The following is a 70,325-nucleotide window of genomic DNA, read 5'->3' as shown; positions in this document are numbered from 1 at the left end:
AGACGATATTTGTTGCATAACCTTTCCAAGAATAATAGTTATTTTCTCTCTAAACATGCTAATTATTAAATCTTTTTTAGTTTACATTTAATTAAAAAATGACATAAACGATCATTATAAATATTATAATTAGTGTTGTAGACAGATAATTTATAATTTAAAAATTACAGTATGTACATCCTATTTTGAAGCAAAATATATATATATATATATATATATATATATATATAAAACGGTGAATATATACTAGCATTCTCGTCGCTCCTTCGTTCACGAAATACATAATCCGAATTACAAATATAAATTACCATCATAGTGTAAACAAATCTCATAAAGATTGATTAAGTAGCCGGTCGCATAAAAGGGCAAAAATATAAAAAAAATTTACGTTTTTTTATCCCTTAAAATATTAAAATCACTAACGGAAACAGTTTTTAGATATTTATCTCAAGAGTATTTTTAAGCCCAAATCGAATGAATATCTCGTTTACTATAGTCCGAAATGGGGAAAATTTGTTATCGAGATTAAAAAAAAATAGCCCGGGTTTCAAAAAGTATTCAAAAATCCATTTTAATCCTTTAAACTCGGAATTCAAAATAAATTACAACTGATTTTTAGATATTCTCATGATGATTAGATTACACACATCAAAAATGAAGTCGATATGTTCGTTTGTTACCGAGAAATTAGAAAAACAGGCGGGTTTCAAACAAAAAGTTATTTTAACCCTTAAACTTGAAATTTCAAAATATCTAAAAATCGGTTTTTAAATATTCACATCGAAAATCAAGTTGATATCTTTATTTGTTACTGATAAATTAAAAGAAACAAAAAAAAAGGTAAATTCATTGTTATTTCATTTTAACCCTTTAAACTAGGAATTTCAGAAAAATCCTTTCGTAGTGTACACTTACATCGTAAAAAGAACGTGTAAACGAATTTTGATCGATTTATCTTACGCAGTTTTTGTTGGGCGTTCACTATGAATCGCTCACGCCTTTTTTTATAAGGGTGTTTCTAAAATGATGGGCTGGCTATACTTTTTCGGGTTCTACTTGTAAAACTAAAAAAAAATATCCGTAGGAAAAATGGTAATTTTTCCTTCGTTCTCCCTATGTCCGCCATTTTATTATTTTTAAACAAAAATTTATATCTCAAATTCGGATAAACGAATCACATCAATATTTGGTGACAGCGTCTTGGTAATAAAGTTTTAAAATTAGCAAAACATCAGGACTTAAATACCTTCGAAAATTACAAAATGGCGGCCATGTTTATTTTTTAATCCGTTGTCTCCATAATTATTAGGTTTATTAAAATTTAGGTTATTTTTTTAAATATTAAGCCTTTTATTTTGAACAAAATTACATTTTATTTTTTTAAATCTGTCAAAGTCGAGTTATGAGAGAAAACCGATGTAATTTTGTTTCATAATTATTAGTTCTATCATTGTGAGAAAATTATTACTTAATCTGATACTAATTTACAAAACTAGAATAAAAAATAAATAAAAACAATTAATATTTGATCTTATTGAACGTAAAGTGGAGGAAATGAAAACAAAGACCATTTTAGAAACATTCTGTTATATATGGTTACTTGCGTTTCCCGTCGCGGTCAGGGGATGTTTACCCAGCCAGGGCTACCATCAACCCACCGGGTTGGTCTAGTGGTGAACGCGTCTTCCCAAATCAGCTGTGATTTGGAAGTCGAGAGTTCCAGCGTTCAAGTCCTAGTAAAGCCAGTTATTTTTACACGGATTTGAATACTAGATCGTGGATACCGGTGTTCTTTAGTGGTTGGGTTTCAATTAACCACACTTCTCAGGAATGGTCAAACTGAGACTGTACAAGACTACACTTCATTTACACTCATACATATCATCCTCTGAAGTATTATCTAAACGGTAGTTACCGGATGTTAAACAGGAAAAAGAAAAAAAAGAAAGGGCTACCTTCACTCGCCCATCCCATCTCTGTGTTCATTAAACTCATGCTTGTGAGAATAATAATAAATAAAAATTTGAAGTTTGTTCAATTTATAAAAAACTATCAGTGTATTGTAATTTCGTAAGAGCAACAGTTTGGTCGGTACAGGACTCGAAACTTTGAGCGATCAAAGAATGTTTGTTTCAGAACAATCAGCCTACATCTTAAAAATATTAGTTATAACTGGTTATCCGTTTTTACAGGTAAAAATAATGTATTTTTCCCGATTCATATCGTTACCCGACAAAACCGCTAGTAAATGACTGTACTTCGTTTCTAATTATTTTTGAATTACTTTCATTTTATGTTTTTGAGTCAAATAACAGGAGGTAGGTGCAGCCAGTCGCGTCGCGCATACAGTAACAGTGGCAGTGGCTGTATCGGTTGAGCAGCCGCGCCGAACACCGTCGCACTCCCTTATAAAATCGGAATTCAAAAAACTCGAAAACACTTATTAGATATTTATCTAAAGAGTGTTTGCAAGCCCCGGTCTAGTGAATATCTAGTTTAGTATAGCGGAAAATCGGGAAAATCTGCAAGCATTGTTCAGATATTTTTACCTTTCTTCCCTCCTTTCAAGGTTGAATTTCGAAAAAATCTAGAAACTGGTTTTTAGGTATTTACATGAAAATTACACACACCAAAGATCAACTTGTTATGTTCATTTCTAACCGATAATTTGGGATGCGGTTTCGAGCCGGACCAGACCAAAGCGGAACGATGATCGCAACGCACCGGATCAAAATTTCGTTCAGTTGCCCACCATCTCCCGCCTACGGAAGAGCCTCGCAATGGAATCATGGCAGCTGGAATGCGACACTACCTCTAAGGGAAAATCCTTGTACAAGGTATAAGTTTATACAGGATTTGGGGGGATCGTATGCCTCGAGCTCGTTTTTAAGGGCAACGGTTGCCCGGGTGCTCGCCAACCACGCTAACTTGAACCAATACTGTTTCGTATCCGCTTGGCAGCTGATGAGCTGCGTGTCTGTGGGGAGGTCGTCAAATGAACATCTGATGTTTGACTGCCCTGCTCCTGGGGGGGGGGGGGAGACCGGGCCATCCTGGAACTTAGAGGTCAAGGGGAAAACTGGCCACTCACTAGCGGCGAGTCGATGTGACGAAAGCCGCACTGTCGGACCGTGGGCGAGTCCTGGCTGCGGTTGATTTATTCAACAGGCATCCGTAGTTTACGTAAGGGAAAGCCTCTTACCGCATTGCCGTGGGAAGCTAACCCTGAGTATGGCTGACCACCAGCCAATTATGATGGCTCCAAGCGCTATAAAATGGTGGACAGGTACTTGCTGCCATTCAGCGACCTAAACGTCGCAAGAGTAAAAGTCCCTTTTTTACTCGTATTACTAGATCAGTATTATTCGTATATTTGTGAGTTGCTGATTAACAAAAGTTTTAGATTTCTGGTGTGTCGTATAAACAAAAGTTAATAATAATTAACTATTCCTTTTAGTGAACTCCTGTATATTGGTTACAAATTTGGTTTCCTTGGCATTTCTCCCGCCACCACCCCACTCGGTCGCCCTAAAGCATAATACCGAATGTCTGTGCCACAAACGGCTACTGAGCCTCGAAAGTAGCTTCTACAGCTTACCTAACACCGTGAGAGGACTAAGCGCGGTTCCACGCACCACCGGCGCTCAAATATCGGAAACCGATTTAAGACGAGAAAGCAAACCAAAATATTCTATCTTCCTTCGCCAACCGTCTGGCTGTTTTTGTTAAAATTTTCCGCTTTTCTTACAGAAATTTATATTTCAAGCGTATACTGAAGTATATGGTGTACGTATTGGCAGCAAAATCTGACAAATAAAAATACGTGATGTTACAATTTCAAAATCGCAACGGTTTTAATATTTAAATCGTTACTTATCTTGTTTCTATAAAATTACAGCTTATCAGATAAAATTTTAATCATTTTATTTTAAACGGATCGATATATTATTTATGTGTTCGAATACGAGTTGAAATAATCGAGTTAAGGAGGGAAACAACTTACTTATATATACCGAAAAAAATTTTGTTTTAGTTCGTTTCCGATTTGTCCGATAATGAAAATTACATCTTTAATTGTAGGTGTTAAACGGATAGGGTATTTTTTTTAATTTCGTCTGTTTTATACGTATAGAATATTTAGACTTGATTTTGTTCGCTTTCATATTTTGAATTCTCTTCTGAAATTTTAAGTACACGTAATAACATTGCGAATACAAGATATTAAAATTAACGAAGAAATAAAATAAAAAAATTAATTTTCCTTGTAACATAAAAAACCGGGTTGTTTTCTAACCGATGTTAATTCGTAGATAATTTTTCTCGGAAAAAGCTACGCGTTTTGCGGAACATCGTGGTACCAGCGGGAATAAGGAAAACGTATATATCGGTCGAAGTCATTTTCCTTTCGATAAAAAAAAATCTGATGTGAACATCCCATGACTTCCTTGAACGCCTCTTAAATTACATATCCAGATTTTTTGCTGTAATTCATTTAAACTTATTTCATTTGAAAGCGAGATACGATCTTCCAATTCTTTAATGAAGCGGACGGTTACACGATTGCTGAAATTCGGGTATTTGATGTTAATAAAAACTATTATTTTTAAGTAATGTTGAATATACAGAATCCTAGTTTTATCCGGTAAATTCTGCCTGTCGTTATACAATTTACGAGAACTAATATCATATCGTTGTATTGCTGTTCATATCCTAAATTACAACCTAAATTGATACGACCTAAAAGAGCTTTAATTTGTTTAACAGAGTCGCTCGTTTGAATTTTTTCAGAAAATTAACATTCGAACCCTTGTAAAACGCTATTTTTGAAATAAATATGTTTGTTATTTTTACAAGTTTTTTGCGTGTGTAAAATCGAAAAGTTTGCTTTGAATTGTAATTTGGACTTTGATTAAGATTTTTTCAGATTAAGCGGCCGCAGTCTCCGGGCAGGTAACAATCTTTTCTAAAATCTATCTTACGATTCCTGACAGGAAGACTCTTTGTTTCGATTAAAATTTGCAGTACTAAGAGAAACGTGAAACGGGTACGAACGATTCCAAACATTAGAAAATAATAAATTTAAAAACCCCCAACGTAGCTAAGATTCTTCGGATCCTTAAGTAAAATTAACACCCTTAATTATTCACTATTTTCCAGTTTTCTAACGTCTTATAAATTATTCTAAAATACTATACAAATTATTTAGTTCTTTGCGTAGATTTTCGAATTTATCCTATTAAATTATCAGCCGTTACCATTTTGTTTAAAAATAATGACTTATTTGAAAAACGTATTATTTGTTTTCGTAAGGAATCTTGTACACATGAAAAACAATGACCGAAGTTTTAAGAAAGTTGTTAAAAATATTTTCTAGGAAGTTTACGCAGTAAAAAAAATTACAGAAAAAAATGCTAAAGCTGTAGTTGAATCGTCGAGAAATTTAACTGTCTTATCGGTAAAGCTGTTCGACCGATACGATAAATGTAACTCCTCAGATGATATATTTTTCTTATTAAAAAGAATTTTCGTAAAGAATCAATATATTTTACAAAACTATTTCCGGTACGATTTTGTGAAGGAGGATAAGAAAAAAAACAAGTATATTTAATTATGAACATTTAAATGTATTTACTTATAATTTTTTTTTTTATATAATGATTATATATAACAAACCTTAGATACAATTTTATGTTTTATATTTAAATAACAAAATATAGCTAATATTTATATCATGCTTAATAATTTCTGTACAATAACCTTATAAAATACATTTTTTAAAGAATAGTTCTCTGTATACTAAATGAAAAAAGTTTTGAAAAGAAATAATATTTTTTTTTGGAAAAGAACGTTTTTTGATTATACTAAATTAATTTTTAAGTTTTTAACTTGAATTGTTTAATACATTATGAGTATCTACAGAATATATATTAAATAATCTTATTACAAAAATCGATTTCTCTACATTTTTAGACGAGAATATTTCTTTTAAAATACACTTTTTTCAAAGAATGACAGTTACAGTAAGAGATTATATTTTTTTGAGATCAGAACACTAGAGACTAGAAAACTAAACTAAAATTAACAAAAGACTTTTTTCAAAACTAAAAATATGTATACACAAGTAATGCTATATCTAAACTATACCGAAGAGAAAATTATAATTTTTTTTTTTTTAAATCAGACGTACTTACGTTTTAATAATGATATTAACTGAAACGTTAATATAAATTAAAAATTATATAAATATTCTTTATATAATGAATTCTTAGCAAAAAATAAAATGAACTACTTCACTGGATTAACTGCAAGCATTTTATACGAAAGAAAAGGAAATGTATAAGTAAATAATTATCACGTATATTTCTGATGAAACTGATGTCTTGTAGGGAAATTTTGAAAGTATAATACTGAAAATAAAAAAAGATTCGACAGGGATCAGAGAAAAGAGATCTTTTCTTAAAATAAAATCCTTTTTAAGAAGAATTCATCTTAAAACGAATATTACGTTGATTTTTTTTATAGTAATTTTTATTTTGAATCATAATTATAACTATTAATCGATTAAATGATATTATATTTCTTTATCACGATAAAAATACATCTCATTTACACGCATCATAAAATTATAAAAACAATAGAATTATCTTCTTTTTTTCAAAAGTAATTAAAAATTAAATCATCAAACTCTCACAATTTTAATTACTATTATAATAAACAAAATTGGTTAACGGGGCGCTGATAAAAATTACGCTTTACATAAGAGAAATATTTTTAAACCGTAATATTTATAGAAAAAAGTATTACATTATCCCGCATCAATGATCGATTATTTATCGAATGAATTAACAGTATAAAAGAAGAATTTGTGTAAAATGATGCTCTTTAAATACAGAAACAATAAAATAAATGAAATTAAAAGAAAAAAAATACAATGTAATTGTAAACCGTACGGTAAGCGTCTGGCAGATATTTCTTCCGCTCAAAAATTTCTGTAATATAAATAAAACAATACAAATACAATATTTGAATGTTCCATATAATAGGCAAAAAATAAAAAAATTGCTACAAAACTGTTACCGGCCCGATTTCATTTATTAAACAACGAATTGAGAATTGTATTATTCTGTAAATGTGATATGTATTACATATAAATGAAATCGGGCCAGTAAGAGTCTTTAACAAATTTTTTGGTTATTGCATGGAACGCTTAAACATTGTTTATTATCTATTATTGTCAATTACATATATTTAACATGTATTTTTTTTTAAAGAAAATTCTAAATTAATAACAGATTTTGATAATAGAAATGTAGTTTCTATCAGTACCTTTTGATATCAGTATCGTTTTGTTAAGAACAGTTTTATTTACATTACAGAAACTGTTGTTTTTTGAGCGGAAGAAATGGTTTTTTTTTTAACCTCCGGTTTTACCGTTTGGTATTGCTTCAGAGGATGAGATGAATGATTTGTAGCGTGTGTGAAAATGCCATGCCTGACCGGAATTCGAACCCGGGACCTCCGGATGAAAGGCCGAGACGCTACCACTCGCGCCACGAAAGGCCGGCCGAAGAAATGATATCTTTACTTTCTTTTTCCTGTTTAGCCTCCGGTAATTACCTTTCAGATAATATTTCAGAGGACGATATGTGCGAGTTTAAATTAAGTGTAGTCTTGTAAAGTCTCAGTTCTACCGTTCCTGAGATGTGCGGTTCATTTAATCTCAATCGCCAAAAAACACCGTTACCGATGATGTAGTATTCAAATCCGTGTAAAAATAACTGCCTTTACTAAGACTTGAACGCTGGAAGTCTCGACTTCCAAATCAGCTGATTTGGGAAGACGCGTCCACCGCTAGACCGACCCGGTGGATTAAAGAAAAGAAATGATATATGCCAGACTCTTGCCGTACGGTTTACAATTCCATTGTAATTTCTTTTGGATATCAATGCGTTTTGTTAATTATTCTTTTTTTTTATGAATTATTGATTGTTATCTTATGGATTTATTAAAATTTATTGCCTAAGAGCAAAAAAATGGAATCTCATGGTCAGTTTTTTTTTTGTTAATAGTCATATCATTCAACTCATACCGTATTTTTTTCTTTTTTAATAAAACTAGTACAATGACCTTTACAAATCGAAAATCCGGGATGTAATATTGCATTTATTACTTTGTAAGTGTAACCCTCGATTCTTACTGTTAAATTCGATTTTATTTTTTATTTCTTTATTAATTTTTTAATAAAACTAGTATAATCTCTTGTAAATTAATACTTTTATTTTTTTTTAAAGAAGTGATGGAAATTAAAAAATTGTTTCATCTTCAGTACTTGCATTTACATAACAGTACTTATTAAAACAAGCTGCAGTATATTTTCTTTTAAATTTTATTATTTCAAGTATTTTGAAAATTATCAAGTTTTTGTACGCTACCTAGTACTAACAAGTACTGCGCGTGATTCGAGCGGTACATTAAACAAACGAATAAAATGACACATTCGAGTCCTGCAGTTCATCAAACGGGGAGAAAAAACATCGTCTAACACAATTCGAGGTATTTTTTGAAAGTATTCTTTATTACTAATCTAATCGAACTGAAATTTAATGTTTTCACGTTTTTTTATTTTTATTTTTCATTTTCGTTTCACTGTTAGGTTAGGTCACGTTTAGAACTGTAAACGTAGTTCGTTGAATTCGTCGCCTTTTACCGACGAAGTTCTACCGAACTTCGTGATTAATCGACCGCCTAATATTTAAACGAAGATTTTAAATAGTAATTCAGGCTTCTTACTGACGAATTTAGATTCAATTTTTGTTAAAATTTAAAAGGATATAACTAAGACAAAAATACAGGTTTGGCGCCACGAACCGATAGGACTGCAGTATTTTTATCGCGTAACGTCGGACATCTTAGATTAAAGCCACACGGTTTTTATTGTTAACGATTACAAGGTTTAACGAGTGTATAAAGTCATTAATTTAATTTTTTCAAATAAACAAAATTTTAATTTTTTGCGCGAGGCTTTTGAAACTAGATAAGACACTAACGTACGAGTGAAAAAAAAAATTCCTGTCGGTGGGGTGAGGAAAATCCAAGACGACCGTTGTCACGAGACCAAAAAATATGACGGTTGTAAATCGATCGATCTTTCCATTATATCAGCATCTGATAAATTGAATCTTCCAAACAATATTTAAAAATTAAAGCGACTACGGTAAAGAGTACTGTAATAATATTACAATTTTTTTTTTCAAAACTTGCTATATACTTTTTAGTCGTACTTTAATTAAATTATCGTACATCGCACGAGTTTAATTAGTCATAATTTTATGTCAAACGGATTTTTCATCTGCGACCCCAAAAATCCCGCATAGCCATTTTACAATTTTTTTCACCCGCACCCTTAATTCACCTCCGTACGGGGAGACGTTTGAAAAAATAACGGTGGAATATTGTATTGTCACCCGATCTTAGTACAAAATATCATATCTTAGTGCAAAATTTCATCGATCGGCAATTCAGAAAGTACGTTAAGTTAAGGATGCAAGATTTAAGGACAAACATGAAAAAATAAAACATTGTAAGTTAAGGAAAATTGCAAATTAATTACGTTCCGACAAAATAATCGAAATAAAATTCAAATAGTTTATAGAGAATATGCTAGAATAATAGATTCGCTGGAAGAAAATTAATCGGATCTCTTTTAACGCTATTTATAAAGTTATAATATCGACCGAAATATAATAGTTGAAAGGAAATATTTATCTTTAAAAAATGTATTTATATTTTTTATTAAAGTGTTAAGTTACGTAAAATTATATTTTATTTCCGTAAAATTTTTCTGTTTTCTACAGTTAAACGTTTCACAGCATTCGCTTTTTTAAAAGATACGTGTAAAACATATCCGTGAAAAATGTACTGTTCTTAAAATACGGACCCTAAAAACCAAAAATTTCTGTCCGTATTAAAATAACTAAATTTAAACCGTAACTAAAATATAACACTAAGACAATGTTTACTTTGGTGTATTAATTTTTATCCACGGTTAAACACGGCTTTTTTAAATCCCTTTCAGAAAGAACTCTGTTCGGTCCAAAGAATTCTGTTCGATCTTTTACAAATGTAAATATATGTATGTATGTATGTATGTATGTATGTGTGAGTGTGTGTGTATGTACCTTCGTACGGTAGTACCAGATGGCAAAACCAACAAGTAAACAGGCTATTTAGCGAACTAAACTTCATAATAATCTGCCGATACTAGTATATTTTTACGGTAAATAGATTACGATATTTTATAAGCGGTGTCTATTTTATAATTAATAATGAAATATTCAACAAGCAATATTTATTAGAAGTTTAAGAAAAACTAAATATTGTGCGACATTAATTTGTTATTATCGGGTTGTAGTTACATCGTTCTATTCTGTATAACATGCGCTAAACAATTTTACAAAATTTTAGTATAACACGACGAAAAAGGGCAAAATGTAGTAACCGAAGTAGAGTAAAATCGAACGTATCACTCATTATTGACCGCTGTGCTAAAAATTACTAAATAAATGGCTTACAACATTAAAAACAAATTTAATAACAATACCTGTCGTCTAAGATGCGACAAAAATTCTTTTTTCACAAAAATTTAAAGTATTTGTACTGTTAAAAAACATTTTGATAGAAACTTAATAGAAATAGTAAAAAAACACGGATGCGAAATAATGATTTTTTGCACGATTTCGATTTTACTCGATCGTTTTCTTGCGTGGAATCAAACTAGCTAACTTTTTAAATTACCGTGAGAACATTTTCACATTTTAAAACGTAAAACGAGAAGAGGAAAGTTAAAACGTAAATAAAATATAAGATTTTTATACCGTATTTAAAAATGAGGGTTTTAAGTATATAATTACTCGAAAAAATATTTAATCCGTAAAAAAACACGGAATGATTAAATCTATTTGTAGGAATTTTATTTATTACTAACACGGAAAAAATTTGGTCTAATAAAGAACGGCATAGATTGTTCTTTGGACAAACAGTAACAAAAAATCGCTTACCTGTTGCATCCATGAGTCATCTGAATACACACGAGATAGTTAGGTACGGGGAAAAAAGGTGGGAATCATATACTGCGAAGAGAAGTCGGGTGATGCGGTCAGTGTTACCAATTATACTAACGATGTAAAATTTCCCTATTAATTTATACTTTTTACAATTTTTAATCTACAAAAACAAAATTTATTTACGTAAATATTAATATAATTTGTATGTAAAAATATACCGTTATTTTATATCGATAACTTTGCAAAGAAAAATTTTTTCAGATGTGCCGTAACTAGTGAAAAAAATATAGTACGTAATGGAACGTTTTTCAATAACGCATTATCAATGATGTATAGAAGACATAAACGTTATATCTAAACGTAAAAGAAAAAACTAATAATTAAAACTTACACCGCTTGGCTTTTCTTTCACGAAAAAGTTTTATTTTTTATAAAATACATATATTAACGTGAATTAAAATATTCCATGTATAATAAAACCTTAATTAAAAAAGAAAAACAAAATATTATTCCGATCGACGATTAAAAGAAATATTTAAATACATCGTATGCGATTTAATAATAATGAAAGGGAATAAAGAAGTATATTATTACTATTAAGAAAAGAAATTTAATGCAGTCGATAACTAAAAGCGATAAAAAGGAAAAAACAAAGACTGTACAAAAAACTTTGGTGATTAAGCCGACAAAATATTTTATAACTAAAATGTACTGTACACATAAACAAAATCATAATAATAATAATAATAATGTAACAAAACACTAAATATTTTAGTAACAACAAATAGAAATATTTTTAAAGTATTTACAAACACACATACACGATATCAAGTAGAATGGAGATATCAAAAAGTTAATTATTTTAAGAAAATTTACTATTTGCTTCATATTATACTAATCTGAAATTAACCTAGTATATATATATATATATATATATATATATTTTAATATGCGTAATAAAAACCATGAGATATTAAAGTTAACATAATTTTATTAGCATATTATGAAAAAAAAAAAAAATAATAATTTCAATATTATATATTATTTAAGCCTTTTAGATTAGTATAGTTTTATTTTTTAAATGTCATACAATAAAGGTGCACAATAACCGGTAAGACTTGTCGACAGTGATTTAATTTCACAATCGATCCAGGTTTAAGACAAACGCGACTTCTACATAACTTTAAGAATAAGGCACCAAAAGTTAACAAAATAATTCCCTTATTATTGAAATTTAATTATCTTTAACCGGTCTATGTCTAACAGGTATTTATTTAAGCGACAAAATTTTATTACGGTTCAGCGTGTTAATGTCCTCGACCGCCTAAAAAATCAAATTCGATCGGGAACATAGGTAAAATTGTATATTTGTTTAATCTACTTAGTGTAATGATTTTTTTTTTAAGAATACAAGTATAATTAATTTATTTAATGCCAAGAAGTATTTCTAATATCCATTAAAGTTGCAAACGAAGAACCGTAGAGATTAATCTGCATAATTATTATGTAAATTGTTAAGAAATCGATTGAAATATATAACGAGAATGCTAAAAGACAAATTAAGTTTACCGAAGTACATTTTTTGTTCGTCAATTGTTATCGATTTAATCAAAATGTATTTGAAGACGACAGAATATATTTTTTTCTGGTGAAGCACAAAACGTCATGTAAATCTGTTTTTTTAATAGGTACATATGTTTGTGCTATTATTATCGATACGGGTGAACCGAATTTCATAAAACAACGAAACCTGATACGGCAAATTTAAAAAAATCCTGTCGAATAAAAAAAATTATATTATCTACATAGACACACGCATAAAATATCTTTTATAATAAAACTATGATAATTTATAATTTAACTTACGTATTAATATTTATTTAAAACTTGTTTAGCAAATTTCTATTTTTAATACGATGAGAAGAACTATTAAACTATTGCGATTAAAAACTTCTTTTCTTAATTTTACCGTAATTTTTAATTACGAAAAAAATAAAAATATTATGAGATGTAAACGTTATCGCGTTCACATAACATTTTAAATACGATTGTAAGAAAAAAAATATGATTTCGAATACGTACAAACGTGTATGTGTGTGAACAGAGAGAAAAAACGAGTCGTTTATTAATTAAAATATAAATAAAAAAGCGAAAGGCTTAAGGGAAGAAAGAAAAATAAAAACCTTACGTCATTATTATTTACATTGACGTCACACGATGACGTTATTAAAAACATGTAGACACCCGCATAGAAAAGGATTCGTCTAGACTTATCACGATTTGGTTTTTTCCTCCCGAGGCAAGAACGTATCGAAATAAATCTATTTTAAAATAATAATCTTACACCGGCAGAATACACACTACGACCGTACGAGATACGGAAGTTTTCACGTACATCGTAAAACCGTAAAAGATTGAATTTCATTTTTAAAGGTGTAGACGGTCAAAAATTACATAATACAAAAAAAGAAAAGATTTTTAAACATTCGTATACGATTAGTATCGTATTTTAAAATTACAAAACGACTAAGTTTTGAAATATTATACGAATTTTTTAACACTTATGAAATTATACGGTAGATAATTTACGCTTAATACCCAAACGCGTTATATATATTCGGTGGTGTTGTTAAAAGCTTAAAAATTCCGTTCAAAAAATATCTCACCCTATATGCCCTAGTAGCAAAGCAAGTATAAAGATGAACTTTTTTTTATTAAATTATCCTTTTCTGGTTAAAATATATATAAAAATATTACTTTGAAAAAGTCGATAATCGGAAAATTGAGATTTTTACAACGGTTTATTATATTTGATATATATATAGTTAGTTTTCTTCAGTTTTTTATTTTATTATTTTTTATTTCAATTAGCTTCAAACTCAATGAAAATGATACAAGGCATTCGGAAAAACAGTAAAGCAGTTTTTAAAAAATTATTATTAAAATATTAAAAAAAAAATTACACCTCATGTTACTCGATAAAATTATGCAGGATTCCCCCAGAATTTTGAAATTGATTTTCCCTGACTTTTTTAGAATTTTCCCCTACTCTAAAATAACACCGACATATAAATGACGTCTAACGATATTAATTCGAACAACGTTCGGTATAGCTCATAACTGAATCGTTAATTTCATAAACCATACGGATATTCATGCGGAAGCGGGGTTCTTAAGTAAACGATTCGATTATGATTTTTCACTTGGAAATCTAAAATCCAGTGATGTTTTCCGATATCATCGATACCATTTAAAATTAATTTAAATATTAGAAAAAAATTTTAGAAAGTGTATGTTTGGAGTGTCGCTTTATATGGAAGTGAAACTTGGACGATCGGAGTATCTGAGAAGAAAAGATTAGAAGCTTTTAAAATGCGGTGCTATAGGAGAATGTTAAAAATCAGACGGGTGGATAAAGTGACAAATGAAGAGGTATTGCGGCAAATAGATGAAGAAAGAAGCGTTTGGAAAAATATAGTTAAAAGAAGAGACAGACTTATAGGCCACATACTAAGGCATCCTGGAATAGTCGCTTTAATATTGGAAGGACAGGTAGAAGGGAAAAATTGTGTAGGCAGGCCACGTTTGGAATATGTAAACCAAATTGTTACGGATGTAGGATGTAAAGGGTATACTGAAATGAAACGACTAGCACTAGATAGGGAATCTTGGAGAGCTGCATCAAACCAGTGACATGACTGAAGACAAAAAAAAAATCATCGATACAAAATTAATCTCTACGTAATACGGAAAAATTATTTTAATTTTATTCAAAAATGTAATCGAGATGGAGAATACAGGAGTCTTAAAAGATTTATCGGTAAAAATGTTTTTAAATACTCAACTCGACAATTACTAGAAAACTTCGAGTAAATTATTAGCATTCGTCTTGCAGATTTTTAGATACGTATTTTAAATTTGCAGCCGCGCTTAAAAACCATGAATCCGATCGATTTTATTTAAATGGGATCTGTACATTTCAAACTAGAATCGGATGTATAATATACAAATAGAGTTTCTACGAAATTTTCTTAGTTTTTTCTGACGACTTAAGCCTCTTCAGCGAAGAAAAAGCATAAGTAGCCGTTATCTTTTAGCGATTTTTTTGTTCGCACAAAGTTTTCAAGGTTTCCCTGACGTTTTACAAATTTCAATAATTTTCCTGACTTACGGTGATTTTTCAAAACCTTCCTTCCTGAAAAGGCCCAGTGGATGCCTGTTAGTTTAACGGTTTAGGTTATCGTAATAGAAATCGTATTTAATAATAAAAAGTTTGACGTACATATTATAGCATTCGATATCCGACAATCGGTAATATAAAATAAAATTTAGCATAGGCATTGTAAGTAGAGAAAGTAACAACGGGAAGAATTAGCGATGAAACAAAAAAATCTTTACTTACGAGTTACGGCTGTAAAAGATTTAGCCCGAACGTTAGCATCAAACCGCCTTAAATATGGGTAGAACACATTTTTAAAGACTTTTTGTGTGTAATATACGGCTGTTATTTTTACAGCGAATGACAAATAATAAATGGCTAAACATTTTGAAATACATAAATAACATCGATACAGCAGAAAAATAAAAGATTAAAAAAGTGTTAATAGAAAAAATAGTTTAAAAAAAAGATTCTGTTAAGAAAAAATTATATAATTAATCATATTATTACATTTTTAATTAAAAAAAATACATCATATAAACAATACGTGATAAATAAATTCAATTAATAAGTCTTATGTGAGATCCAAAGTTACAAATACTAAAGTTTATTTGAAGTCCGTAACTAATATTATTTTAATATCTGAAACAGCGTCTTGAATAAAGATCGGTGGAATCGAGAGGAAAATACTCCTACGGACCACTTCATCGGCTAACGGTGCGGGCAACGATAAGATGTCCACAGATTCAAATAATTAAGACGCTATTGTTATCAGGCTGCATACGATTAACTTCAATTAATATACACATGTACTCGTATATATTCTTTTTACATTGTTTGTTGAAAATAATCACAAAAAACATATAAAATTATTATTATTCAAAAACAGCTTATTGATTTTCATACAGACTAGATCTTAAAAATATTGCAAGTAGCACTATCATCGTGCGACCGGCAATCTAACCGATCGATAATACTCGAGTATAACAATTATCTTGATTTATTTTCTTGATTTTCTTCTGTTTTAGCTTCGATGATTTTTCAAAATTATACAGGACGACGTATCTAGATGTAAAGAGGTTTTCTTTCTGGACCAAGTTTCCGTTGACGACGAACGCCGATTAATTTTCCAAAAATCTACAAAAAAAGAAGAAAAAACATAATTAATTTATTATTTTTATTTTGTGGAAGACATAAGCACATTTTAATATATCTATTCAAATTGCGATTCCAACAGATTTCATTATCTATTCTATTTTTATTCTGGTATATCTTGTAAATTCCTTCTAACATTATCAACCGCGAATAAAGACCAAAAGAACACTCGGGAGTCTTTTCGTAACAATAAATTCGGATAGACTTTATCATAGTCTTCCCAAATCGACTGATTTTGGAAGTCGAGAGTTCCAGCGTTTACGTCCTAGTCAAGGCAGTTACTTTTATACGGATTTGAATTTACTTTTACTTTTATACACCGGTATCCGCGATCTAGTGATCGCGGATACCGGTTTTCTTTGGCGGTCGGGTTTCAATTAACCGCACATCTCTGGAACGGTCGAACAGAGACCGTACAAGACTACACTTCATTTACACTCGTACATATCATCCTATGAAATGAAAATACGAGGGATATCTCTAAAGTAAAGACAGCTGGAAAATTTGTCTCCTTAGGGTCAGTAAACCTGTGTCGTTCACGACCGCGCTACTAATGTACACACTGCATTGTTGTCTGTAACACGTTGCGTTGTCGTATCTGTAATTACGTTTTAGTTATTACGTTATAAAATGAATCGGGAAATCGATGTTTCCACCGACTGTGAAATACGTTGTCGTTCGTTTTTTTAAATCGCTACTATATTAAGTCGGCTGAAATTCACAAAATCTTACGGCTAACGGTTTTTGAGTTATGCGAGATACACACGTAAGTACGTACAGACGTCATACCGAAACTACTCAAAATGGATTCAGGGATGGTCAAAACGGATATTTCCGTTGAAATCTGAAAACCGAAATTTTTTACCATCGCAATACTTCCTTTACTTCGTACAAGGAAGTAAAAAGAAAGAAAAAATAATACTTTCTATTAACGCCTTCTGCATTAATTTTTTCGTACAAATTTTACTCGAAACTGATGTTTTCTCTCGATTACAAGTCCACGCTAAGGTTTTTTCATTCGTAAATCGGGTACACCGATCTATTCCTATATTAACGGTAAAATATACGTAACGATTTGAAGGAATAAAAAATATTTAATTTAAAAATAATCGATCGAACGACCGGTGATTTCGGCTACTCACCCGGAAAGTTCTAAGTTTGAATTTCGATCGGGTTTGGAATTTTTTGTACGCTAAAAATATTTTATATCTTGTTTGTCGAACATTATTTTCGCTTCTAATTTAAATCACCGATAACGAATTAAATATTTCATAATTTTTTAACAGGATATCATTTAAATTTACGAAAGTTACGTATTAGGTCTATCTTACATTTTTAAATTTAAACTAACGGCGTAAATATTTATCTATATATATTTTTTTTATTGAAATTTACATGCTAGTACATCTGGCGCCTTTCGAAGACACGATTAATTTACAAGACCTGATTATTATTAACTGTGTTTGAAGGTGACGGATGTTATAACTCCCTACTGTACCTATCACCCCTCTTTAATGTAATACCCAACACGTTCAATGAAAATTAAATGTCTAACCGTTTGTTATATAATATATATATATATATATATATATATATGTGTGTACATAAAAAACTATCCTTAGTCTAGTTCGACCGTTAAACGTCAGTCAAAATTACAACGGTGACGTCATAACTGATAATATATATGTAATTATATAAAGAACACCATTCGATATAACACATGCGGGTACATTTAAATCACTATCGAATGACGTAAACCTTATATTAATAATAATATTGTTTTCCGTTAAACGTGCTAATGTAGATAAATGAATCGATAGAGAACGTCAATTAAAACTAAATACGAGATTAAATTAAGTTTACGTAATGAATATTTTTTAAGGTTGAAAAACAGCCAAAATATCCATAAAATAACTTCTTAAAAAAACCTCGTCCTTCATGGCGGAGCGTTTGGATCTAGTCTTTCATCCGTGAAAGTCGCGATCGAATCCCGGTCAGGCCGAAAGAAAAATGTTGAGGACCGATCCCGCGATCGAACGACCAGGAAAAATTAGAATTTATTATATTAACGAAGGAAAGACGGCAAAAATAAAATTTTGCGGTGTTATAAGTTATTAACTGTTATATCGAAACGAAACGCAGTGAAATAGCCGTGCACAACCGTCGATATGCGACGGAAGGTAATTGAAATACTGACAAGCACCCTAAATTGTTAATTATTTTATTTAAAATCATTTTCCATGCGGGTTTTAACGATAGAAGACCTTAATTATATTACAGTTGTTCTCGTTAAAATAAATTAAAAACGGTCATGAATCCGCTTTTAATCTGAGGTTTTTTGCTAGTACGCGTAGCGCCGACCGATTGTTCTCGATAGAAATCAGTACATATAAAACCGATCCCGTAACGAATTACGATCCATTTTACATAACCTTTATTAAACGAATTTAATTTTCTTTCGTTTTTAATTAAATTTATGAAACTGACCGCGTAAAAAATTTATAACCCATTGAAAATTATCATTCTGTTACCAGGTTAAACCGTAAATAAATCTTATTCCGATTTAATTTAAAACGTTAGGTAATGTCTGTACTGTAGATTACGTAATAGTTTAGTTATTATGACGATATGTATTTATACAAATACAAGTAAAAAAACAAAACAGTTTAGGGGGGCATAAAGAACAGTGTGTAGTTAGATATAAACAGATAGAAAACGTTGACAAACGACAACTAATGAGGGCAAATAGCATGTAAATGACGCGAACAAAATGACCTTGTCGTTGTGAATAAATGTCCTTCGATGACGCGGAGAGAACCGAGTTAAAAATGTAGAGGGGGAAAATCTCTCTAGCTGTGACCTCGAAACGAACGCTTTGCTTCGTCTGCACAGCTATAATAGTATAGATAGATAGACGGATTGCGGGTAACAGGGAGAGAGGGGAGCGCGCTTAGCGACAGATAAAAAAGCGGGAAAAATACTTAGAACGAATTAATATGAATATAGAACTACGAAAAATAAAAGAAAAAAAATGTTTTTATATAAAACGAAAAATAAAGAAAACGACCCCAACGATAAAAACAATTCTGGGAAATTCCGAAAAAGGATGTTGCGTCGATATATTAATATTCATTTATATTCGCTTCTCGCGAATTATCGGTTACATTATAGGTGATATTTCCAGAATAGTTTTACGACGGACAGATACTCATCGAACAGGGATTTTACAATAAAACAATTTATAATTCAATTGTAGTGCCGCACGCCGTATAAAATTAGTAATCGACGAAGAAAAATTTAACTCTCTTTTACGGCGAATCTTTAGTTTCGGCAGCAAATTCAATTTTACTTAGTATAAGCTGAAAAAAAGGAAACTCTCTGATAAGTAATACGATTCACCGATTCCGGGTAAAAATATCTCCGGGGATAGCGGTCGCAATATACGCTCGACGTGGAAGAGAACCTAGAGAGAGCCTATCCTTTTATACATTTTTCCCTTTTTCGATTTTACTGGTCCAAATAAGACCTCACGAGGGTTTCTGGAAACAGGTTGGTACATAGAACAAGCGCGTATTCGATTCGATTCGTCACGGTGAAAAGATGAATTCTCCAGTCGTTAAAGCGATATTATATACAACGCATCGTTTTTTATTGCAGAAAGGAGTACATTAATATATCGTCTTATACCGTCTATTCCAGATTTGTTTTCTTTGAGAGTAATTAGGTCAAGCTACATAAATACATTCCTTGCAGAAATCTATAATGAATATATCGTTTCTAGGGCTGCATATCGCGGGTGACATGCAACGGGAAATCGCTACCTGTAATTTTTTCGAGTTAATAATACAGTGAACCGACTGAAGGATTCTTGTTTCTGACGCATAGAGTCACAATAAATGAAACAGAAAGCCCTCATCCAGGTTAAGCGGCCTAAAATAGAATACTGAACTTTTAAATACGACATTTTCAAATAGAAACGTAAAAATAAAACGTTATCCTATTACAAATAAGACCAAAATAAAGGACAAAAGGAAAGAGAAGCGATGAGATCGAGAAAAGGATGAATTTTAATTAAAATATTATTTATATTTATCGGCTCTAAATTCTAGAAAATATGTTTCCTTTAAAAATTGAATTCGGTAGACTTCGAAACTTCCAAACTAATCTAAACAAGCGGTCGCTCTTTACAACCTCTTGAATTAGATTGTATGTTTAATATTAATACTTGATAGTCGAGTGAGGTTGACTTAACGCTTACGTATCTCGAAGTCGGTTCAATAATTAAAAAAATAAATTATGGAGTGTCGAAAAGCTTGCTGTTATTTGCGAGGGATCGATCGTTTCGCTTCGTATTATTTTTTTCAAAATCAGAAATTTAAATTACAAATTGTACGTTACATCTTACATTCAACATGTTCATACTTCTTTGTATATAGAAATTATTCCATCCACCGATCGAACAAAGAATATTTTAAATCTATGTTTTAAAACAGGTGCAGTTTATAAAAAAAGTACATATTTCGGAATCTGTATTTTACGATAATTCTTGTTATGAAAACGACAAGTACAACCGTAAGTGAAATCTCAATAATAAAAATTCAGCGGCAATACACCCACCGTTCAAATAAATACACTAATAACTAATTTTAAGAGAAAAATTTCAAACTAGCTTCTGATATATGTTGTAGTAAAATTACACTCGTTATAACTGCCAATTTCATCGTTATAAGAATAAAATCTTGTTTGTTACAAATAACTTATTAATTTATATGTAATACCGATAAATAAAATTCCTGGTATAAATAAATTTTCAAAGAGCGTATACTGCACGCTAATTATTATTTTTTTTAAAACCGATAAAAATAAAACAAAACACAACGAATGTAACTTATCAAATAAAATAAAAGTAGAATTACAAGGAAAATTAGGAACGCATCGTAATAAATAATTATAATAGGGTACTAAGAACTTCTAAATGAACAAAACAAAGGATGCGATCGAATTCAAAATAATTGAAAAAAAAAATACCGATAAAAAATATGTTTGTAGGACTATTATTTATTTTATAAAGTAGGAAAAAAACAAAAGCTACTTCATAGAAAAAGAACAAAAGCATTTACGCCGCCTTATCGCTTAGATACAGTTAATTAAATTTACACAATAAAACTGGATTTAAAAAAAGTATTATTATTTTGTAGAATATAAAGACAGAAACATCAGAATTATATCTAAGTATTATGTTGCATATCATAAGTAAAAATAAAAAAAGTTTTTTAATTATTTTAACGTATTTATTTTTTTACCGAAATTAATTTCGCGATAAACGGTAGAACTTAATATCATCTGGATACAGACCCATCTATATAATGATCGCAATAAATAAATAAAAATGTAGTTCGGAAGAACGAGACGTAATACGACCATCTGTTTTTTTTTTTCTATGTTGTCGATATCGAAGACAAACAGGATAAAGATACTAGGACATAATTATAAAAACTACTGTTTCTATACTTAAGACGTCCGATTCATAGGATATGTCCGCTAAGATCTAAATACGATAGATAGTATGAATGCAATGTTAAGCAGTGTAATAAAAAATGTTGCAAGCGATTTGTCGTGAAATAAAAAAGTCTCTCCCGAAAATATCATAGCGATCCTGAAGGCAACAGAATTCCGGGCCGAGTTTATCAAAAATAAAAACGATATGATTTCCTCTTTCTTCATCGAACGAAATACACTATCGCCAGACATCGAAATTCAATAGGTGGTAATCAGGTCTTCACCGCTTGAAGCGGCTGATGTATAAATCAACTATACTCTGACCGGTACCTTCTGTATCTTATTCGGTTTACATGCGGCACAGCCGCACGAAACGGTAGAACAAATCGTGTGAATGTTACAAGGGATTGGCAAATATAAAGGTCGGAAAGACAGATAAGTGAAAAAAAAGACCGCGAAGGAATCAAACGTTTTTCAAACTCAACAGCCATCGGAATAAGTTAGTATAACGGTTTTTTTAAAATATTTTTTTATATTACGTTCAAAACGTAATTTGAACAAATTAAAATCAAGAATAAATATCGCAAAATTAATCTTCATTTCTTTCCCTTCCCATCGGCTATTTTAATGTTACTCCACGGCGGACCTTAAATCTATCAAATGTCTAGTTTAAAATAACGAGCGTAGTTTTGTAAGGTCTTGGATTGTTGAAGATCTCAAAATGAATACCAAATGAAAAAACAAACAAAAAATTAATTTGGAGCGATCGAAACCTATGCAAAACAAACCGTCTGTACGTTATTCTACTTAGATAATTAAACGAAAAAAAAAATTAAAATTTGAAGGACTGTAATTTATTTTGATAATTTTTAGACTTAAATTAACTAGGCCATGTTTTTATAATTTACCGGTGATTAATGGCCTAGTATTTTCTAGTTGTTACTTCTATTTGTTTTAACAGCTTATCGTATAAAAAAGTAAAAAAAAATTCTTGGAAAGTACTAGTTAGTTTTGGCACGAAGAATGTAACAGACGCTGATTTTTATAGGTATGAATACAAATCACACGAAATAATTTTTAAATACGTAAATATATCTTCAAAGGATAAAAAAAGAAAGGCGCGAAAAAACCGTATAAATATTACATCGTAGTAATATTTATTTTTTCAGACGGTATATTTATGAAGAGAGAAAAAATTTACAACTATAAAAGAATTTGTTACTATTTTGTTAAGTACCTTGGAATGATGAGAGGGGAAGCGAGGGGAATGAGAAAGAATGAGTGAGAAGGGGGGGGGGAACTAGACCGCGTTAGTCAGCAGGTACGCGGGAGCGTATTCGTTATTACGTCCAGTCGAATTATACACGATAAGAAATAAGCTTACTAATGACAATATTAGGAAACTATGTACTGTTGCGTAATGCGGCTAGTATCTCTTTTTATCATATAGAAGACCGTATTTCCCCTCTCTACGACTAGATGGCCCAGTTAAGCTTCCTTATCATTAAGACAAACGTCCATATGTACGGGTGTAAAGGACGCGGTCACAGTTTATAGTACGAAGAGTGGTAGAGTGGGATGACAACTTTATGGTAGTAAAGCGTGCGAGCGCAATAGTAGGTAATTCCCGCCAAAAATCAAGAAGACAACACTTTTACTACGCAGACGCAAACAACGATTCTATCGTCCGTCTTTTTCTTATACGTTATCTTCGTCTCTTTCTATTACTATTTCTGTCTGTCCCAGTCCTCTCTCTTTTATATGTTGTGTATATACACGGTCGAGTATATCGTGCTATATACAGTTATTCCGCGACGTTGCATCGCCTACTCCGCACCGTACCGCTCCGTCCGTCCTTTCCATCGCCGACCTTCAGCATGTTTATTCCTGCCGTTGCCATAAAAATTTTACCGCCAATATTTTAAGTGCACTTCTATTGGTCAACTCAAATACCGAATGGTTTATAAGAATAAGTGGGGATAAGACTGAACGCGCCAAACTAGATAAGACCTCGTTAAAACAAAAATCAAACTAAAAACAAACTTAAAAGTCACATCGGTTTCTTTATAACTATTAATGTCTTTAAAAAAAACTTATTTAAAATCGTTTTACAAATTCGAGCGAATTAAAAAATAATTGAGATACTTCAGATAAATTTTTCGGAATTTAAAATTATACGAAATTCATAATTTTCCATAACGGAATTCAACGGGTCGTGTCGGTTTTTATTTGGTATTACGCGTTTTAGCAAAAATTATCCGTTTATTTCAATTTTACCTTTTTACTTTACGCGTTGAAAAAAGCTTGATGTTTGTTAAGTGCCAAAATCAAAAGACCGAGGAGATAAATCGATCGCTGTAAAAATCTTTCAGTATTTTCGCAAAAATAAAAAGTATACTATACCGAGTTTACGAAAAATGAAAATTAATAAAGTAGTTTATCTTCATCTTCCGCTTCAACGAATGAAATATACTTTACCCCATCACGCTGAACATCATTATTTTCAGAAAAAACAATTTTGATTTACGGCCTCCAGTACTTCGTATGATTTAAAAAGTACACAATCGTAAGAAAAGATTCAGATAAATAATGTAAACCCACCGGGTTGGTCTAGTGGTTAACGCGTCTTCCGAAATCAGCTGATTTGGAAGTCGAGAGTTACAGCGTTCAAGTCCTAGTAAAGCCGGTTATTTTTACACGGATTTGAATACTAGATCGTGGATACCGGTGTTCTTTGGTGGTTGGGTTTCAATTAACCACACATCTCAGAAATGGTCGAGCTGAGACTGTACAAGACTACACTTCATTTACACTCATACATATATCATCCTCATTCATCCTCTGAAGAATTATCTAAACGGTAGTTACCGGAGGCTAAACAGGAAAAAGAAAGAAGATAAATAATATAAATATTTCTCAGAAATAAACGTTAACACAGTTCATAACACTTTTATTAATCTAAAACTTCTACGCGATCTACAGAACATAAAATAATCAAGTACGAGATGACAGGATGTCGAAAATCTTAATAATTTAGAATAGACTACATAATACAACATATCATGGCGACATGTACTGACATAAACGAAGGTTAAACTAATATTTAATATTGCCAATATACGAGTGACTAAAAGGTTAAACGAAGCCGTGCTGTGAGGTCACCTTATTACAAGACTCATCATCAACTCTTTCAATGTTCACTACTTGTAGATAGACCTAAATAAAAATGTCTTATATAAAAGACCTACTTAATGAATCATTCTAATAGAACAAATCTTTTTGCTGAACTACACACACACACACACACACACACACACACACACACACACACACGAGTGTAGGTTTAAATTACGTTTTTTTATTTAATCTAATAAATTAATCGAAAATTAAAATTCCTTTCCGGCGTTAATTTTTATGTGAAAAACTTGGGATATGAAAACCATTCGGCCTAAAAACTCTTTAAAATTACATTACATTACGTAATAATATGAAGAAAAATCAAGGAAGATAACCGATTTACAGTGAAGAGAGGAAATTTCTCAAATACCAATGAGGAAATATTTTGTTGAAATTACTTTTGTTAAATTGAAGTTCATCGTTAGCTCGGTCTGAGCCGGTTCTTTGTAATTTTGTTAGAAATGGATATAGATAAATTTTCATTATTTATAATGAGAAAGTAAAAAATGTAATACGAAACGACTTTCTGGAACAGTTTAATCTCGATAAACTTTGTGAAAGCAGAATTAAAGAACGATTTAGTAAAATACAAAAGCGTTCGCAAATCGATGAGGGAATGTTCATAAAATATTTTAACCGGTTAATCACGTAAAAATAGTTTAGTTTTGAAGAAAATAATTTAAAAACTGTAAAATAAAATTAAGTAAACGGATATTTAGGCACAAGAAAACCGTGACGGATGTGGACTTGCGAGTGGTTTTATTTAATTACGCGTTTTAATAAAAATTATCCGAGTTTATTTAAATTCTACCTTTTTACTTTACGCGTTGAAAAACACTAGATGTTTGTTAAGTGCCGTAACCAAAATAGCGCGATACACATCGCTCTAAAAAATGACGAAGCAATTTCATAAGAATAACAAGCGATCCAAAGAGTTCACCGATTACATTTAACAGGTGCAACACGTGTGCATCTACTTATGTGTGTATGTGTGCACACACCAATACCAATAAGTATAAAATTCCCACGTTATCTGTAGGGGGTTACTTCCCCTGTAAAACCAACGCAATTAACAAACTGCGACAGCAGAAAGCAGTAAATATTTAAAAATCCTATTCACCGTTAGAAAATTTCACACTAACTTTATGAAGGTTTATATAACAGAATAAAATAAATAAAAATGCCTTTAGGCGCTATCAATGCAATTAAAAAAAAAAAAACTGTAATGCTTCTCTATTCGCGGTTCCAAGAATTCCAAATAAATTTCTTGAAAAAATTACTAAGTTATGAACTGCACATACTGTACAGTACTTGCATTTTATGATACAGCATAACGAACGAAAACTAATCAAAATACTAATCTCAGTCTTACGCCATCAGTCTAGAAGATAAGCCCCCTCAACTACGGAGAAAAAAATCCATAACGAAGAAAAACATAAACAAGCCTTCGTCTGCACGATTAGGCAGGCGCCATTCGCAGCCTTCGATGTGTGGTTTTACGATAAGGAAAGATGAACGACCGAAGAGTTAAGATTTCAAAGAAATCGAAACGTCAGGCGTTCAAGAATTTCTGCAAACAAAAAAGGAAGACGTCACAGAAAAAGAATTTAGAAGAGCCGATAACGAAGCCATCAACTATCCGCGCGAAAGATGATTACGACGAAGTTTCAGTAACACCCGTAAACCTCAAATTTCCGATTGAAATTTTTAATTTAGGTAGACGTTTAAAGTTTCTGAAATCGGTCCTTTTCTAGACAGTTCCATAAATTTTAGACGTCAACTTGACAAGGCGTCGATAGCGTACCGTGCGGTTAAAAAAAAATATAAAAAACATACAAAAACACCGAATATTTTTAGAAGAAAAAAATGGAACATTTCGGTTCTAGATTTTTCTGCGTTTAAAAACAACGTTTTGTTAAAGTTACTTCGGCTAAACGCAATTTCAATACCGCACAATAAAGTCGGATACAAAATTACAATAAGTAAAATATTTATTTAATTTGCATGTATTTCAAGTAAGCGTTTATCACATGTTACAGTTTTTTTTCCTATATGTAACGATCCATTTGTATAAACTATAATTAAACGATATATTAAATTTAGTTTAAAAAAATAAAAACTGTAATTTGAAGTTCTTAAGACGGACCAACGCTTGGATTTTGACAAATTAACATGACAAAATCTTTGACGCGGTATCCGATAATTAATCAAAAGTATCAAGTATCCGAACGAGCATAATGAAACCGGCGCGGAAGAATATTTAACTGAAATTTTATACCGCGATCAAAATTTGAACTTTGTACCTTCTAACGTAAACACCACGGATGTACGGGAAATTTTATTAATAATACTTTACGTTGAATAACCGTAACGGTAATGCGACCGGTCATTAACAGCAAAATAGCAAAAGTCAATTCTCAGGAATAACAAGAATCCGATTTCAAATATACGTAAAGTTTTTTTAAGCGAGGTATATAAATCTTAAATAAAACCCGGTACAGAACCGCTATCGACCTGTCTATATCCATATATCAGAAATTATGCGACCTATTCCGATAAAACAAAACTAAAAATATTAACTACTAATGCCGAAATCACTCGACGATCGGTAAATCTTTTTAAAATTTATGTTTCTCGCTTTTCGTCGTAATTAAAGGAAACCGTTTTCAATTGTTACTGTTTCTCTAATCATCGTTGTAGAATTTTATTTGCTTCCTTTCCTACATGCTTGGCGAGATTCGATGTCTCTCGACGCTTGTTCTTTTAAAATAATTTCTGAGGAATTATATAGTCCGGTTTTTATTTCCTCCGTAGAACCGAGTTGTTTGAAATCTTATTTGAACAAATTAAATTTTCTTAAGTTATAACGTTTCTTCTATTATCCAAACTTCATCGGAAAATACCGTCGCTGTAAAATAAAATTCTTTAATCGTATTTAAACGGTACGGTAACTTTTTCGAAAGTAATGCGTCGAGTTACGCGAGTATAGTTTCTGTTGTCCTGTTTAAGGAAGCGGATATTATCTTTTAAGAATAAGCGACCGTTTTTTACATCAAAGATTGCACATTTATAAACCGTAAACGCACGGATAACTTAACATTCATAATTTTCTAAATAACGATTTCGGACTCTACGGGCGCAAACTATGGTCTAACACTAATATTACAACCGAGCGTAGCTCACTGATAACAAGATTTTTTTTTTTTTGTCAAATATATTCTAATAATCCTTTTTTTAATGTAAATTTCGCGCGAAAATATTTTGAATATTAGAACGATATGAGGATATAATTGTTTAATAAAAAATGTAGGTGTAAGTACGCTTAATTCCTCAACGGCGTCGCACAATTCCACTCTTCATTACTTTACTATAACCGTTTCATGTCGCTGTATCGCTTTAGCATAATAGTATTTACAATCCGTCGAAGTGGAGAGTCAGGGCGATTTTTGTAAAACGGTATGTATTTTTTTCTGAAAGGTTTAGCGCAAAGGAAATTGAATAAGAACTCGATACGACATCGGGAGAGTCTTCTCCATCAAATACGACAGTTAAACGCCGGGTCGCAGAGTTTAAAATGAATCGAATGCGCACAAACAACGTTCAAAAGCGATGAACCGCGCGGTGGACGGCCCTCTGAATTACCCCAGAATCGATAGAAAAAGCGCATAACATCAGTTTGGCAGATCGACGAGTAACGGTGAACGAATTAGCGGAGTCTGTAGGCGTGTCAAAAGAACGCGAGCGCAATATTTTACACGAACATTTGAGCGCGAACAGACTGTGCTCTACACGAATGCCGCGTTTGCTCTCGCCCGACCAAAAACAGTACCGAAAAACATTTCAAGCGATCGTCTACAGCTCTTTCGGCGCGATCCAGAGGATGTTTTACGTCGGTTTGTGACGGTTGATAACGATTCCGCTCCTAGTGACTATCGCTTGTTTCCTAACCTAAAAAATCTGACAACAGAGGTGTAGGACTTTCCTGTCACGCGGCTTACACACACACTTAATTAAAAATATTTAACATTTTATTTAAATATAATATCTTTTGTTTATTTAATTCAATCGTTCGAACTAAAGCGTGCGCGCATACCGTATTTCATTAGTGCGGGTGTGACGGTACTAGCGGAAAGTTTAAATAAATTTTTACACTTTAAATATTCATTTATTTAATTCTATCGCTCACTTAAGACGTCACAACAAAGCAGACGACTGCAGCAGTAGTCTGACAAGTGGGTTGTGAAGTATGTAACGGGGGGTGACTGGGTTAAGACCCCGCTTTGATAGGAAACAAATTTGTGGATCCAACGAATGCTAATATAAAAAAAAAATAACGAAAAAGACCCGCTCTACTAATGCCTTTTTTCCCCGTTAAAGTCCATCAGATCTAGGAACGAAGGGGATGCTGTGGCGACCGGAAGAGTCACAAAGCGGGTGTCTTCCCCTACGGGGTTGGGATGTACTACTGCGTTTGTCGGCGGAACGGCGACTGCACTGCCGAGGGCATGGATCACATGCAGCCGTGAGGTGTAGCGGCATCTTGGGGATGGTAGAAGCAAGTAAATATCACAGGGGACTCTGCGATGGAGCTGAGTAGGAGTAGGAGGTCTGTCCGCCTGTTCCTTGTAGACCAGACCGGAGTCCGTAAATTAACCTACGTCTGGGATACAAACTGAAAGTTTGAGTTCGCTAAGGGAACTAGGCCTAAATTTCGTGGTCGCGAACAAAATTTTTGACGGTATGTCGTTATTTAATTTAATTTGCCTCGAATTTACGAGACGTTTACTAGGAACCGGCTCAGTAAAAGTAAAACTAGGCGCGGGTTCGTGCTTCCGCGAACTCGGTTAGCCGGTTCAGAGGGAAACGATGTAGGACATTCAATATGTCGCCTACGGCGAAGGCAAAAATCGAGTTTAAAAAATCACCGATGTAAATGTCTACCGACGCATTTACATCGGTGGCATCCCGACAAGGGCTGGCTTATTACTATGAGATGTAAAAAGTTAGAGGGCGAAAGACGACTCTCGTTAAAGCCCATCAGGGCTAGGAACGAGACGGTGGTGTGGCGACTGGAAGTGTCACAAGGCGGGTGTCTTCCCCTACGGAGTTGGGATCTACTACTGCCTTCTACAACATTTCAAAATTACTATTTTCTGGAGTGGAAATGCAATTTAGCAAAAAAAAAACTTTTACGCAAAAGATTTTTTTTTAATAATTATTCACAAAAATATTTTTAAAAAATGCAACGAAAATCATCCCTTGTACCGCCTTCTATAACTCTTCAAAATAAAAACCATTTTTAGGGTCGGGGATGAAATTTAGCAAAAACGTTTTTTACAAAAGTTGTTTATAAAAAAATCTTAATCGTGCAAAATCTGGAGACGATTTTGTTTCCACCACCCTCCGATCTTTTGAATTGAAAATTTAATAGAATCGATGCCGCTACTACTAGAGATATAATCAAGTTTGGTGAAAATCGGTCAAGTACTTCTGGAGATAAAATGCGATTTACATGCTATCATACACACATACGTACGCACATTTTGTCGCGGATATTTCGATGATATTTTTCGGTCGTTTGGGGAACTTAGGGATCAAGTCGTCAAGATTCGGTGAAAACCGGATACGCCCAATTTTGATCACCATATTTTCCCTTTATATAGCTATAGCTGCGGGAAAGTAAAAATGGCTTTTAGGGAAGAGATTTAACGCAAAAAATGTAAGTATGTATCAAAAAATGTACAAAGAAATCTTCAAAATGTTTGTAAGAATATAGCACTTACGGCAGAATTACTGGCAAAATCTTATAAAGAGAGCATCTATGTCGGTAGGCCGTTTTATTAATCTGAAAGTAGGTATAAAAACTAAACGTAAAGGAAAATAAAATTCGTAATACGTAAAACAGATATTTCAATATCAAGATTAAAATGTAAGCGTTAAACCGAATTAAAAGGAAAATATATATAAGAAATAACAACAAACGATCGACTATACCTCTTCCGTTACAAAATGTTAAGTCGACATTCTACAGTTCAGGTTCGTAAACGTAAATTAAATAAAAATACGGGGAAGGGAATGGAACTATTTAAATTTATTCGGAATCAAACCTACATTAAAATTTATGCGTTATTATTAAACAAAAATCGAAACGAATCCACTTGTTTTAAAACACATCTTTTCGAAGATGCCGTAAAATACGGTTAATTAACTATTCACGTTATTAAAAGACCAGCGTTCCAATCCAGTTAAAGGATGTTAGTGTTTTTAATACGTACTTAATCGAAAGTACGGTATAACGTGATGTACAGATAACTTAAGATACCTAGGCGACAAATAAATATTTATAATTTCCCGCCCTATAAAATGATTCCTAATAAAATATTTATAATAAATTAAATCTCGATAAAAACTATGAAAATTAATTTTAAAAAAATCATATTTAAATACGCGTAATGATTTACGAGGTCATTAACAACAGAACTATATAATTTAACCTTGTATAAAGATATACATTTTTAATTTTTCACTTTTATTACAGAGAAATGTAATAAAAATATCATTTTACTACAACGTCATAACGATTACAATAAAGCTCAAATATATTACGGTTTAAGAGATAACAAAAAACATATTTTACGACAATATAGTACCATTAATTTCATTATTTTATCAAAAAGTAAATAACCAAAAATAAAAAAATAAAAACCTATAATTTAGTCAAATATAACAACCGATCTTAAACGTTTAAAGTTATTTTAAAAAAACTATCTTATGCGGCATTTAAAAATCTATATAAATCGACAAAAATTAAATCGATAAATTGAAATTAAATATTATTACCCGATTTAATCGGTTACTCTAATGTAACAGATAATATGCGGTACAGTACAACTAAAAAGTTTCAGAACGATTAAATTACGCTACAAAGATCCGATACACAGTGTTTTACAAAATTACTGAAATAAATTCAAAACAAGAAAACGTTAGGAATAGTTTACATTAAAAAAATAATAATTTCATTTTGATTCTTAAACGATCATCAGTAGAGAAACAAGGGGTGTTGGTGTGCATTATTGTTTGTGTGTCTATATATACCGATTAAACTTTCCATTGGTCCGGTCCGAATGGAGGGCCTGTTCTGCTTTCGGCTTCAACTCTCTTTTTCCTGTTTAGCCTCCGGTAACTACCGTTTAGATAATACTTCAGAGGATGATATGTACGAGTGTAAATGAATTGTAGTCTTGTACATTCTCAGTTCGGCTATTCCTGAGATGTGTGGTTAATTGAAACCCAATCACCAAAGAACACCGGTATCTATGATCTAGTATTCAAATCCGTGTAAAAATAACTGGCTTTACTAGGACTTGAACGCTGGAACTCTCGGCTTCCAAATCAGCTGATTAGGGAAGACGCGTTCACCAATACACCAACTGAAAAACTAAAAAAGACAACGCCTTTTTTTTGTAACCATTATAATAGTTTCTTTAAATGTCATCACACATATACACGCTCATGTGTATATTTTGGGTAAAAATCAATATTAAAAATATAAAAACTAAACGCGTATTTAGTAAGTTAAAAGTCACCATCAGTAAATAAAGAAACTAGATATGTAAAAATAAAAAGAGTGAGAGAGAGAATCTCAAGCGGGTTTCAGAAACGGTAGATGATCTTATCCAGAACAACTTTATTTTACATTTAAAACTGATATTTAAAAGCAGCTACTAAAAAAGTAAACTTGATTGTTGTAGATTTTTTTAAAAAAAAAAAGGTTACGATTCTATCATTTAGATGCTTATGAGATTTTTAACCGCTGTTTACTGTACACATTTTTATCTTCCAGAAAGAATACTCTTGGGCGCTCCATTGCCGCAGAAAATCCGGCAGGAGAAAAGCAGTATACTTGTTTTATTCCCGTAGTTAATACCACTTATCAAAATTTTAAAAGAATTTGGGTCGGATAATAGAAAACTGGAAATAACTAAATAAACGCTAACAAGTAGGACCCCTAAAGTTAAAATTACGGAAACGCTTTCAAAACTGAAACGAAATCGACAAGGAAACGGGTTACCTCTACTATTTTTCGCCTCCGCTTATAAAATTGGGAAGAACTAAACGATTTTGAGACCGTCTGGCTTTTACAGATGATTTTTTTATAATAAAACTAGGCTAAAAAAAAAGCATTAATGAAGTTAGTACTTCCCAAGGAAAGAGTAGAAAAATTAGGTCTACAGAAATCACGTGAAAAACACGGAATATAAGTCCGACGATAAAAATACAACCAAATATTATGAAAACTGATACCTTCAAATACATTGAAGGAAACAACAATATGAAATGAAAATTAAGCGGTTAAGAGCTGAAAAATTGATAAAAACGTCTATCAAAGTCGAGAGTTTATATAACGAAAAATGTTTATCTACAAAGGTAAAATTAGGACATTATAACCGGTAGTAAAATCAGAAGCTCTTTTTGACAGGCTCAAAAACCATTTTTAATAGGGTATAAAGGTACAATAGAACGTTTAGAAAAAAGAAAAATTCTAAGGAAAATATCGGGTCCGATCAATAGAGGGGGAAATTTAGGGATAAGATTAAACTGTGGACTGTACAATTTTCGTCCAAAAATAACAGACGAAGAGAAATGGCTTCTTATGACCGCCTTCAAAAACGGAAGAAGACAGATTAACGAATAAATACATATTTTTTTTGAAAATAGGAATACCGCCCGAGTTTAAAACTTGGGAAGGTCAAACGAGAAAAAATCTAGAAGAAATACGAAGTAAGACTTAATACTGCCAGAAATAATTTCCAAAAAAAAAATTAAAAAATTGTAAAGCTTCCCGAGAAGAAAAACCTCCAAAGAACATCAAAAGGAAATAAATAATCAGAAGAAAAGAAAAGGCCTTCTCTCGAATGAGAGACGCTGGAAAAAATAAAGAGAACAAAGAATACGAAATAATTATCTTTAAATGCGGACGAAAAGCTACAAAACGAGCACACCCGCGTCTAAAAATTATACCGACATTTTAGAATGAAGATTTTCTTCGGTAAGGTTATCCTCTAAGGCAGTCCGAGTCGAAAGCGGACGGGTGTAAAGCCTATAAAGTTCACATCGCTACTTGGACTTTAATCACCGTCGTCAGAGTAGATCTCTTGTTTATTAAATAATAACTGTTCAACCCACCGGGTTGGTCTAGTGGTGAACGCGTCTTCCCAAATCAGCTGATTTGGAAGTCGAGAGTACCAGCGTTCGATTCTTAGTAAAGGCAGTTACTTTTATACGGATTTGAATATTAGATCGTGGATACATGTATTCTTTGGCGGTTGGGTTTTAATTAACCACACATCTCAGGAACGGTCGAACTGAGACCGTACAAGACTACACTTCATTTACACTCGTACATATCATCCTCTGAAGTAATACCTGAACGGATATTCCCGGAGGCTAAACAGTAAAAAGAAAAGACAATTGTTCGACACATGAAATACGCATTTATCTCATTCTATTATTTATTTAATATTTGTTTATAATATAGACCATTCGTTATCAAAGTGGGCGGTAGAAGGCCCACAAAAAATTGGGGGCGTTCAGGCGATCTAGAAAGGCGTTGGCCGAATAAAATAAAGGCAAAAAGTATGTTTTCCTGATATTTCAAACTAAAATTAAATACCTACTACACTAGTAAAAAAAAAAATAATAATAATTATAATTAAAGGGCCACCTTTACGATAAAAATTTTTTGTATTGAGACTACTTTAACTTTGCAACCAAAAGGTAAGAGAGACGAACAGAAAACAATTAAAGCTTCAATACTCTACTTTTTGACAGTATACTTCAGATTTCAAAAATCATCAAATTAAAAAAAATCAGTGAGAAATTCCTCTCATTTAAAATGTAAATTTCACCTCAGAAATAGGATATGCCACGTTAAAAACAATAAATGCCGTTGCTGTTTTTAGTAAAGGTTACTTTTATATGGATTTGAATACTAGATCGTGGATACCGGTGTTCTTTGGTGACTGGGTTTCAATTAAACACACATCTCAGGAACGGTCGGCCTGAAACCGTGCAAGATTACTCTTACATTCATACATATCATATTCGTTCATTCTCTGAAGTAATACCTGACGATGGTTCCGGAGGCTAACAGAAATAGAAAAACAATTGTTTTTAAGAGCGCGGTTCTTATAACAGCAGCCGGGTGAAAGCGATAATCTATGATATAGACCGTCGCTACTCTCTCGTGTGTACTAAGATGACCGTTTAATAAATAATCGTAATGCGCAGGGAGTTTAAAATTTCTGAATTATAATTTATCATTTTTTGTAAACTTTCTTTAATATTTTCCGTTTAGAGAACTTTCTGAGGGAAAATTCACCGTTAAAAGTTATCGGGAATAATTTTAAAAATTTAAATTTGCATCTTCAAATAAAATATCGTTTTTGAAGCCCAAATTTAAAGAAAGTTAGACATTACTCTCTTGAACGACTGTAAAGCAAGAATAACGTAGTCCATTTGAACGTTTCCAGTTAAGGTTTCGTTTTATCCGTCACGGCATTCAATACTGTATATCGATATACTTATTACCGCGTATCGATATATCGTGTCATAATATCGGCGATAATTATCGAGAAAGGTTTTATAATAATTTTCAGTTTTACTCGGTGATTTATCGGGTTTTCGACGGGCTATTAATTCAGCAACTACTTGATTAAAATCGTTTAACGTTTACCAAATCTTTCAAAAAATAAAATAATTTTAAAAATACTAAATAATTAAAATATATTAGATCGAAAAAATTATTTCGGTAATCTTTTTTACGATAATATAAGCGAACTATTTATTAGAAAACTATATTATCGTTCGAAAAAGTAAACTAACGAAAACGTACTAAAGTAGGATAAAAAAATTGTGAAATCGGAAATGTAAAATTCCGTGAAGTACTTTGAAAAAATAAAACAAACACGGACCGAAGGCAATTCATACGAATAAACCGTCAAACCAAGATCGGTTTAAAAAAAGCACTAATATGAGAAATAAAATTTAAACAAAAAGCTGCAATAACATGTACAGTATATATAGATGACTTCCGACCGAAATGAAAGTAAAAACAAAGACCGAAAGGGTAAATACATCTCTGTATTTTAATTATTCAAATTACGTCTTTAATCTAATACATTCTGATGACGTATAGATCACGCAAATTCGCTTAACGTACAAAACATGAGAAAAGAAAAGAATACGCAATAAGTACATAAAAATTAGTTTTTAAAAAATACTTTAAATGCATAATGAAACCGGATTACCCAACTTTAAAAAAAAAAAAAAAACACTGGTAATTATTATTTATTATTTTATTATAGAGGGAAGTAAAATGTAACGAAGGAAGATACAAATAATATAATTATTAATACTTAGTTTATCTTTGCCGATTTTTTAGATGAAGGATTCGATAGGGTTTGCCGCTTTCTTTAAACAGACACCGATCGCTAAAAAAATAAAAATATAACAGAAAAAGTACATCGTCTTAAAAATGCCTTGCTTTACAGGACCGGAATTCGAACTCAAAATTTCTGAATTAAAAAACCAATGTATCACCTCGTTAGAGAGATATATGTAAGATTAAAACAAAATTCATATTTATTTAAATAAAAATTTATTTTAGTATTACTATTATTTTTTCTCTCGATATCATGGAAAAGCTTGTACGCGGGATATAAAAATAGAATTTTTGTAGCGTAAGAAAAACGCCACGCTTGGCCGAGATTCGAACCCGGGGGACTACCGAATGAAAGGCAGAGACGCTAACACACCGCCACGGGATATCGGCTTGAATTAGTTTTATGGACGTTACATAACATCAATTGGAAATTCTAAAAAGAAAAAGCATAAAAAATAGACTTGGTTTAATAGACGATTTTAAAAAAGATCACGCTTCAATAAAGTATGACTTTCTTGGTTTTACTAAAATAAGCATAGCGTTATAAAATAGGTTCTTTCGTTATTAAAATTTACGATAAATATCTATTACTCGATATATTATATAGCCTACAAAAAAATAAAAATAAAGCGTATATTTTTTTCCACGTTATATCATACAAAAAATGAATCGGACATGGCTTTTTACAACCGATAAGATATCGCTTGTCTTGTATACTACGTTCTGCGCATATTATGTGTGTGGGTGCGTGTATACGTAATACAACTTGCACAGCGTACTATTTTGATAAGCGTGCGTTGTTTACGAGTATATATACGTATATACATACATATGCGGGTCCTGGAAGCCTTCTAGACGCTAAAAACAAAAAAGGAAATAAAGTATGTATGTGCGAGTAAGCGTGCACTATTATAACATATACATTATTTTATTTTATTATATTAAAAGACCCTCTTTATTAAAATAGGTCCCCGCTTCATTTAAAGCGTGTTTTTAATAAACGCATATATCGTATTTACGAAGCTCGCATTACATAATAAATCTATAAATTAAATGCACGACGATAAAACAATTTTTTTTTTCTTCATACGTAACAAATTAGAAAGTAACAGCGTACATTCGTGAAGTTTAACGTATAAAAATACGGTCGGCAAATACTGTAAATTCTTAATTTTTTAACAGATAGCGAGCGGATAAGGTGAAAATACTTCGAGGCGTATAATTATTTGCGCTCCTCTAACTTTTCATCGGCCCCACCGATTTCCATTAAGACATCAAACGATTCGTTTAATAACGCAAATAAAAACGGCGGTAAAGTAATTCGTACAAATATTTTCACTTTAACAGCTTTTCAACGCGTGTAATCTAAGAAAACATTATCTTTTTTGTAATGATTTTCCTAGAAACACGGGTTTTAAATTATTTTTAGAAATATTCTGTTGAAAATTACTAGTTTTTGACGCTAGCCGCCGTAAGTTTAAAAAATTTGTGTATTTTTAATATTTTTATAATACTTTTAACGTATTTTAAAAGTCGATGATGGACCTAGCTTCAAATTTTTTTACCTTTAAAATACGGGTGTATGCTGTATAATGCGTCGCAAAAAATAAATTTTTGTAAAGATTAATCAAAATAACTTATTTAAAAGGATCGTGAAAATAACGAACAACGATAATTTAAGGAATTAATATACCGAAATTAACAGATATTCGAAATCGTACTGAAAAAGACCGATAAAAAATAATATAAATTTAAAATATATTATCTAATAATGTCGGAATACTATTTCGCCGCTAAATTTTATACGCCCTTCTTTGAATTAAAGATAGTTGATTAACGCTTTTAATATACGCGAACGCGATAAAGTAATTTAATTAACTTAAAAAAATAACTTATTGAATACTTTAAATTTCAACTTAAAAAAAAAGTTATTTTTTTATTATTTTAATATTTAGATAGGCCGAAAAACAGCGACTGTATTTAAAGAAACAACAACGAAATACAACTCTTAACAAAAAAAATTAGGTAGAGTGCTCCGAAATGACTAAACTGCAGATGCAAAAAAATGAGTAATCTTTTTTACAATAAAATTTGTCAAATTTTTGCAAGAAATTAATTACAAGCTTGACAGCAGAATACATGCGATTACTCTTTAATGTTTGTAATTGTAATCGATAATATTATAAAAAGTGTACGGATAAATTGTCTATTTAAGCGGTGAAATTTTTCGATTAAAAAGTCTTCCGTTTAAATTATGCGGTAAAAACCGATATCGAAACTTCCTACACAAAATTAAAAAAGAACTTTATACCTTACAAACAAAAATCCGAATCTACCGATAACTTCCGCTTTTTTTTTAAGCCGGTTAAAGACCTCAGAAAATTTATTTAATTTATTTTTTTTTTTTATTCGACCGCCATATTATAATTATATACATAAACCGACCTTAATTATAACGATCGGTTGTAATATTTTAAAACGGAATAAGATATTATAATTTTCAAAATTACCTTACTTTTTTTTCGAGCGGTTGGAATTTATTTTACAAAATGTTAATCGAAAATATAAAGCTATTCGTATTATTAATAATAAAATTCTACCCGATAAAAATAAATTTATTGCGATGACAAAATTTCAATATTTAAAACATTTTTGTAACGCTTTATACAGATAAACACGCACGCTGTTCTATTATGTAAACCGAAAAAAAACACAAATCGCACGGGTTTAAAAAGAAATAATTCGTTAAATTAACAAGACTAAAAACTATATAATTCATAGGTATCCGGGACGGAAAGCGTAGCGAATTAGACAGAACGATAATATTTTATAATGTAAACCGAACCGAATTTTAACTTATCGGATGTTTTTTTTTCTGCCTGCGATACTTTAATATTTATTCGCTTTTATCGTATTTAGTAACTGAGAAATTTTACGGCGTAAAATTTCACGATTTTTGTTAAAAGAAATTATTAGATTCGAATGTGAACATTCATTTAGCGTTTTACACGTAATAAAGCGATACTTTTTGAAAGTGTACGTACAATGTATATCGGTTTAGTACGTAAAACGAACACTACTAAAACCGGATAAAACATTTAGACAGACGCGCATAAAAAAACTAAAAACAATTTATTTTAAACTTATTAAATACGTGTTTTTGTGACAAACTAGACCTTAATAACTTCAGCCGGATGAACGACGCTTAGTAGAGACGACGGTAACGATTGAAAAAAGGTAGTTAACGACTGAATCGCATTAAACTTACCGTCAACCGCAACGTAAATCTTAACGTAGTATTTAAATTGTCCGAATTAAAAACAATAATCAAATGGTACGATAAGGTAAAAGCTATTGATTTTTACCTAAATAGTTCTTCATTTATCTAAATATAAATAAATTATTACCTTAATACCGATCGCTAATAAGAATTTTTTTTCTTCAATTTTTTTCTAACCGAAACCAAGAGGAATTTTCTTTAAAACATTAAATTAATTTATTGTTTACTAAATCAAATCGTTATAATAAATCGCGTATTTAAATGCATTTTTACCCGAAGTGTATATACAATTGTTTAATTTCACATACGCGCTCGCTCTTCTTTATAAGTAACATCGGAAATCATATTACTTTAATAAAAAAGAAATAAAACAAAATAATAAGACAAAAATAAAAGAGAGGTATTAAAATGCATATTTGTCCATATGAGCGGATGGAGGGGGTTGGAGCGACAAAAGACAAAGATTTTTACTTAGAAAATTTAGCAGAACATGACAGTAGTATTTCAGATCAACATTAAAGAGAAATTTTTTTTTTAAATTACAAAAACTGGGTGCTGTTAAGACAAAAAAAGTGTAAAAATAAAATACTTCAAAAATAATACTTTAGACTTCAAATATGTCCAGAATACGAGATATTACTAGAATCAGTAAAAGCCAGAAAGCGGCTTAAGAGGAAAAAATCAAATACTGGAATATTCTTTTTATAACCGACGTATACAAATCTATAACCGTATATCATCGACTAAGAATTTAATACCTTACACGTAACTGAATTTTTAATTAAAATATTTAAAATAATTTTTATATTTAACATTTTTTATACTATTCGGAATTTTTAATTAAATAACTTCTACGTTTATTTATTTTTAAATCGGTAAAAAATGGGCATATAAACACCGCCATTTTGTTTTCTTTAAATCTTCATATATCCCAAAGTCGCACAATAGATACGAAATATACTTCATAAAAATTTCATAAAAATCGGCGAAACTTCTTGAGTTATTTATCAAAAACAAAGGAAATGAAAATGTTACACATAACCTACTCGTAGTCCGGATAAAAATCAATCTAATTTTAATAATAAAACATTTCTATTCCCTATTAAAATTTTACGTTATCAATGTGTATCGGTGAATTTCTAAGGTACAACAAAATTTGTTAACGCCTTCACTTCTTCTTTTTTTTAAATTTATAGTAGATATCTACAGCTTGATTCTTCTGTTACTCTTTTCACGCATTAAAACAAAAGGTAAAGGTAAACGTTAAAATGCAAATTACGATGAGAAATATACATTTTTACTGTATAATTTGGATCGTTAAGCAAAAACCGATTTAAAGTTTTGTAATTAAATATAATAACGAAGAACCTTTAAAGAGTCATAAATTAAGTAAAACGAAATGAGAAATTACAAAAAAGATAAGTATAAATTATCATTCCATTTCATATATAGATATATATATATATATACGCGATTTAAATGTAATACGTAAAAAAAGATATTAATTTTTTTATAGAAAGCTTACGTTATGCCTAATAGTACAAAGCTTACAGAACGACACCGTACTGTATAATACTGATCTAAAACAATAATTTTTAACCTTGAAAAACTGACAGAACTCAGAAGTGTTTTTTCAATTTAATTTTAAAATAGGCCTACATTTTTATTTATGCATCCATTTATGTCATCAAGACGTACACTAGTAAAAGCAAAGCAGCCTCGATTTATAGCGCACCACCAAACTACGAAATACACTTTATATGAAGTTGAAATTTCACCGCTGAAAAAAATCTACTTACTTATATATAAAACTCAAAATCATTTCTTTTTAAATACACTTTTACGAAACAAATAATCAAATCAAACCACAAATTTGTAAATTAAGAAAATTACACCGTAATAAAATATGAGATGCACATTATTAATATATTCGGTAAAATTATTTTATTTAAATATAGTAAACAGAATGGTTTTGTTTTTAATTACTATACCAAAAAAATATAATACATTTTTATTTAAGAATAGTTTTCAAATTTTAAAAAAACAATCTAACCAATCAAAATAAAACGTTTAAAATTGTATAGTTAAAATAGATTGCAAATTATACAGATGATAAAATTAATTAATTTCCAAACAAATCGTACAAAAAACCTTCAAAAGTAATGTTTTATTTTTTTAATTATTTAATTTTTTTCTACGATAAACACGAGACTAAAATTATTTTATAAAACTTTTAAAAAAATTGTTTAAAGCAAATACGAATAAGTACTCGTAACGTAGAGTATGAACTTATTAACAGATTAAAAATATATTTAAATTATTACATCCAAGTAAATGCATTAAACGAATCATCTAATCACAGACACAAACACGATTTAATTGTTAAAAAGCAGATAATGAAGATATATTTATAATTTGGCGGTCTCACAAATTTACTTTATTAATACACTAACTTATAATTTTATTTCACGGTTAAAAGTTATTAAAAAAAAAAAAAACACAATCAATATATAATTTATTAAATCATTTTTTTATTCGTGTTAAGATAAAGTTTATACAAGTTATATGAAGAAATTAGCTAAATAAAACAAATAAGCAAGCGAAATCTATTACAATTAACAACAGAATTGTAAATCTGAAAATATTTTTTTAGTGAATTCAGTTAATATAAAAGAGTAACTAAAACTAAACGCGTTATACGTTAATTATCTTTCTTAAAAAAAAAAAAAAAAACAAATTGGTATAATTTAATAATGAATTAATTAACATAAATTAGTACATACCTGTTAAATGAGTTTGTTTCTTGTGCTGAACATATGATCTTCTTTTGAATTCTGTAGCATTTGATGTAGACGTTTTAGTTTTAATCGGTGATGACGATTTCTTACAATTTGTAATACTATTCACAGTTTTACTTTCATTTGTCGTGTTCGTTTGTTTATTATTAGCGGAATTATTGTAAGACTTTTCACGATTTAAGAATTCGATATTAACATTATCATCTAATCGAATTTTTTCCGAATCATCAGATATTAAATTACCGTTACCTTTAATAACATCAATTGAAGATTCTACATTTGTTTTATTCGACGATAAATTTATCGATTTATTACTTTCCGATAATATATCAAAATTAAAACGAATTAAGAAACGTTCACGATCGATTTTGAGTTGTTCATCTAATAATTTTTCGGCACTCTTTTTATTGTAATCGTTATCGTTATTGTTTGTATCGGAATTACCAAAAAGACATCTCGGTATTATAGATGACGCCATAGCGGTTTTCTTTTTAAAATTACTTCGTAAATAATTCAAACGGTTTAACGATGAAGAACAATTTGATCTAATATTAGGTAATATTAAACACATTTCACCGACGGTTAGCATAGTTCGTTTATATATTTTTTAGAATATTTAAAATAAAATAACATACGGTTTTTTTTAATTAGTTAAAATAAACTAAGACTTCTTGGAAAAAAAACTGAAACGTAAATCAATATTCGGAAAATACCACTATAAAAATATGTTATAAGACAAGCTGCACGTTCGTCGAAATTCTCAACCGGCCGTTATGAACACTCGTGGCGTAATGTTTCCCCTCCTGCACAAGGCTAGTTCATATAATTTAAAATCTAACCGTTTTCCCTCACTCCTAAGCGACCCGCCAACGTATTAACCAATAAGAAACCGGCTTTTATATACGTTATTTTTAAGACAATTAATTTTATTGGTTTATCTCCCACTCTTTCTTTTTTTAAACTTCAAACCGTCTTCTTATTTTGAATTTTATTACGAAACTTGTTTCGCTTGCTTTATTTTGTCATCTTTTATTTTTTATTTTGTTTTTACTCTTGTATTTATTATATTATATAGTCTCCTATAGCTAAATAATAGTCTCCTGTAATGTATTTTATTTTTTATACTATTTTGTTTTTAATTTTATTACTTTATCTTACGAAATACGAAAATTATTATTATTATTTAATTTTTTATAAAATCGATTTATTTATTTCCTATAATATACAAAATTCAAATAAGAACAACAAAATGTTTAAATTTTATCGAATGTACGCGAAAAAAAAAATAAATTGAGAAATCCGTATATACATGTTCGTATTATATTTTTAGTAAAATAATATTATTCAGATTACGTCGGTATTGCCTATATTTTTTCATCGATGAAAGATTGAAAACGTAATAGTTTTATTACATTAAAAAAAATCGTGCGACTTTTAATAAAATTAATAGTTTATGACTTTAAATCGATTAAATTAAAATTTAGTAAAATGCGATCTAAAAGGCAATTTACGTCGATTTAACGACAAGGTTCAGCGCGAGTCAGTTCGTATTAATTTTACGTTTCTCAATATTTTAAATAAAGTTAACAAAGCGTTTTTTCTAGTTTTCAAAGATTTTGATAGGTACATAAGAGAGGGATAAGTTGCTCTACGACGGGTAACATTTTGTCTATCAAAACGTCCCTTGCATTGTAATAATTAAATTACACCGTCTGTGTACTATTATCCACCGTAATAGAAAGCCAAGTCAGCGCAACACGAGTATCCTAAATCAAAAGGAACGTAGTAATTACCGATTCCATTCTTCCTTAAACAGATACATTAAATTATTGGTGCGTTAACTTCGATCGCGTTCTGGTCGTCGTATCTTACAGATTCCTCAGCGACCTACCGAATACTCTCTTAACGATCATCATGCTAAACCCGCAAAAACGCAGTGGCATTCGGTCTTAACAAATAATTTCCTCCTTACACCGATAAAAGTACGATATTGTTTCACGACTACCAAAACTGAAACGATGTAAGAGGCTGAAGTGACGTACAAGGATAATTTTTTGAAAACGGTTCGATTAAGCTCAAGAGTAACAAGCGTACAATACCAAGTATACTGAAGAAAACGGTGAAATTAGTTTTACGTTTTCTTCTTTATTCGATTAATTGAACCGTACGATATCGTGCAGGTTTTCGGATATCTAATGGAGTTTAAATTTACTCGAGGCTCGTACGCAGATGCATCCTTCGGTCGTGTAACACGTAAACCTGAAGCTTCTTACGCGCACGGATCGCCAGGCCGAGCGATCCATACGCGAACCCGTTTATTAAAAATAACCCGTCCACAAAACGGTGGCTGTAGACTATATACAGGGGTCGCTAACGTTAAAATATAATCGATTCCGCCGACGCTCGAACCGTCAATGTATTTTATAGCGAGGCTAGCGCTAACTATACGCTCCACTCGAACGCATTCCTTCTTTATACCGAACCGGTGTACATTGTTATTCATCAAAACGCCTAGTCGTAGGCGATATTCAGACAGACAAAAGACGCTTCAATTCGGCTCCCTAAGGATAAATTTAAAATTTATCCTTAGGGATTAATTTTAAATTTATCGTTACTTTCAGAGAAAGGGTTTTGCTTGTTTAAAAACCGTTTTGTCACTTCAGATGCTTTATATGCACCGTAGTTATAAAAAAACTGAAACGGCCGGTGTAAAGATTTGTGAACAAGTTAACATAGGCTACCGTTTTTATCACGAAACAACTTAATACACTGGACATACGTACACCGACATTTTTTGTAATATAATAAATAAAATACGTCTAAAATCGATAACGGTACGTGTTATCGACTTACGTTTACTTATCGATATCGATACGTTATCGATAAGTAAACATATCAATAACGGATACATTAACTTATTTGTGTACGTAATTAACAAAATGATGTGCGTGACCTGGGTTTACCCTGCAAGTACTTCAGTTCGAGTCTTGATTATTTTTACGATCGCCTAATTAAATACAAGAATCCTCATAAGAATACGGCTTCAAAAAGATTAAGAATTTAGAAAACCGAAAAGGAACCCGAATTTTTGGCGCGTATCCAACGGTCGTTTAATGAAAATCTACGACAGATTACGGTAAAAAAAGGATCAAGAACGAAGGAGAAGAATGAACAGTAGGAAGCCACGAACTATCCACCGATACAAATAAAACAAACACAAACTTCACCAAAGAAGCCCCTCTAGGTAACGTATATGTGACGACTGCATAGAACAAGGTTCTTTTCCTGGAACGGTAACAACACATTACCGATCAACGATTTTGGATCGATAGGGTTAAAGATGCGGTATAAGAAAATATATTTTCTGAGTACAAGCTCAGGACTTTACTACAGAAACTTTTTCTAAACGACTTCCGGATCGGTTAGGCTTAGATAACATTTCAGTTTTAAATCCGTACGTCAAGATTCTAATTAGGATCGTGCTTACGTAATCGGAACGGAAAATAATCATTTTTATTCCTGATAGAGTAGGATCATTCTCGGTTTGTAACGTAGCAATAAATGAATCGCCTGAAAATTTAGACACCGACTCTCTTTAACCGGGATAAATAAATAACCAAATCTCTTTATCGCGAAGTAACCGTATTATTCGTACTAGCCGTGTTACATTAGCGGATAATCAGGACCGTTCAGCATTTTAAAAAAATTAGGGTTCAAATACAGATAGAAGAACAATTGCTAACATGTACAGGAACCAAACAGCAACAATAACAATTGAAGAACATAAGAAAGAAGCCCTAATAAGAAAGGGAGTCCGACAAGGATGTTCCCTATCTCCGTTACTTTTTAATCTTTACATGGAACTAGCAGTTAATGATATTAAAGAACAATTTAGATTCGGAGTAACAGTACAAGGTGAAAAGATAAAGATGCTACGATTTGCTGATGATATAGTAATTCTAGCCGAGAGTAAAAAGGATTTAGAAGAAACAATGAACGGCATAGATGAAGTCCTACGCAAGAACTATCGCGTGAAAATAAACAAGAACAAAACAAAAGTAATGAAATGTAGTAGAAATAACAAAGATGGACCGCTGAATGTGAAAATAGGAGGAGAAAAGATTATGGAGGTAGAAGAATTTTGTTATTTGGGAAGTAAAATTACTAAAGATGGACGAAGCAGGAGCGATATAAAATGCCGAATAGCACAAGCTAAACGAGCCTTCAGTAAGAAATATAATTTGTTTACATCAAAAATTAATTTAAATCTCAGGAAAAGATTTTTGAAAGTATATGTTTGGAGTGTCGCTTTATATGGAAGTGAAACTTGGACGATCGGAGTATCTGAGAAGAAAAGATTAGAAGCTTTTGAAATGTGGTGCTATAGGAGAATGTTAAAAATCAGACGGGTGGATAAAGTGACAAATGAAGAGGTATTGCGGCAAATAAATGAAGAAAGAAGCGTTTGGAAAAATATAGTTAAAAGAAGAGACAGACTTATAGGCCACATACTAAGGCATCCTGGAATAGTCGCTTTAATATTGGAAGGACAGGTAGAAGGGAAAAATTGTGTAGGCAGGCCACGTTTGGAGTATGTAAAACAAATTGTTGGGGATGTAGGATGTAGAGGGTATACTGAAATGAAACGACTAGCACTAGATAGGGAATCTTGGACAGCTGCATCAAACCAGTCAAATGACTGAAGACAAAAAAAAAAAAAAAAAACAGGACCGTATACCGTATTATGTTGATAACAGACAAAAAAAAACAAAATAATATCCAGCCTCTGAGTAGAAACGAACTGATAACGTAAAAATTGCGCTGTCGTGACAAAGCTTCATTCGATGTTATTCTTCTATGATGCAAACACAGTAAAATAATTTCGAAATATTTCAATAAACCCTACAAGTAATATAACTGATATGCGAGATAAGGACAAGTTTTATAACTAACACACCCGCGCACGGAATGACGGTTCCAAAAATAGCCTGCGATTTGTACGCGGATTTTAAGATTTTATACTGAAATGGTGAAATCATTAATATATATTAATCGATCCGTACAGAATTGTAATACAGATTGATTTGTTTTGACTAACCGATCTGCACCCGGTGAAATGTTATGATTTAGGTAAAATAAAAAACTTAGTTGCTATTAATTATCGGTATTAGAAAATTGAACTCTTATCTGTTAAACGTGGCGCCAGACTTATCGGAAGCTGTCCTGCGTATTTCTCGCTATTCTAATTTCGTACAAAAATATTTTTCTGAATCGTTTTGTAGATTATTTTACGATCGGCTTTCATCGTGATATCGACCGTTTGGTGCGTATAAGTTTCACCTACTGGAGAACTACAGAACGAGTGACGAACGAGTCACTAGCTGCTTTTAAGATGACCGTTTTAAAGCAGACATCACGGGTCAGCCTTACTAAATACAATAAGAACTTAAACGGATTCCCGTCGCCTTATTCGCTTAGCCGAAGTTGACATCGAGATCTACGAGCGACAAATTCATTCTTTTCGTTACGGGTATAAAGTTAAAATCGTTACGCTCGACTTTGTTTTTACCGCTTGTAATTTAATGTTTTTCTTGCGCCGGATAGCTGTAAGAAAGTCTACGAAAGAAAGTGCAAAGCGCAGATCGATGTATCTCTTTTGTTATGAAATGATACACTGTACGTTCAATCCCTTTTCAACAGAGTAATACGCGAGCTGATAATCTTTAGCCTAAATGCCTTTTTTTATTTTATACAAATATGTAAGTAAAGAAAGAACTGTGAACTCTTTACAAAAAAAAAGACCTAAAATCTAAAACTGGTAGTTCATTTCGACGTTTAACATTCATTGTCGGTAAAAAATACATAACAATTTTCATAATTAACATTAAAAACTGTATTGCAAAAATTAAGTTATTGTAGAATAAGTTTTAATTAACTCTATAAATATTAACGTATTTGGCGTTGTTAATAAAAAGATCTTTTTTTAAAATCCTATGGAACGCATAACGTTAGCTTAAAAATATTTAAACTTTCAACTTAAGTTACCCGATTTATGAAATAGATCAGCATCTATTTTTTATAATTACAAATTTATCTAATGTAACAACTATACAATATATACGTAAAAATTAATCTACAGTACTTACCTTTATATTCTTTTAATTTGAAAGAAGGAGCTCGACTAAGGAAGCAGAATTACGAATATTAAATTTTAATGATTACTTCGTTACAAAAATCTCTTTAAATATTTTAATATCTTAAAATATTATTTTTATATATTTCTCCGTTGCAGTTAATACGATTTTGGTTAGCGTTATCGTAGTCCGAAGATTTTTACGTCAAAATGTTTATTTTTCAATGTACTTTAGAATAAATTTCACAATTCTAACGTTTAATTTAAAATTTATGGTTTGCTTCCCCACGACGGTCCCTTGCAGTTTTGGAATATGGTTCGCAAACTGAAAAAATAGATTACGAGTATTTCTTAAATTAATGTTTACTTTATATATATATATATATATATATATATATATATATGTGTGTGTGTGTGTGTGTGTATTTTATAAAATTATTAAAAAACAGAAAAACGGCAAATTGTCAGTGAACAAACTTTTTGAGTACAATAAAAAAAAATTAATTTTTAAGTAGTTAGTAGGACATAATTTTAGACTTTTTTTGCGTGCCTCATTTGACTGGCGAGTGGGGGTAAAAAAGTGAAAAACGATGGCTTTTTTCAGAATAAAAAATTGTAATTAGTAATGAACTTAAACTCGGTAAGTTAACAGAAAATTATTTAAGAAATATAATAACATCACCCTGGAATTTTAGTCCGTTAGTTTTTGCTAGTCGTTCAACACAACTAATACGTATTAGTCGACCGATAACATTGTAAGTCTCAAGACGATTAGACGTTTAATAGCGTGAATCTTTTATGAAAAGTTTTATCTAGATCGACGCCCGATAACGATTACAGATGGAAAAACCGAATTTCGTAGCGAGTTAAAACAAGGCATTCCTGACCGGGAATCAAACCCGAAACCTCCAGATGAAACAGATGAGATGCTACACCCGTCGTGGAAAAAGGAAAATATAAAATATGTCGAACAAATTTACTAATTTTCGAAAGTGTAAATCCGTGGAAATGCAAAATTTAAAAAAAATATTTTTTTAAATTTAAGAACCTCATATAAAGAGAGTTTCGAATGAATCTCTTTTTTTACTTTTTTTTTTAGTTAAGTATATTGATTTATTAGCAATTATTGATTTCTGATTGTAAAAAAAACTTTTACGATAGTTAATAATTCAATAATAACAGACAGAAAAAAATATGAAAAAATATCGGAAGTTATTACTGAAATAAAATTTTATGTACATTCCATTTCAAAATATGTGTATATGTAATTTAATAGACGTACAAGGAAGTGATATGGGTCCAAATCAGATTTTAATTATAAGTGTCCATTACTTCCATAGATCCGGGTACAAAAAGGGCACCTGACTCGGAAGGAAGCAGGGCTCCGATAGAACGTATGTTTTAAAAAATTGTATCGTATTTTTAAAATAATTAGATTATATATATATTTTTTTTTTTTTTTTTTTTTTTTTTTTTAATAAAACATATTCAAAAAAATAAAAAATAAATAGAAATTGTTTTAACAAATCGCAATGTAATTTACTAATAAAAACAGTACATTCAAGTTAAAAATAAATTAAAAAAATTGTAGAAACGTATATTTAATTTTAACCATATTAAGAGGAACACCGTACTTTATCGCTTCGTAATAATAATGCATCTACTCGAGTATAAATAAATAAAATATGCACAGAATAAAATAATAATTTAGAAGGCGTATTTGATACATATTTAAATTCATCATAAAACTAGAGTACAGAAAATTCAGATTTATCTCTTAATCGTTTTGTAAAAAAAATTATCAAAGTACTAAAATTGTTCCTATAAAAAGAAATCTTTTAATTCACTTTTAAATAAATCGATGATAATATCTTTTACACCCTTGTGTAATGTATAAAAAATTAACTATAAACTAAAGCTTAATAGGACCGTTCACAAAGGACGTCAAAATATTAAGCTGAGCAATACGAAAATGGTCGTATTATTTTGTATGATGTAAGCGAATATATATATTAATTACCTGCTGTACATTCGTCATATATTTTTCCCTCGTGTTTCGCCTCATCGATGTATCAGCATCATCAGGGAATGAAAATATCCGTAATTACGTGTCGTAGTCTTACAAACAAAAAAACACATACCATAACACCGCAATATTATATATTAATGCGTGCATTTACAAGAAGCACGCAAGCAAATCGCCGTGTTATCCGGTCTAAGTTTAGGCCTGAATCGATTAAAAATCTATTAATTTTCATCTTTTATTGCCGATGCAGAAAACATGTAGCGAATTCAGTTTGTTGTTTAATGGGTTTTGAACCGAGAGATTTTTATTTTTATATATTTGTAAACTTTTCCACGCGTTCATATATAACCTCTATTATCTTCACAGCTTTATCGATAACATCATATTCATATCCCGCATAAAAAATACGACGTGGGTAATGTGATTTTTCTGGCCGATTCAATTTTACAGCAACTATGCGTTGTTTGTACCTATTTTTAAAATTTGTTGTTCGGTCGATATATATAATACGACAGGATTCGCAAGTCATTTTGTACACACCAGAACCATTGCGTTTATCTATTTGATCGATATTTGTGTTTATGCATTTCTAAAATAAAAATCGAAAAAGTGCCGGGTTAGAAATTAAATAAAATCGTCGCATATAAAAAACGATAAGTTAAATTTCAAAGTACATAATTTACATCTAAATATATTAAAAATGGAGGCCGATGTTGAATACGAGCTAATACGCCACACAGTAATATCGGGTGCAGAAAACAAGCTAAATATAATATGAAATAAAATATATTAAAAAAACCTAATATGAATCCAAAATAAAAAATATCTCGATACGATAAAAAATGTTGAAGATCAAGATTAATTTTAAAAAATGCATTAATAAATCTTAACATTTAATAAACGAGAAACCGAGATCTTAGAAATGGGATTTAAGCGGAATTTTTAAATAAATAATAGTAACTATAATATAGAATCGTTGATAACAGACACGACGATTCAATTGTTCCAAAAGTGCATAACAGTAAGGCTGAATGCATTATGAAAAAACGATTACATAAGCAAAACGGAACGATACGTTACATCAGAGACTGTTCGAATTACTAGTTAAAGATCCTACACGGAGTCTTCAAAACAACATTAAAAATTGTATAAACCGTTCCGATTATGTAAATAAAACAGGTTAAGATTGTTTACACAAAAACTACACGTGCCCCGATAATATAATGGATACCGAAAATACACGAAGAAATTCCCAGTAGGACCTTTAGGGAATTTTATTGGAATCCAAACTATAAGTTATCTAAACCGATAACACGTGTTTTGCAAACGAATGTGGAATTGTGATGCAGATTCTATAATCGACTCGGCCGATAAAATTAACTAAATAACACTATCTTATAAATAGCGTACGATTTAATTTGATTATAATAATATTTTAACAAACATTCCTACAAATGAAGTCATTAGTATTATAACTGAAAAATCGTAACAAAAATTATCAAAATTTTGCATATATTAAACAGATTAAAAATTAGTTAAGAATTAGATTTAATAATATCCACCGATAAAAAATTGGACTCGTGACGGGGGACCCGAACGCTAGTATATTATCCGAAATACTTTTGTAAGATTTACAGGTAAATAATGCCCTGAGATAAAATAACGATATTGTCGTATATTTTCGAAATGTTGATGATATTTTTGTTATGTACGAGTATAATGAAAATATACGTAATGAACCTAATAGTAGAGTACAGTCTAATTAATAGTTTGCGCGATAATATAGAGTTTACTTTTGAAGAAGAGAGCGACAGAAAACTTAATTATTTATATCTCACCGTTACTAGAAATCATCGCAGATCGAAATTGAATATTTACAGGAAGCCTACTCTAACGCGGTTATGAAAATACAGAATAAATAAAATCATGCGATAAACCAAAAATTGTCGGACTGTAGAGACCTATGCTTAATAGCATTGAAATTACCAATAAGCGTCGCAAATTTTGAGTTTCAACTTAAATACATGCAGCAAGTAACAATGTTTAACGGTTATAGTCCAGACACGGCAGATTAAACTATGCACAAAAATGAAAATAACCAGTAATTAATTTCGTATAAATAAATACGAGTATACTCGATTAAGTTCGCATAGTAGTAATGCAAGGGACAAAAAATGTACGCTATTTTACTGTATAGGGACTGAAAATTAAAAAATCACGAATTTATTCGGGAAAGGAATCTGTAAAAAAAAAGCATATAAAACTAGTAATAATGCAAAAATGAAAATTAACGCGAATATCGATCGAAAAGATAAGCGTAAAGGGTTCTTATACCAACAACATATAGCTGCTGTAAGATTGAATCGGCCAGAAAAATTCAATTTAACCGCGTCATATTTTGAATACGAGACATGATTATAATGTAATCTTTAAAGCTATGAAGATAATAAAGGCCATAATATCAACGCGCGGGATAGTTTACAAATATATAAATCGCTCGGTTCAAAACCCATTAAATAACAAACAAAATTTGAATCTGGTAACGCGTTTTCTGAATCGGCAATAAAAGATAAAGAGAAATAGAATTTTAATCGGTTAAAGTCTAGAATTAGACGGGATAACTCGGCGATTTGCTTGCGTGCTTCTTGTAAATGTACGAGAAACACATCACAATATTACATACATTAATATGTAATATTGCGGTGTGATATTTTGTGTTTTCTGTATGTAAGACTGACGAAACGTAATTGCGGATATTTTCATACCCTGATGATGCTGATACATTGATGCGGCGAAACATGGAGGAAATTCTTATGACAAATGTATTGTAAGACGGTAATTAAAATTATATATGTTTTTAGTTAAAAATAATATATATATATATATATATATATATATATTCTATACGATAAGAAATGCTGATCAAAATGTTTATATATATATATATGTTTGTGTGTGTGTATGTGGGAGCGCATGTGAAATTTATTATTTGGAAAATGGCTTACAATTAATTTCCAAATTGGGCGAATACAATGATTAAATAATAAATAGGCAGTAAATATGGGAAAATTTAAAAATATTTTAGTGTTTTTCACACGCCAAATGTTGAGTTAGATAAAAAAAAATTGATGTGGACACTACATGACTTCCTTGTACGTCTATTAAATTACATACACACATTGTTTTTACAATTACAGATTAATAATTATTTAATATGTTTAATTATTAATATATTTAAATTTAAAAAAAAAGAAATGAAGTCGGGTTCGAACCGATGTGCCGTCCCTTTCTACGATCCAAATATTTCATTAATTAAAAGTTTATTTGGCTATAACTCTGGAACCGATGAAAATAAGTATCACTTATGATATATCGTGGAAAATCTCCCAATGAGAGCTATGTGGGTGCGCTAGAAAGTAGGGTTTTTAAGAAAATATGTAAAATATTTTCTTAAAAATGTCATTGGTTTGTTGAATTTAGAGCCGATCATTTTTTTTCAATTTCTGAAATACATACCACTGATTGGTTTGTCAAGCTTATAGCTTGTAACTTGAAAACTTAACAATCCGTTATTATTCAAACCGCTAGAACAACACAGAATTTTTGTTGTGCATTCTATCTTTATTTATAAGAATAAATAAAAGTAAAAAAAAAAAAAAATAATAAAGAGAATAAAACACAATTATTTAATCCTGAGCGACCGCTGAACGTCAAAATTATAAAATATATTTTCTTAAAATTCGATCGGTTTATTCATTTTATAATAGCCACCAGATCTTATTAAATTTTATGAAATAAGAGTTATATTTTTCAGCGTTCACATAATTTCCTTCGGCAACGTACACGATATGTCATCGTTTCATTATCTATATTATCAGAAGTCTCTCACTTTCGTTTAAATTATTGAAATATAGTAATGTAGAACAAAGTTTCTAGTCGTTTCGTAATTTTACTTTTTATAAACGAATCGATGTCGTCAAAGACGTTATTATTTAAAGTAAAAACAAACGAAGGAAAGTATAAATACTGATATCTAACCTCAAGCCGACCACCGCAAGAATATATACTACGATTTTTGTAATCGGTCTGCCAAGCAGTCGGTCTGTCGTCATTTTGTTTCGAACGGTATAAAAATTCTCATTTTTCACTTAATTATGGAAATAATACAGAAAAACGTTTCTAGTTTGTTGCGTTTTACTGCAACAAAAAGATATTTCATTTTTCAAGATCAAAAGAGAGGACGTTAAATCCCAATGTTACCTAGAAGGCGATCGATCGGAACATTACATTAAAATAACGGTGATTATAAATAAATTGAGATCGACTTTTTAACGTTTTTATTTTATGACTTTTCAACGGGATTAACATAGTTTGCAGGGATAACCAGCGGTTTGCTATGAACAATAATCTTCAAAATTCCACTTATCATTTATTTACGGAAACGATAATTTTTCCAGAAAAAGTTTTTTTTAGATTTTTCTACTTTTTTACGGTCTACGACATCTTATAAAGATAAACCCGTTACTCATTTTTATCTATGTAAAAAAACCGAAGGAAAATATATAACCCTGATCTCCACCACTGGTAGTCTACAACGTGTAAATAACGGAAAATATTTTCTTAGGATAATAATGATTTTTTTTCTTTATTTATATTAGAACCGATCGTTTCCTTTTTTTCATAATATACGAGTAAGTTTAATTTTATAATCCGGTAAATATAGATTTGTCTTTCGTGGTTGTCGGCGAGTTGCCGTTTGAAAATTTGTAATTATTAATTTCACTTTTCACATAAATCGGTAAAACAGTATAGAAAAAATTATCTCGTTGTATTCTATTATTTTTAAAAATTGGCAAGCCTAGTTATCGCCGCTTAAAAAAAGAATGAAGGTATAAATATTGATACCAACATCGAGTTGATAATCACCAGTAGGGTGGAACGGCGTAATCTAAACTACGTCACAGAATAATGAAACGTAATTAAAAATCTTATCGGTTTCTTAAATTTTATTACAGCCGATCATTTTCTTCCAAATATGTGTTTTAATGTCATCGAGACATCGATTTGCTAAGGTAATCGGCGAATCGAGATTTTAATTCATTCAAACATAAGATACAAATATCATATTAATAATTGTTGAATTGCTTTAAATAAACAAGTAAATTTGGTTAAACAAAAAAATTAAGAAAATAATATTTTCAAACAACTATAGTAACCGATGGTAGTTATTTTGAAGGCGTAAGCTAACACTATTTTATTTTTTACCTCGAAATAGATTTTATAATTGGTAACGATATAAAAGAAACCTAAGTAATTATAATCATATGAAGATAGGCTCCAAACTAATCGCCATACAGAACATTCAATATACCTATACACATAAAGTTTAAGTCGGAGAACAGTACTGTCGGTGGCTCAACGCAAAACAAAAGATTAATAAACAAGAGAAACGATGAAACTCTGAGAGAAATAAAATTAAAATTAATAACGAAAGAATAATAACTAAAACCGAATGAAGTGAAATAACGAATCGACGGGTAACACTAAGTCGGTGCAGCTCGAAGTTCACATGTTACCGAGGTCCAACTGCGGAGTCATTTTAGCCTTCTAACGTCTTCACTATTATCGAGAAGAAATAATTCACGCGGTTGTTTACCCGCAGTTTATAATTTGTATCGAATCGCTGTATTTTTTCTTGATCTGGTAAACCCAGATATTCGTGGATTTCACTGTTTCTTAGGCGATTCCGTCATGCTTCTCGGTAATTTGTTTTGCAATCGCCGCATCGACTCGACGTTGCCGCTGCTTGTAGTACCCTGAAGCTGGATCCCACGGGTACAAATCGGTTTCAGAATAATCCTCTACGACGAATGTTGTTAGTGAAAGTTGTGATTTCCTGCTCGGCAACAAGTACATTACTTAAACTTAATGTTCAGATGTTTTCTCTTTTCCATTACCTGGATCTTCCGCGTCAGACGATGATCAACATGAATACCAAGTTACCGTACACTTTGAGCAGGCGGTATTAAAACAATATCGAAGCTACACGTAAATGTTACTTTTATAATAGATGATACTTAACATTTACAATAAATGTTACTTAACATGAAATACTGTAAAAACGAATGGTTTGCCAAAATATTCGGTTTGTTGTCAATTTAATATCCTGGAGTATAAATTTAATTTATAGCATGCGTTACTGAACAATATTTCTATTTTTCTCGCATTATTATATTCATGACAATATTGGAATTAAAAAAAAAAATGTAGGAAAATTTAGATACAGATATATAATCCGAACCAGAATTTGTGATCACTACCACCGGTCGGCTTAAACGAGTAATATAAGCTATAATAAAATGATGACGTTTTTTCCCACAAAATATGATCGGTTTATTAAATTTTAAATTAACCTGTTTTCTGTAATTTTGAGCGAAAAACATTTTTAAAAATGAAGTATATAGATCGTTCTGCCAAGGAAGTAGTAATAGTAGTAGCAGTAGAATGGTAGATAGCAGCTAGTATAATTTACACTGCGGGCTATACACGTGGGAACGTGTATATTTATCTATAACTATCTGCAATACCCGTATTGCACACACACACACACACACACACACACACACACACACACACACACACACACACACACACACACACACACACACACACACACACACACAAAACCACTTTTGTGTAGTTAAAAGCGATAGGACAGGACAACAGGCACGATAAGAAATTAACTTTCTTTACTCATGATTCGCAAAAAAATCTCGAATACGGATTCGAATTTTTTGAAATTTAGAATTGAAACACTAAAACAAATTTTTCGTAGGGAATCAAGAAAGGTAAAGAAGTCCTTTAAATCCGGTGTGCCTGTGGAAAGCATATATAAACCCAAATTGTGGTAATGTGAACTGTTGTCATTCATATCGGACGATTTTTCAGAAAAAAACTGAACTTTCTGGAATAAAGATCTTCGTTTTTTACTGTATGAGGAGAAGATAGTACACGAGGACGATTCGCCGATTTGAGTTAGGTTTTCGTGTGTATAGCTTGCTTAAAATTATACTAAGAAAAAGAAATATTAATGATTTCAAGCGTATCTTTTTCAACATAAAAAGGGAGGGAAATATAAATACAGATATATAATCGGACCCACCGGCTTGGTCTAGTGGTGAACGCGTCTTTTCAAATCAGCTGATTTCGAAGTCGGGAGTTCCAGCGTTCGAGTCCTAGTAAAATCAGTTATTTTTTCACGGATTTGAATACTAGATTGTGGATACCGGTGTTCTTTGGTGGTTGGGTTTTCAATTAACCACACATCTCAGGAACGGTCGAACTGAGATTGTACAAGACTATACTTCATTTACACACATACATATCATCCTCTGAAGTATTATTTGAAAGGTAATTACCGGAGGCTAAACAGGAAAAAGAAAGATAAATAATCGAAAAACCAGCCCCGATTGGTCGGAAAACTTAACGCTACATCAAATGAAATGATGAAAAACATTCGCATAATCTTAAAATTAGTTTAAATTTTTAATTAAATCTCATAAATTTTATTAAAATAAATTTTAAGTTAAATTTTATCTCATATCTAATCGTTTTCTGTAATTTTCTGGGTAATATATTTGTTTTAGTAACTGATAAGTCCGATTAGTCTTCTAAGATTATCAGCGAGTCGCTAACTTAAAATACGTGTTTCAGATTTATTTGTTTCATTTATTACTCAAATTACGGAAACAAAATAGAAAGCAGAGTGTAGTTAGTTACGTCCTATATCTATTTATTGAAACAAATAATTCCAAAGAAACATTTTTTTCTATAAAAAAATAAAAGCCGACTTCAACTAATAATAGAAATAAAAAGTTATAAATAATTATATTTTTGTTTATTAACTAAGGTAAAAGTATTTACAACAAATATTCCGTAATAACGAGAACGTAAACTCTTACAAACGAGAACGTAAAACAGTTTGTTCTTACTAAATGAGAGTCTAGAGAGTCATACTCATCGTGTCGGTTTAATACACAAACGTTTGTCAAACGAAACGCAAGAGCAACGTTCTCATCGACTCGGCTTGAGGAAGGAGAGATACCTACCTGAAGCTGTACTCATAGAATTTCATGATGAGATTATAGGCCTTAAAATGAAAGATGTTGATGGTTGCGTAGCCATTTCACCTGTTTCTACAACATTCCAAGCGACAAAGGGATACGGAGATGTCGAGCGCAGAATGTGACCTCTAATACTAAGCTGAGCTGTAACCGTTCACAGACTGCAGGGTATAACTCTTAACAGGACAGTGATAGACCTTGGCGAGAAAAATTTTGCCAAGGGGCAGATTTACGTCACTCTTAGTCGAGTTAAAACTTTGGAGGGCATCGCCATGTCTGATTTGGACCCAAATAAGTTATTAAATAGACCAGATGATGAGAAAGCTCGGCATCCGTAGTTTACTTGGGTAAGACTCTTACTCCATTGCCGTGGGATGATAACCCTGAGTATGGCTGACCATCAGCCAATTATTATGGCTCCAAGCCCTATAAAATGGCGGACAGGCACTTGCTGGCATTCAGCGACCTAGGCGTGGCAGCGAATTGTGCCTAGACGAAATAAATTTTATTATGGATGTCATATATATTTTTAGTAGCTGACGGGGTGCGCCTACCCATTTTAGCAAATATATGACAAGTGAGCGGTTGGGACATAAGCCGATGGTGTATGGCACCGCGCTTGAGTGATCTAAGAATGCGGGTTTCAAAAACAGTCAGCCTCGTCTTAAAACATTAATTATAACTGGCTACCCGTACGAAGTACGGGTAAAAATATCACCCGGAGTATATATATATATATATAAACCGGTTGATCATTTGAAAAGTTACCATGTTTATTACAGTCCCATCGTATTTCTATTTGCAGTCATGTATTCCATTCTCGAGGGGAACTTTTTAAAAATTATTTTCAAAGGATTGGAACCCACACTCTCCGTCATCTTTTGATCTGGTAATCAATTTTTCAACATGTTGCCAGCAAATAAGTGGGTACCTTTTCGTATGTTTAACTGACGTTATAATGATATGTTTATCGGTACGCTTTTTCAACGCTGGAGAAACCTAAAAAGCATATTTTTTAAGACGAACGGACGATTTCAGACCTAATGCTTTGGGTCGGTAACACTGTATCCCAACATAACGTAAAAAATCACATTTTTAATCATAACTTCGATACCGGTGAACAAATTTTCATTTTATTTGTACCAAATGACTTGTCATTCAAAGGTACTTCCGATGAGATGTCACAAGCTATATCGTCTCATTTTAAAAAACTAAGTTTTCAACCGTTGAAAATGTAGAAAACATTAAAGGGGGAAATTTTGTGTTGGCAATTTTAACAATAATTTTCACAGTTTTAATCCATAGATTATGATTATTTCAAACGGTTTAAGAAGTTATATCTAGTAATTTTACAGTTATTTTTGTTGGATTGAAATTTAAAAAAAGTCTACCCGATTGCTTTTTCGCACCAACGGAATGAAGGGGTGGGCGGATTTTATTTTTCTTTTTACCAAAATTTTTTTCGGGTTGTCAATTAATGTAATTAAATATTACCGTCGCCATTTAAAATTTTTGAGTTGGGTTTAGGTGTAGCGGTCGGTGGGTTCCATCCCTTTGAAAATAATTTTAAAAAGTTCTCCCCGAGAATGGTATACATGCCTGCAAACAGATGGTACTGACAGCTGTTGAATAATATTCCTGGTAACTTTTCAAATGATCCCCGGTGTATTAACAGTTAAAAATAAATAACTACAAAAATAAAACCGTGAAATTTAAGTCATTAAATAAAGTTTTAAGGTTTAAAAGAAATTTAAACCTAAAAAAAAAATACAAAATCGCTGGGAACTGACAAAGTTAAAAAAAGCTAGCTTAAAATTATGTATATACTTATAATCACTATTATGATCGAAACGCGTGCTTAATTATATAAATTTCCATTACTTTTAAACAGTTTTTTATAGATTTTTATTATTATTTAAACTTATCTATAAATTAATCGTTTATCTCTATAAACTAGTTTTCGTAGTTAGGTAATTTAAATATAAACTTTTAAAAAGGGGTTACCTGTATCCTAGAAAATCCTTTCTCAAACAACGAAAAAAAGAATCATTAGTATAGATATCAAAGATAAAACTATTCACCGTATTAATTTTAATGACAGAATTAAGCGCAAATTAAATTAAATTTTAATAATGTTGCATACAGGTAACCTATTAATAACAGGAAGATAGATTTTCAAAGCTTATTATATGGAAATTTGTAGTAGTTAATGAGAATTTTAACGGTAATTTTAATAGGAAAAAAATAGAAGAAAGCGATAAAGAAAGAGATATACGTAAAGAGAAATAGCGAGTTAACGTGTAGGAAGAGAGGATGGAAGATGTCGGTCGGTTACTATTGACAAAGCGCCCACGAGTTTCAACATGGAATAGGGATTAGATATGGTGCCGGCTTCTTTTGATGCAGTACTACAAGTCTACAGATATCAATTACATTCTATGACTTTCCGGCTAGTGATTATATTATAAAAACACTACCAGAGTCTAAAAAAAGGAGCGACATATAAGAGAGAGAAATATCTATTCCACCCGGTGATCGATTAACTCTTCTCCCAGAAATTCAACCCGACTAAAAATTCGAGCCGAGATATATACGAAAGCAAAAAAAAAATTATTCTCCACCCTCCGTATTCCATATATTTAGTACGTTCATTTTTCAATTCGTCCTAATTATGGGCGCAGTAACACAGTCTTTAACTACAGAACAATTTTACCGCAGTGTAAATGACATCACTAAAATTAATTGTTTAGTATTTCTAACACGTATTAACGAAATAAAAATAATTAATATATTTTATATTCAAATGCGGTAAAGATTTTGTTAAATAATAATAAAAATCTCTAGAATAGTGTTTTAGGTGATATCAGATTTATGTATATTTTAAAATATGATGCGGGATAATTGTTATACATCCGGTATTTTTTTTTTTTTTTTTTTTTGGTGGCGCGAGGGGGAAATAAGATCGGTTATTTGCTATTGAAATATCATGTAATCTAAATTTTCATTTATATTTATCCCCGTTCATCCGATTATTGATTATTAAAAATTCGTAATTTATTTATTTTTTATTTAGATCACGTTTTAAGAGAACACCTAATCCTAATCTAAGAAACCTAATCTATATTTATCCGGTTTGTGTTACTTAACACAAACCGGATACAAAAAAAAATAAAGGTTCCCGGATGGAATTTTCAGATAAAAGGAAATTGGGGGTAGTTCTAGAAAAGAACAGATAAGATAAAAAAGTTGAATAATAAAAAAAAAAACGGGATGATCCTATTCCAGAAAGGATCGCGAAGCTAGAGGAAAACCACCCGAAATAATTATTTAAGCTCTCATCCAGACTGTTAGCATTTATTTTATTCACAATCCCTCAAGAAATCGTTTACCTTTACTAGAATAATAGCGCGTAGTATTAATTATTTCATCGACCGGTTCAGTTATATACTGCAATAATTATTTTTCTCTACGGAGATGAAAGAGGAAACTTCCAAGAGATAATAATGTGACCTTTTCGTTAGTAAACGTCAGGATTTTCAATAATGTGACGTAATCGTCATTCATAAATATTTATTATGGTTACGTATATTTCCGTCCGAAATTTAATATTATCTTTTGAGGTTCCCTAAAAAGTCGGAAAGAGTTTTTAACGCATAAAAATGGACAGATAGACCGTGGTTTGGAGCCCGTAACTGTGAATCGTGTAGATGATATTTAAAAAAATTAAAAATATTTATATACCCTGGTATTTATAATTATGAATATATAAAATATTTGCTAAAAAGATTGTTGTGATTTTATTTACATCGTTTTAAAAAAGCGGTAGGTTCAAGGCGTGAAAAAAAGAAACAGTTAAATTGTTGTTTTATTTGTCAAATTCTTATCTGAAATAGTTTTTTTACGTAATCGATGTATTTCAATACGCGCGCCCTTCTTCGCTCGGATAGTTTCCGATCGATAAATAGTCGGTAACATATCGATATAAAGGGTAACAGATCGATAAACTCGTTCGGCGTAACGTATTTCCTTCTAAGGTTGTAATCGCTTCCTTAATTATTTTCTTTAAAGAGATTCAGGTCGCGTAATTTTTTCAAGTAAGGCGTGCTATAAATATATTCGCGCAATAAAAGATTACGAAGGTGCTAAGTCCAGACTTCTTGGAGGTCACGATATAAAAGGCTGTCTCTGCTTATCCATCCGACGCAAATATTTATTCGAAGTTCGGCTAATGGATGCATTAAATCGCCGGGTTGGAAATAAATTCGACGTACTTTTCGACATTAAGCGGTTCAAGGAAACGACACGTATTTAAGAAATCGAAATAAAAATTTCCATTATCTTTTCGGCAAAATAAGGCGCGATCACACAATTTTTAATCTAACTGTACCGAACATCCGAACAACTGAAACGATTAATTGCGATATCTTATTATAATTTTTTATACAGGCGTTAAATAAAAATCGATTTATTTAACGCGCTTTAGGTGTGTTGCATGTTTTCTCAAAAATGACATGTCTATTTTCACGTCCCTATATTCATGAATCCACATCCGTTAAAAAGTATCTCCATCTGTAAAAGTTACGTCGTTAAAAACCGATTCGTTCTAATTTTATCTAAAACTTCAAAGCGAACCGGAAACGTTTTTCTGTATCGGACGGTTTTGTTTCTTACAGTAACTGAATTTTTTTCGCTTACAAGACTATTTCTTATGCAGAACTTCACGAGCGATTTGTTTTTCTTAGTTTGTAACTCAAGGCGTCGATCGGTTTGAGAATATATATTGTTCCTTTGAACCGCTGACGGCTTCTTTTCATATATACCTCAAAATCCAGGTCGAACTAAAATTACTGATTTCAGTTCGGACGTTACAAAACAAATTGGTCTTTTTCTTGAACAGAAAAGAACACGGTAAACAAACAAATATAACTTATTATAAAACCAAAGACTGATGAAACGGTTAAAATGGCTGTTACACGAACTTTACGAATGTCTTTGATCTGGGTTAATGAAATTCGACTGTGCATTTATGTTGGCCTACATTTAAAATATGACTAAACCGATAAAATTAAGAGATTATATTGTTTTCCTAAAATTGTACTGTTTTAATTTCACAATTTTGTACGACTAATTAATTTCTTATCGAATAAAATTAATTTAATTAACGATTAATTTTACCGATTATAGCTGAAATGATTAATTGCGATATTTAATTACTATTTTTTATACAGATATTCTAGGACATTAAATAAAAATCCATTTACCATAACATCCGTAAACATGTTTTTTAATTTTTATCAAATAATACGATATCGCAATCGTTTTAAAATTAAGTAATGACGAGAAAAAAAATAAATTGTAATAATTGACATTATTGCTCAAATATTTTATTGATTTCTGTAACATTAACCTTTAACCGGTTGCATAAATCTGTGCAAGATAACTGGAGTAATAATAGTACGGGACAAATTGATCCAGAATATATTTTCGTTTATTATTGTTATTTTATTCGATCTGAATCTAAAAAAGAACAAACAATAAGAAATATCTTTATTTTTTAACGTGTTAATAAACCCACCGTGCCGGTCAACCGGTAACCTCGACGTCGTAAATCAGCTGATTTCGAAGTGAAAGTTCTCGGGTTCAAATCCTAAATAAAGGCAGTTGCTTTTATTCGGATTTGAATACTAGATCGCGGGTACCGGTGTTCTTTGGTGGCTGGATTTCAATTAAACACACGACTTAAGAGCGGTCGGCCTGAGATTGTTCAAGACTACACATTTACCGGTACAGGTACATAACGAGTTTAATTGTAGATGCGACTACAAATAAAGTAATTAAAAAATAATTATTAACTTATTTTTACACCAAATAAAGCTCTTTAAAAGCACAAAGAAAAGGATAAAATCGAGTTATTTACTTAAAGAAAAGCAACCGTTCTACCGTGTCCACAAATCTTGCAACATTAATTGTACTCATATTTCGACATAATATACAATGGTGAAATTTTAGACAGCGACGCTAAGTCGGGTGACAATACAAAGAATTTCATACGTATCTATTAAACTATAAGCGGATCTTGACGAAGGGAGCTGAATCGATAAGATGTAACTATCGATCCGATTGATTTTGACTGTCGACTCAGTACGAGTAGATCAGGTGGTTGTTGAACAAACGGATTTTAATATAACCAGTGTAAATTTACCTTCTAACATTCTTAAATAACTGATATCAGTTGTAATAATGAAAACTAATTAGACAGTTTATAATATTGAATAAAACCGTATAAAAATATTTCTTTGCTAAAAATTAAAACAACTAAAAGTAAAAACTTACTTGTCAGTTTAAATACGTATGTAATTAATAAATAAATAAATAAATAAACAAAAAAATCCAATTCGTACTAAAAAGAATAAAGTAATTTGTTTTTAAGAAAATTACTTTTAAAACATTTTCTATTCGTGCATGACTAAACAGAAAAGCGTGAGCGCCCTCTAATGATAAAGTGGTTGTATTTGAGAGCGCCCAACGCTTTTCTTTTTAGTCACGCATAAATAGAAAATTAAAAAAAAAATAATTTTCTTGAAATTAATTTTTTTTAAATGTATTTTTCTTGAAAACAATATTACTTTACACATTTTAGTACAAATCGGTTTGTTTTATTTGTTTATTTTTTTTAATATCCACGCTGTTTCTTATTTTAGTAAGTTTACCGATTATAAATACACAACTGTTTTTAGTAATCAAAATTGTCAAATTGCAAGTACAAGAACTTAACTACATGCGTTTGACAAACAATCTTTAATTTAGTGCCGACCTAAAGAATTTATTTTTTAAAGAATTAATTTTGTTTTCTAACTTTTTGTCCTTTTCTTATTATACTCGTATGTATTTTATAAAATACGCTACTCGTATTGAAAAGAAAAAAAAATCATTCGAAACAAACGCAAAAAGTGACAAACCCGAATGAGCTAATGAATTAATTCAAAATATCAACATATCCCCGTATGTATATATATATATATTTTTTTTTTAATGTACAATCTTTGCTAAAAAGAATGACTAATTTTTTTAGCAAAGATTCTATAAAAAAAAAAAAAACAAAAAAAAAATATCAGTCTACCGGACAACGGAACTGTTTTCGTATAATTCTTCGATACAATACTTTGGCTTACGAGAAGGACCTGTTATGTTTCAGCTGCAATTTTCAATAAACTAACGAACCATTTAAAAACTATTTCCACCAGTCTATTTAAAATACAATTAAAGGATTTTATTTTACAGAAACAATATTATTCCATCCATAAATTTTCTAAATCTCGTTCGTCTGTACAAATTCATGCACAAATGGCTTTTATTTTCGCCTTTTGAATTGTGAATTATTTCACGGTTATTGTTTTATATTTGGTATTCATATGGAGCTTACCTTAATATTATTTCGTGTGTTTATATTTTAAGTAATTAATATGACAACTGTATTTACTTTAATTTTTTTTTGTGACGCTGCTATGAAAAAGGGTTTAGAAGGTTTCCTTTGACCAACGATTCCTTTTTTATGTGTAGAATAGCGAGTTTATCCATTCCTGAAGCGAATTATATAATATATAGCGTTCAGAACAAAAAATATATTTTACTTTATTTTGATTGAGATACAGACGAACGACTTTCGACCGTTACGTAGCCTTTAAGGAATGTAGAAAACATAAACGCCGGTTTATGTTACCTAACGTTTTCAACTAATTTTCTTGATTAGCTTCAAAGTACTTTGAATGTAAAAATGATTACATGTGAATTTATATATATATATATCTAAAATTTACAGCCATAACTAACTGTTTGTCAACCGATTTGAACGAATGACGTGTTAGTTTGTTCACAGTAAAAAGCTGAACATTTAAAAAAAGTGGCTGTCGTATTCCGAAAAAGAACCGCAGATGTTGTTCGATACACATGCACCGAATTTCATTAATCTCAATTCGTGGTTACGATATAAACTTATACTGAAAAAAAAACACAGAATGGAAGACAGACGGAAAAATAAGCGTTATAGAGCGTTTGTCCGCATGAACATTTTGTTTTATTTTTATGTCCTGAATGGGTCCCTTAAGTTTGGGCAATATCTGTTGCCCAAACCGGCACCAATCTGTTGCCTTCATAACAGCAATAACCGGGAAATAAAAATCGTACGCTTCGAAACTAAAACCTCACAGTTTGAGGGATACCGTGTAAAGCTACCGCCGAGGGGGAGAGGAAATATAACGAAAAGACCCTTGTCCGACGGGTTCGAAAATTAGATCAAAACTGGAATATATATAGCCAAATATTTGTCCCAAATTTCATCTTTCTTGGTCCACGGGTTTTCGAAATTCGAGGCAAAAACTATTTAAAAATATCGCCGGAAAAATAATGTAACTTCTAAATCCGATCGATTTTAAATCTTTGAAAATTGAAATAACTTAATAAGCCTTTTCATCGCACAAAACCTCAATTTTTTTACGATCGCTGTAAAAAATGTCAAACATTGAAAACGGTGAACGCTATCCCTCCTTTTCTAATTTTTTTTTCAAAATTTAACGCCATCAATGTCCCGTATAAATAAATTTTTGAGCCGTTTTTGTGAGAATCTATGTTCAGCCGGTTCGAAGATATTATCAAATACATGACAACAGACGTACGTACGTCTTCCGGTAATTTAATATAACAAATATAATGTTTTTTTTTTTTTTTTGGATTCAAAAAGTCTTGAAGTGTCGACGTTCGCAAAAAATCGGACGTCGAATATTTTGACTTTATAACAGCAATAGGCGGGAAATAAAAATCGTACTTGTGGAATCGAAAACCTCTCCTTTTTACTCACGTTAATTAAAAAATTATAATAGTTCAAAATAAGATATTTTCTTGTAAAAGAAAAAAAAGTCTAAAAATCTTTAAAAAAATATTAAGTACTATAGATGCAGGAAGTAGATGAAAAGATTAGTGCAGAATACATTTTAACAGTCAATATCTGTCAAAAAAAAAGAAAGAAAAACTAATCATTTCAAGATACTATTTCAACAGAATCCATAAAATATACATTTTTATACGTTCATTTTTTACATCTAAACGTAGGGAACTAAAAGGAAGTAAAGAAAGATGTATTAAATTATTCTAAACGTACCGTAACCTAAAATAAAAAAGACAGTGCTGATATAGGGTAGGGTATATGGAACATAAAATTCAAAATCTTATATATTTGTTGAGCGCTTAAATAAGGCGATACAGGGCGAGGGAGAGGGTGGAAGACGTTTTACAAAAAGAACCAGAGCGTCGAATTTCGTCATAAACAAGTCAAAAGGGATGTTTTTGACCTTAGGGTCACCAAGAATATCGTAATAGTAACGCGTTCAAAAAAATGTACAAAGAGATAACACGCATACGCATAGACACGCACACGTATATTTATTATACATAACAAATGTAAAATGTTACATAGTATAAATTAGAAAAAAAGGGGAGCAAGCGATTTCACCATAACACTATTGCACAATCAAGACACGTGGAATTATAAACCACGTGTACGATCTTTTTTTTTAATTTATTTATTTAGTTACGTCGTACTGATGTTACGCTTCTGTTGCAAAAGCGACTGTTAGAATAGATTTACGTTTCAAAAACACTGTATCCTCGGTTCTATTTATTTTTTTATTTTTTTAAATTTATACAAATAATATTATATCGTAATTTAGATCTGTATTTATTCGGTATATATAACGTTTCCTTCGATTCTTTTTTTAAAATAATTCCTTGTTTTCCACCTTTACGATGTACGCCTGCAAACGAATGAAAAAGACAAGCTATGTTTTACATATCTCTGGCGATAGACTACATTCACTTTCTATTTACATTTTAATAAGTAAATAATAAATAAAAATTTAGCCTATGGACGAGCTATTTTAGTTCTTATAACAGAATAAAAATAGCCCTTGGAGTAAATTCACGAGACAGATTTAAAGAGAATAGCGCAATTTACGTGGCAATTTAATATTAAGAAAACATTTGATCTACGGATTTTTTTTATAAGATTACTGACAACCGCTACGGTCATTAGCCCGAGTGGAAATTTGTAGCGAAAAACGCTACGCCTGACCGTGATTGTACACCGGGAAATCCGGACGAAAGGCTACCTCGGAGATCCGTAGTTGATCTACAGAGAATGGAATAAGATTTAAATTTTATAAAAAACTTAAAAATAAAATTAAAAAGGTGTGAGCACCAGTTCAGGAAGGAGTGATGTAAAGATGCGGTACGGGCGCTTTTCAATCTTCTATAAAGAAAGATCGATTTAAGGATTGAAGAATGAATTTATTAGCGGAAATAAAAAGCTAACGACATAGTAAATAAACAACAATAAAACAAAAATCTAGTTAAATTAGACAGAGGTGTTAATGAGGAATTAAATATTAAACGTGTGCAGCACCTTAACGGATTATTTATTATTTACACATTTAAATACATAGTTGTTCGTCTTAATATAGCCCATGACACTCCTGATTACATAATGAACCTACTTTTAAAATTTGGTACCGCTTATTTTAGCTATACATGAAATGTTTGCTAACGGATAAACAAAGTTTTTCTTTCATATAAGATCTAGATGCTCTTCACTAGTTCGAAAAAATATCGCCAAATGAGTAATCAAATATTTATCGCGTTTCGCAGAACCGATACATCGTATTACATAAGAAATCGAATACGACTGTATTAACCTAACTGCTAAATGTATATCAAAGAAAGAATTAAAACCGTTTGATATTCAATAATAAACATGTATCGGCAACTACCCTCTCGCGATTAAGTAGACTGAACTGTGAAAAAATTGTTGCGTGAATCTCACCGCAAAGTATCTGCCGCTTAGCGGAAAGCCATTACTCCGTTTGAATTTCAATGCCAACACTCCTAGCAAATATCCCGTTTGAAATTTTAAATCGGAAAATTTATCGCAAAGATTAAGAACATTTCCGAATAACCGTGATCTGTTAGATCAAGAGTGAACCTGGTGCGTGCAAAAGTTAGCCTTCAACGTGCAAACAAATACCCCGTCTGAATTTTGAAAATCGGATGATTGTTTGCAGATGTATTATAAGAGCACCCCATTCTACCTCCCAAAACAGCGGCCAGGGGCATCTCGTTTGTTACCGGTTGACGGTGACGATTAATTAGTCTAGCCTCCCACAAGGTCTCGCATACTTCACCACTGAAGCCTCACACGCAGTCCCCACGGGAAGTCTGTTATTGTTAATCAGAATTTATTTAATATTATTTTATTTAACGTAAATTTAATTCTATTATTTTTGTAATATTATTCATTCGATCGATTCGAATCGTTTACTTCAAACCCAGCTCACACAGCGATAGAGACTCGCAGTTTACAATTCATTAATTCAATTCGTTAGTCTGTGCTTCAACCGACAAATCTCTCACTAATACGTATGT

The 70,325-nt window shown here is 31.2% G+C and overlaps 1 protein-coding gene across 1 annotated transcript; it reads right to left on the bottom strand.

Moving 5' to 3' along the window:
* Positions 1-12,948: 12,948 nt before the first annotated feature.
* LOC142332493 (uncharacterized) lies at positions 12,949-43,354 on the bottom strand. The gene is made up of 2 exons (XM_075378944.1): positions 42,560-43,354; positions 12,949-16,359 (listed from the first exon to the last, which is right to left on the bottom strand). Exons 1-2 carry the CDS (start codon positions 43,161-43,163, stop codon positions 16,247-16,249), a joined length of 717 nt encoding a protein of 238 aa, XP_075235059.1. The 5' UTR covers positions 43,164-43,354; the 3' UTR covers positions 12,949-16,246.
* Between the last annotated feature and the right edge of the window lie 26,971 nt (positions 43,355-70,325).

This window comes from Lycorma delicatula, chromosome 11 (genome assembly GCF_047948215.1).
Source record: "Lycorma delicatula isolate Av1 chromosome 11, ASM4794821v1, whole genome shotgun sequence".
In the NCBI taxonomy this organism is placed as follows: domain Eukaryota; kingdom Metazoa; phylum Arthropoda; class Insecta; order Hemiptera; family Fulgoridae; genus Lycorma; species Lycorma delicatula.
Note: the sequence above shows the minus strand (reverse complement) of the source record. Positions and strands in the feature narration are given on the sequence as shown.

Bases quoted from the DNA above. Each gene is read 5' to 3' on its own strand.
- LOC142332493 (XM_075378944.1), bottom strand. From the start codon at position 43,163: ATGCTAACCGTCGGTGAAATGTGTTTAATATTACCTAATATTAGATCA. The intron at 16,360-42,559 runs GTATGTACTAAT...CTTTTTTTGTAG, and splicing joins GAAACAAACTCATTTAACAG to ATTTTTGGAAAATTAATCGG.